Below are 72,089 nucleotides of genomic sequence, written 5' to 3' on the forward strand. Positions count from 1 at the left end.
TTGTGAGTTATGGAATTTTAGACTTTAAGGATTTGATCTTTAGGGATTTCAACATTCAGGATTATGACATTTGGGATTGTGTCTTTCAGGATTATGGCAAGCACCAATCAGACTCGAGAGACAGCCAGAAAGAGAGAGAGAAAAATGAATTAAAATTTGCACTATGGAGATAAGTATTTGTTGACATGATCAAGGATTATAATTAATAAAATCAGGGTACAGTGGTTATTTGTTTGGAAAATGAAATAAATTCTATCATTGACCTATAAATGGTCTTTCATCTTTTGCTAAATTTCCCCCAGGGAAAACCTGGAGAGTGAACAAGAAAAGGTGCAGATCTTCATAAGCAACTTGATGTTTTCACCACAGCCTTCAGGTGAAGACAGGTGATTCAATGACCTCATTGTGGCTGCTTTTGTTTTATAGTGTGAAAACTCACCTTTGGGTTAAAAAAAAATATACAACACTTAAGAAGTGCATGCAAGGCAATCAATCATGTGGCCAGAAATTGAGATTTTATTATACGTTTAACAGAAAGATCCTGAGGGATTTTAATCAAGAAAGTAAGATGACTTGGCTGTTGTGTGAAGACCAGCTGGTACAAAATAAGAAGTAGAAAAGGATAGGCTAGTTAGGATGCCCTGGCAGCTGTTCAGGCAAAAGAGAGTTTCAGGATTAGAATTGGAACTAGGGCAAAGTTCAGGAAGGGTCTAGACAGAGAGGAATGAGGCGTAGTTAATGGTGGCATAAAGTATGGTCATAAGGTTAGGTGAAGTGGCAAGATTGTGACAAAGTTTTCCAGGAATTGGTCCTACCCACTCCACCAATCATTTCCCTGACATTTTTCTTTTAACTTTTTCCTTCATAGCATTGCAACAATTGTAATTATTTATTTGCAGTATAAATTGTTTAGTGACCAGCTATCATATTTAACTATATGTACAATAAGGGTGAGGACTTTGTCTGTTTTGAATTGTATCCTCAGCTTTTAGCTCGGTGCCTCGGTACAAAGTTGGCTTTCATTAGATCTTTATTAAAAGAATAAATGAATGAATGCACCTTTCACCCAAGCTGTATGGAGAAAATACGTAGTAGGTAATGTTAAGCCTCATTTCAGTGCCTTGTGTCAATCTCAAAATTTTAAGAAATGATAGCAAAACATGGTGTTAAGTTAGATGTTACTTATATATTCTAGGCAATAGTTTAGCCACAATAAGTTTCTTGCATCTTTACCAGAAATTGTAATATTACCTGAATTATAGCTTTTCCCTGTGTAAAATCTATGTGTGCCTCAAAAGCCCCTGATATCAGGTATCAGAAAATTTATTTTATTCCTAGCAAAGTAGGAATAATATGTTTTCATTTATGCTGTCAGAAGAAGCTAGTTTTGAGGGTGGAATTTAAAGAGTCTATTTTTTTCCCTTAGAACTTATTTCTAACCCCTGGCAGTACAGCTAGCTTAAAAAAAATTAGGCCTTGATAATAGTGTTTGCAAGGAGCATGTCAAATCTATTTAGGAGAATAAAATCTAAAGATATCATTAATAATTAATAAGCAGTGATAAATGGGAAGCTGTATAACTCATTCTCTTTTATCTATTTAGTCAGTTCTCAGGTCATTTATTTGATACCACTTTTTAACCTACTTTTGTTGTCTATGAAACATAGCAAAATTATAATTCTTTAAAATATTTCTAAGGATTCAGAATTTCATCAATTTACTTCTCTTCATATTTCACAAGTCTAAATTAGTGAGATTTTGCTGTAATTTTACTATTAAGGCTAAAAAAATGATTATTTCATCTCTGTATTTATTAGATCATGTTATTATTAAAGGCAATAATATGAACAAAATAATTCTTTTCCTTGTTTCACTTTTCATAATTAATTATCGAGAAATTGCATGCCAATTGCAAAATCAAATTATCAAGAAATTTATCAGAACACAGGCTTGATAATAGGTTTTCTATGAAAATACTTTGATTAAAAACATAAAGTTCAATAAACTAAATGTATTTAGCTTTTAGAATGCAATTATTTACATTGAATTATAATGAACAAACCGGTATTTATTTTTCATAGCATTTGCCATTACCAACATTCTATTTTAACATACACTATTTATAATGTGCCTATATATGACATACAGACTTAATGTTAATTAAAATATAAATGGATTATACAGCATGTTAAAAATTCCCTAGTAATATTTTCTTGCTTTTTTTTTTTTTTTTTGAGACGAGTTTTGCTCTTGCTACCCAGGCTAGATTGCAATGGCGCGATCTCGGCTCACCGCAACCTCCGCCTCCTGGGTTCAGGAAATTCTCCTGCCTCAGCCTCCTGAGTAGCTGGGATTACAGGCACGTGCCACCATGACCAGCTAATTTTTTGTATTTTCAGTAGAGACGGGGTTTCACCATGTTGACGAGGATGGTCTCGATCTGTTGACCTCGTGATCCACCTGCCTCAGCCTCCCAAAATGCTGGGATTACAGGCGTGAGCCACCGCGCCCGGCCCTCCCTAATAATATGTTCTTTCCTTCCTACACTAAATAATTAAAAAGGACATTTTCAATTGTTCATTCTTTCATGAAATAAATAAGGTTAATACTAATCTGTCCCATGTAGTCAATTATTCTAGTTAAATTTCTTATAGATATCATGAGATCAGTTGAAATGTTCTAAAAAATATAATTACATATATATATGAGAACATGTCTACTTTTTGCCCATTACGTGATAATTCCAGTGATAGATATCACAGATTAGTAGCTAGGGTTTGTGGCAAAAAAAAAAAAAGAAAAAACAAGATTAAATATTATAATTTAGTTGGAATAGTGAAATTGCTAGTTTCCTCTGATTAAAAAATTGTAAGCTTGTCTCCACTATGAGGAGGTAAATGCTGCTCAACAAGAATAACAATGCTTGGAAGCATAATGAATTCTCAAGATGCAAATAAATTATCCTTATTAGGCAACTTGTTCTTTTCATTGTTTCTGTTTATTTCACTTAGTAATGAATACTATAGCCAATTTGCAAAGTAATGAATAATTTTATAACACTAATAAAAAGAAAACAGTCACGGTTAAAAAAAAAAAAAAGAAAGAAAGAAACAAAAAAGACCAGGTGAGGTGACTCACACCTGTAATCCCAGCACTTTGGGAGGCTAAGGCAGGCAGATTACAAGGTCAGGAGTTCAAGACCAGCCTGGCCAACATAGTGAAACCCATCTCTACTAAAAATACTAAAAACACAAAAAATAGCTGTGTGAGGTGGGGGGCACCTGTAATCTCAGCTACTTGGGAGGCTGAGGCAGGAGAATCGCTTAAACCCGGGAGGTAGAGGTTGCAGTGAGTCAAAATCATGCCCAGGCGACAGTGCAACACTCTGTCCAAAACAACAACAACAAAAACAGAAAAGAGAAAAAAACAGAATTTTACTTGGTATCTTTATTTTCTCTTCTGTTTCTTCTGTTTTCTGTTTTAGTTCTTTGTAGATTTTGGATATTAGCCCTACTTGGTATTTTTTATAGTCTAGAAATAACCACATTCTAGTTCTAGAATTTATCACCATTTCTTTAGACATTTTGCCCTATTCTACCTTTTAGAATACATTTTCCAGAGTCTGCCTCTAGTTGAGTATTATTTTATTAAAACATTTGCAGTATTTTAAAGGCATTATTATCTCATGATACAACATTAAGGCTAAATAAATACACAGCAAAATGAAAGCAAAGAGTTATTAAATTGTGATTGCAGATATGTCCTTAGTAGGGGAGGTTTGCTCAAGAAAGCTACTTGGATTTAATATGCTCTTGTCACCAGTATTTGGAACAGATACCACGAAAAACATGCATGTTATTATTATTATCATCATCAGCTCAGCCTGCTATAGCAAAATACTATAGGCTGTGTGGCTTAAACAAAAGAAAATTATTTTCTCAGTTTTGGAGGCTGAGAATTCTAAGATCAGGGTACCAGTATGGTCAAGTCTGGTGAGGGGGCCCTTCCTGGCTTGCAGAATGCTGCCTTCTCCATATGTCCTCACATGATGGAAAAAGAGTGTAAGTTCTCTACTGTCTCTTCTCATAGGTGCATTAATCCCATCATAAGGGCTCCATCCTCATGACTTTATCTAATCCTAATCACCTCTCAAATGCGCCATCTCCAAATAACAGAACATTTGGAGTTAGGGCTTCAGTATTCAAATTTTGGGGGAACACAAACATTCAGCCACAATAGTGATATAGTCCCAGAAAAGTCACTGAGCAAAAGGTAAGTGTCAATTATGAGGAAAAAAGAGAGGAAGGGTAAAGGAGAGATTGAGAGAGGCACTGAGAATGGATCTTTCCCTTTTATATCAAAGAAAGATTCTATTTGCAAAAGACTGACACCTCTTATCAGTACGAGTGCAATAGCAGGTAATTCTAGACATGTATATCATATATGATAGAAAAGGTAGTGAGACGCTTTACTAAATAGCAGATTGACAGGCTTGCATCAGCCATACCATTTAAAGGACAATTATTAATATTTGGAAATATCTAAACTTGCTTAAAAATCTTTTAAAACAGTACTTCAATTACTCCATAGACTATTGGCAAAAACAGTTTTTAACAAGGTGTTAAGGTCCTTCTATTCCTACCTTCCAGTTGACTGGAAATAAATACAACAGCATTTACAGAATTTTGGGACTAGAATGCCTTTATTCATATAATAGGAAACTAATGCTTTGTATTCACTTGAAGAGATTAATTGTGCTTTCTATGAGGCATTTCTTATAGAAAAATATGACAGTGAAAGAAGATCCCCAAGAAGCAAAGAGAAAACATGAGAATATACAAAGAAACAGACAAATGCCAAGAGAAAGAACTTTTCCATAAATTCCTTTTCATAAATACCTTCCTTTGAAAGCTGAATAAAATCAACTTGTCTGTCTGTATACTTTGCTTTAATTTCTCAGAAAATGGAGTTCTGAATAGCTCTCTACTCCACTGTTTTTGGCAAAACGTAATTGTAAATCAGGTTATTATTCAAACAGCCTAATCTGAAGCAGGAGCGGCCACAAGAAACACACCTCTCCGACACTGAACTAGAAAAGGAAAGGGTTTTATTATTATGGCCTGGGAGTAAGGCTTTATATTTTGTCCAAACGGCCAAGCTCCCCTAACAAAAAGAAGCCTTTGTAATGGCTTCACGCTAGATATTACACGTGAAAGGATCTTAGATTTACAGCCTTAGAAAGTACAAGTGAAAGGGTCTTGGGTTTACAGCTTTAGAAATCACATATGGGCCAGGCGGCTCACGCCTGTAATCCCAGCACTTTGGGAGGCCGAGGCGTGCGGATCCTGAGGTCAAGAGATCAAGACCATCCTGGCCAACATGGTGAAACCCCGTCTTTACTAAAAATACAAAAAAAATTAGCTGGGCGTGGTGGCGTGCGCCTGGAGGAGGAGGTTGCAGTGAGCTGAGGTCGCGCCCGTTGCACTCCAGCCTGGGCCCTGGTGAGGGAGTAAGACTCCGTCTCGAAAAAAGAAAAAAAAGAAAAAAGAAAAAAAAGAAAAAAGAAAAAAAAGAAAAAAGAAAAAAAAAAGGAAATCACATATGAAAGTGTCTTGGGTTTACAGTTTTAGGAATTACATGTGAAAGGGTTTCTGGTCTCCAGATGGAGGAGTGGGGTGGGGGTTTGATCTTGTTTAAGTAAAAACAGTGCCTTCCGGAGAGATTCTCCCATACCATGCCTGCTATTTACAGGAAGGTGATTTAGGAGGCTCCTGTCGGCCAGTCTTTTCTTCTATTGAAATGCAGTGTGGAAGTCAAGGGGGAAGTGATCCTAGATGCCTGGGTCTCCTTCCCCAATTAATTTAGTGTTTCTATGTATAATTTTCTAACAAATCAAAGATAGGTAAAGTTATATACTATTTTATTAAATGTTCTTTTGTTATAATTTCCACTCACCTCCCAGAATAAATTTTACTCAGACATGACTTTGTTATGGTGGACAATCTGTAGAAACATATAGTCTTTCTTTGTCAACATTATGGTATTCTGGTTCATAAAATGGTGGACTGTATATAACTGGAGATCAACTAAATTAATTAAAAACAAATTTTGAACCCAGGTATAATCCTTGGTAATAGCAAGACTGTAATGTAACTTTTCAGGTTTTCCTGTAAAAATGTAGAAAGAGTTGGAAATGTTGCACAGTTATTCTAAAGAATTAGTACAGTCATCTTCTCAGGTTTAAGCTAAAATATATATAAAATATGTATTTTATATTTCTATATATTTTAAGCTAAAACATATAGAAAAAGACAAAAAGCAGCATTCCAGCTGTGATTTTCTATCTCTTGCAGCTGTGTCCCACCTGCCCCAAGCATCAGTAATTTGGATGCTGGGCATTCTTGGCTCAGTAATGCACTTTTCAGAAAACGTTAAAGCAGTCAGCAAAGACAATCTCAAATGAGAAGAGACAGGAGAATAATGTCAGTAAGGCTGAATAAAACATTAAAACTTTTGCTTATTCCTTCTGTATAATATTAGCACAATTAAAAGGACATGCTTGATTTTGCCTGCAGTGAGCTATTTTTAGTCCCTCAATTAAGATCCATTCCAATAGTTACTATCATTAGTTAGCATTTGCATGGTAACATACACTTGTTAAGGCAAATGCTTTGTAATGATTTTGAGATTTCTCTTCTCTGTGGGCTTATAAGGTAAAAGTTAATCTATATAAGATTTACAGGAAAATGCAACTAGTTATATAAATCCTACATTTATGTTGAAACTACCTGCAGTTAGCTTTGACACAAGCCAACATAAATTGCAGTTCTAGCTAAATCAAAAGAAAGGTGACTAATTTATGCAAGGTCACATCTGGAGTGAGCCAAAGACCCAGACATAAAACTCTGTCCCCTTTATCTATGATCTTGTACACTCCCCCAATAATATCATAAAGGTTCTGAATCCAACTTGCAATAAAACCATAATATACAATTAAATATAGCATCAGAACAGCCAGATATTGCTGACCTTGCATAATGCATGGCAATCATGAATACCATTAGAAGTGAGATCCAATCCCCAAAGGCCAAGTCTCAACTCCAGAGTTGGATAATGCCCTATTGAGGACTGACTTTTGTTACCTGGATCAGGTTAGATGGTTATAAGCTCCACACTATTTTCTGACAATCCTCTTAATATAAAATTAAATAGAAGCTATAGTTAACAGGTGTACATGCCAGTGGCTCTTTAAACGTTAAGCTCATTTGTTAGGGGAAAGAATTCTCAAAACTAGTAAGTGTGACTGTTAATAATCTTGAAGGTGATTCTTTGAACACGCAGAACCTTATGGTTTCTCCTCTTTTATGTTTACTTCTCAGAAGCTTCCAGCTGCTGTTCATGAATCAGAGAGTCTCCCAAATGGTCTGCTTTGGCTCCCTCCTTCCTCTTATTTTATATCAATAGTAAAGATTTGCCTATATAAATTTGATAAATCCTTCATTTCTTTCCTCTGTTTTAACTTTAATGAGAAAGAAAGATTGGAGACTAGGAATTATGTGTAGCTTCTGTTATTTTCTCACTGAAAAATACTCTTTAGAAAAATCACAAAATTTCTATGTATTTTCACACATAATGCCCCATTTTGGAGCTTGGCATATACTTCTATCACCCTTTGTTCTATTTACTAAAAATGAAAAAAATTTAAAGATTTTTATTCTCATAATTTTCTCTCTAATGTATTATTGTAAAAGTCTTAATGCAATCCATGTTGAAATGTTTTTAGGCCAGTTGTGGTTACTCATACATATAATGCCAACACTTTGGGAGGCTGGGGTGGGAGGATCAGTTGAGCAAAGAAGTTTGAAGTTGCAATAAGCTGCGATTGCACCACTGGACTCCAGCCTAGGCTACAGAGTGAGATCCCGTCTCAAAAAGATAAATAAAATGAGATAAAAATGCTTTAGGAGGAAAGGAAGAAAAATAAGTTAATATAGTATATTTAAGCCCACAGGTATCTTTAAAAATCTGAATTCAACAAACTGATATTGCCCCAAGTGACAGGAATCTCAGTTACCAAAAATATTTTCTATATCCCAAACCTTAAATTCTGAGTCTCTATTGCCATGTCATAGTGTTTTACAAATCTTTACACCTTTTATCTAAAATATGGAGTAAAACTTCCTGTTTGAAAGAGATGCTCCAAATCTACAGACTAAGTAATCAAAGACTCTCAGGTTCGGAAGTTCATGGTCTCCTGACACAGTCCCCAGGATCAATCCTCTCCTGCTCTAGAGCCGCTGTTGGCATTCACGCTTATGTTGCTACTAAACACACAGGGGTTTCAGTGGCCCAGTGATAACCACTGTTATCCTGAGTTGTTTCTCCAAGTCTCCTAGATATGAGTCAGATCCAGCACAAGAAACACGGAAGGGAAATTCCTGTGCATGTGTATGGCTTTCCCAAATCCCAGGGTACTCATGCTTTTTTCCACTATAATTGGATGAGCTCTCACACCATGTTCCTATGTTTGGTCTCTATTTCTATGTTCTCACTAGTTTCTCTCATGAGACCTCAGTGCCCATTGAGTGACTGGACCCCAGTTTTGGGTTCATGATTGAGAATCCTTGTCCTCTGCTCCTACAGGACCTAGAGACAAAACTGGTAGCAAGTGACCTCCCTGGAACCCTAATTAGTGGATACATTTTCTAAACGCTGAATACCTCCCCTTGAAGTTCTTCAGCCTGAGATTCTTGCTATTACTTAATATCATGATTAACAAAAATATTATGGACTACCTACAAATTACTATAGTGGGTAAACTCATATATAAGATATGATGCCCTTCTCTGACTCCTCCATCTGCTTCTGCATAGTCTAAACTATACAATCCTTGAAATAAGGAACTATGACCTTCATCGTTTCACACTCCAAAGTCTAGCATCATTAGTGCTGTGGTTCAAAGTGTAAATGAATGCTCTCCAAAGATGTCCATATCCTAATCCCATAACCCTGTGAATATATTACATTGCAAGGTAAAAGGGACTTTGAAGACATAATGAAGTGTATAGACTTTAGGAAGAGTAACCAGAATATTCCAGGTTGGCCCAATCTAATCTTTGGCTGGAGCCACATAGATACCATGAAAGGTGGAGGAGGAACAACAGGAACAGTAGTAGAAGTTAGATTTTGAATGTGAGAAGGATGTGCTATAAGGAGTCATATTCATGAACTAAACAGAGGCCTCTAAGGGTAAAGGGTGCCCTGCTACTGGCAGTTAGCAAGGAAATGGAGATTTTAATCCTACATCCTCAAGGAACCAAATTTGTCCAACTGTACAAATAAGTGTGAAAGTTACTTTCTCTCCAGAGCCTCCCATAAGGAATGAAGTCTTACTGACACCTTGATTTTAGCTTGGTGAGACCTATGTTAGACTTCTGATCTATAGGAACTGTAAGATAACTGAGTTGTGCCCTTAAGCTTGCGGGCTTGTGGCTGTTTTTTAAAGCAGCCATAGGAAAGTAATACACCCCATTTCTGGTTCTCTCTGTTGCAGGCTCCTAGTTTGGGTTATGTCTTAGGTCTGTCCTCCTTCATGTCTGCTCAGACAGCATGCTTAGAAGGAATAATTGTTAGAAGAACCAAACAATTTCCCAGTGCAGGCTACTTTCATACAAAATGTTTCTTTCCTTTGAACACCCTCTTCACAAATGAAAACTTGAATTTCCTAATTACAACAAACGTATACAATATTTCAGTCCTTGATGCTTCTACTCCAGAAGCTGTTAAAACTCAAAAGTACATTATATCCACCTGGAGCGCTTGTTAATACACATTTCTGGGCCCTAGCTCCAGTGTTTCTGATTCTCTAAGTCTGATATAGGTCAGAGTGTCTGCATTTCTAACAAATTTCCAGGTGATGCCAATGATTCTGGTTAGCTGAACATCCTTTGAAAACTACTCTTTAGTAAAGTCAAATAATTCTTTTGTTCACAAAATAACTAATATCTTTTATTTCTGCTCAGTTTTTAACCTATTTCCATATTAACATTTATCTGGGTATGTGCCGTTCTATTAAGAGAGTAGGAAAAAAAATAGATGATTGATTTCAGTAAATTTTTCTGATTATAATGTAGGTTATTGAAATTATTTGGAGATTACCTACATCAATATTTCTCAATAGAGGTGCTCTTGATATTTGCAGTGAGACAGTTTTTCACTGTGTCAAGTTCTATTGTATATCATGTACTGAGGAACTTACTACCTCTGGCCCTTTTCCACTAAATGCTCATAGCGTTTCCCCCTCATAGTGATAACCAACAATCTGGCACACATTCCAGATGTCCCTATAGAGGTTGTGCATCACTAATTGAAAACTATAAATCTATTTTATTCAAGTTACCATGTAATTCTTCCCCATATTAGTAAGGATTTTCAAATTTTATTCTCATGTTTTATTCATAAATACTGGTTATTCTAAATATTTTAATTAATAGAATATATTACTGAATGAAGTCCCCGAGGCCACAATCAAGAAGAATATGTAGCTGATACCATGAATTGGCTCACTCAGAAATGCATTCCATCCTCTTTCAAGTGTGCAAAGGCTGTGAAGTAAAGGCCACATTTACCAGACTCCCTGAGGTATCCCTATATGGTTTAATTTCCACCAATGAGATGTGCCATCATGACCTGGAATTGAGGAAGAGACATACGTGAAGAGGAACTGAGCAGAAAGCACCATTTTATTTGTGCAGATCATACTAACATCGGCATGTTTTGTAGCCAGAAACTGTGGCAATAGCTTCCTAATTTACTAGCCAACTTTCTAATTCCACCAGTTACCATCTTCTGGGTTAGTGGACTCTGGAGCGATCCAGTTCTACTCTATGGCTTTTGGATCCTTTCCTGGAAGCTATGACTTTAGAACTTATTGCTCAAGCTCAGCCTTGAGTCAACCTCGTTTGCGGTCCCCCAAATTATATGAGCCATTTAAAAGCCAGGAGTAAATCCTCTTATGTTCCAGCTAGCTGGAGTAGAGTCCGCCTTCTGCAACTGCATGCTCCTCAATATAGGATACAACTGGAACTAAATAATAGTCAAGAGAACACTTATGAGTGTTTGTTTTAAAATACAGAATCAGGGTAACTTGAAAGATAATTATTCTTAAATCCATGCATATAACAAAAAAGTTGTAATATGTATTTAATATTTTCTTGATAGAAAACTAGTGATAAGTTATGCAGGCAAGAATAAATAAATTTGACTATCATTGGGTTTGGTATTATAGACAAATGAGTTTTCAGCCTTGTAAATTTTCTTCTCTTCATTTTTCCTCTACCCCAAGCTGTCAAAGTGGAAGAAATCCATTCATTAAAGAATTATCTGTTTGGCCTTTTCAGACCTCTCAATCAAAATGCGTTTCTAAGTATAATTTAAAGTCCCCTCATATAGAATTGACTACTTTTTATTAGTCCTCCACAGTATTTAAGAATATGGAAGAGAAGAGCTAGATTTCATGTCTGGATTAATAAGAACACTGAACTAAATCACTGAAAGTGAAGTTGGTGCCAGTAGAAACCACGACAAGTTAGCCAGCTCCACCTGTCTCAGCCTAAAACAGGCACATATCCACACATATACAGCTCTCAACCTTGCCCCTTGGAATGGAGGGAAATTCTGGTGAGGTTATTGGTTATTCTAAATGTTTTATCACTGGCGTATCAACCAATTTCATGTGGTGTTTGATGGGCAGGGTTACACTATGATGATATCTGTTTTTCTCTTATAAACCCAAATTCAAAATCTAATGCTGTCTTTTTCCATAGAGGGCCAGCACCAGGAAAGCATTAAATTATATTATGTTTACTGTTGTTATTTTTACAATTTTTATGTTGGTGTTCTTATTTTGCTAGTGTTCCAAATTATTCATTAAAAAAATATATATCTATTGGTTTCTAATCGTCCCTTTTCTTATTTTTATACGTACTGTACACATACCAAACACACACAGATGTGCACATGGGAAATTTTTGTGTGTAACAAATTACTAAAGATTCGGGGTTTGGGAAGTAGTAAATTGCAGCAATACAACTAAATTGAATATAAAATATTTCTTTAATTCCAAATTATTATTTATTTAAAATATCTAACGTCTTTAGGTATTTCCAAACTCATGCTCTTGTTCAGCATTCTATTCAGCTTCCCTATCGACTCTTCTCATTGTTGCATTTTTTTCCCTTTCTCTTTTCTTCACTGTTCCTTCCCTTTCTTCTCTGCTTCACTCAGGGCGAAACAAACAAATGAATCAAAACCATCTTTCATTTTCATATATATTCAGTTCTCTTTTGTTCCTACCTCCAGATTCAGCAGACTTTTTGCATATTCTGAGAATTCATCTTAGAATTCCAAGACTTCCATTTTATATTCTTTGATAACTGAGTTGGGAGATTAAGGAGGGTCAGGGGAGGAGTGGGAGGATTGGAAGAGGATTTTATAGTTTCCAGTTAGATAAAGCTTTGTCTCTCGGTTATTCATTTTGGAATAATATAAATAAATTTTAATTGTATGGTGAGATAGCAGATATTTCAAATTAGAGAGAGCAAATATATAGCTGTAGGTTTTATAATACAGAAAGGACCAAATTAACTTTAGCTGGTATTGGTAAAGTGATTTCTTCTGTCGTGTATCTTCCTACAAGCAGCTCAATCAAATCCACATCTCTCCCTATGTAAATGCTTTCTAGACATGTATTAATACCAAGCAATTTCTAACAGGGTATTTGCCCTTTAATTTTTATTCTAAGGGTCTAATGCCATTTATTTTCTTTATAAGGTTTGATTTCATTCTGTTTTTTCCTTTGGTTTAATCTATTGCTGTCCTGCAATCTCTCATGACTTATATTGTTGCCAGAATAGTTTTCTATTTTCTAATCACACAGCTTGCTGGTGCGTCATTCTTCTTCACTTCAGCACACCATTGCAACTGTATTTGGGATCCTCACAGATAATGAACATGAACCTAATAGACATGCTCCTCAAGGCTGGTAATGAGAAGGAAAAAAAATTAAACTATCTCATTCATGAGTAGAAATTATGAACTGTGAATTTCCTCATTTGTCTCATTTAATAAGGTGATTCACATGCCAGCACTTTCAAAACTATAAAATTCTGTGTAAATGTTGGTTACTATTTACAATAATAATAATAACCATTACCGCTGCCACCATTATAACACTTTCTCTTCTCCATAATTGTCCCCTTTGGAAGTTGATTCAGATCATAAAATGTCATAACTGTGATTTTATCCACTAAAGGCTGGTAGGAAGGGAGCCTAATTAAAACCTAGTTCTCATGGAAAAACACAGTAGAAAAGGCATCTGTAGATGATAGCCATTTAAAAGGATTTTCCAGATCTACGACGATACGTCCTATATGAAGATGTAAATGTAAACAAATCATAATATACCTAGTCAAACAAAGAGAAGATCTACTGCAGACTTATGTTAAAAAGCTAGCTGCCAAAGTTCGTTTTAACCAAGTCATTTCATGGAATTTAAAGTGACAGACATATTTGGCTTTTATTACACTTTTGGGAAAAAAAAAAAAAAAAAAAAGAAACCAAAACTATTATCTGTAAAGAGTAAAGCAGGGGAAAAATTAATGAAGGTAGAAAGTTAGCAAGGATTGACCTCAAATGCATTAACTTTTCCACAAACCTAGAGATAACTCCCTGATAGAGTCATCAGTGGGGGTTGGTAGGAAAGGCAGAAGGTTTGAGAGTATAAGTTTGCCAAAAAGCAGAGTGTCAGGAAGAAGTGGTATCAATATACGCTACAGTCATCCATGCACCGGAAATACCCAAAAGTCAAAGTGCCTGGCTAAAGTTGGTGAAGCTTTACTAAGGAGTAATCTTAGTCCTCTTTTTTTTTTTTCATTTCTTTTCTTTTTTTTTTGAGCCAAGGTCTTGCTCTGTTGTTCAGACTGAAGTGCAGTGGTGTGACCATAGCTCACTGCAGACTGGAATTCCTGGCCTCAAGTGATCCTCCTACCTTGGCCTCCCAAAGTGCTGGGATTACAGGTGTGAGCCCCAGTGTCTGGCCCTTGGTCAAATTTTATTTTCCTAAAATAAACCATCAAAAGTCTGCACAAAACATTTTGTTATTGTTTTGCAAAACAGAGTAGTTAATAATGTCAATAGGATAACTCAATGTGTTTTGTAGAGATTCTTATAAGCTGTTTCATCATTACTTAATTCATTAATTCTCTAGTCAAGACTCTTATCTCAGGTATATGTATAAAAGTAGTGCAAAATCCTATAGACAACGAAAAATAAAAAAACATAAAAAAATAGTTGAAAGGAAATATCTGCTCAATATTTCAGCTGTAACGTCTTCATGTCTCTAGATAGGTGGTTTATTGATTTTTCCTTCTCTTTTTTTTTAATGATTTGGCTACCAGTTTTGTCAACATGTAATTTCAGTTTTAGTCTGAGTTTTAGGTACATATGATGCCATGAAATAGTGCTTTTTATTCCCCTCAGTCATTACATCCGCTTTGGAATATCATGGATACTATTTAATATAATTATTCCTGATCTATACACTTAGAGTATATCAGGTTTTTGTAATCCATTCAAGTATAGATACATCCAGTTCTTTTTTAAATACATTGATTTCAGTTGCATAAAAAATTATAAGACAAAAGATGAAGACAATACGAAATAAACATAGATCAAGGGAGAAAATCAAGAAAGAGCAGGTTCATAGATAAATGCATGAAGCAATCAAATTAACAAGAATTTTTATGATGGTGTAATTAATGAACTGCAATTTTACATTAATCTCCAGCAGAAAGAAATATGGAGAAGGAATAAAGGCATTATGCATTAATGAAGACTATGATAATGTGGCAACAATATTAGATAGCAGTAATGAAATTAAATTTTATAAAAAAAAATTCCAGAAAGATAACAGATGAAACAACATAACAATATGCGTCAATTGTTCTAAGAGAATTGTACCTGTTAACTTTACCAAAGTACTACCATTTTAATATGACTTATAAAAAGTGCAAAAATAAAAGGGAACATTATCATTGACATAAATTAGCCCTTTATTTGTATAGATGCTAAAAAATGTTCAGGCCTTTTGTTATTGGTTTATTTTTTCTAATAAATATTTATCCCAAAATAACTCTGATAGAGGTTTACATATGGCAAAACTAAAGGACCACAGGAGTTAAATAAATTTCTGAAAACACACATATCTATTAAAGAGAACCAGAGCCTTATATCTGCACTCAAGCCCTCTTTCCTGTTGCTAACTTCGTTTCTTGTATGACCAGCTGACCTCAACCCTGATGTGTTAACTTAAAACAATTTCCTTCAATTTACATTTTCTTTTTAATTGTATTGAAGATGAATTTATTCTAACATTGTCAGACTTTCTGATGTTATGCCATGTTGAAAAAAATACTCAAATTCAATTTATTTGTTATTGGAAATGAAATCAATAAAGATTACTTTAGCACTGTCTTTTGGCATTTCTTTATTTCTATTTCTAGAAGAGAGTAAGTTATCACTTTTTGAAAGATGAAAATTGTAGCTTGGATGAAGTCAGTGATGTGTAATTTGTCCTTTCAGTAATATAGTAGTCACTCTTCACATGCAGTCTAACAGTAAAGCTATTCATGCTTTTGTGGTACAGTTTCTGTCTTTACAGATAAAAATTGTAATACAAAATGTGTTGGCTTTTTAGGGATCTCAAGAAAAAGATATTTACATTTGTAAGATAAAAATAGAGGACAGATGAATAAAGTATAAAAATGAGATATAGGTAACTAAGCAGATGGGGTCTCTCACTGTTTAATTTTCAATAGCTTCCAAAATAAAATTACATTTTCAAATGAGCTATTGATACAACTTCTATGTACAATTGTTTTCTTAGGATTTCATTCTAAGTGAAAAATAAGAAAATTCATGAATATGGCATATTTTCTGAAAACATAGAAATTAGAATTTGAAGTGCATCTTTAATAAGTGATTAAGTATCTTTTATCACACAAATACCTTGACATGAAGAGTTTGTATTCTAAACTAGAAAGGTAGTGGAAAACAAATGACATTATTTTCCTCACGTAAAGCATTTTACATCTAAGAGAAAAGAAATATAACATTAGAGACTGAGGGATTGTGTTAAAGAAACTTCTCTTCCCCGTCCCCTAGGGGAGGGGTTTCAAATGCAGGAATTTCCCCCTCCACCCTCCCTCTGGGAAACCAGAGGGGATTCAAAGGCAAGAATTTCCCAGCTCCCAGCCTCAGGTGACCTCGGGTTCTTTCAGCTCCTCCTCCACTAGAGCCAGGTAAAAATCTTTTGCCTGATCTTCCAGCCAGGTGGGGCTCTTTTGTCCCAAAAAAGGGGGCTCTGTAACACAGGGTTGTAGAATAAGTAGTCAATCTGGTGTTAGAGTCAAAGATCAATCACTCCAAAGGAAATTTGAAAGAACTTCTCTCATTGGACGAGAACATGAATGGGGAGAGAGTAACTTGAGGGTTAAAACTGCAGCTGCTCCCACCTGAACTGATCTCCCGCTCTGGGTTCCCCTTCCACAACAGTGTGGGAGCTGTCTGTCTAATAAACTGTTTTTCCACGAAATTCTTTGGGTCCACAATTTTATTCGAATGCTAAACGCACACCTCCAGGGTCCCTTTCCCCATTTTTCGGGATTAGAGAGGCCAAGAACCTACCAGCTCTGGGAGCTGGGTACACCCTGGGTTACAAGACCTCACTCAGAGGTGCTTACAATAAAATACCTTGATTGTCCGAAGTGCCATTATTGTTCAAAGGAAGACATAGGTCAAAAGAAAAGATAATATTTGAAAAGGTCATCCCTTTGCCTTTGTAACTACCACTATCAGCACTTTAATTTCTTTATTACATTTCACATTAGGTTTTCTCCAAAAAAAGAATGACAACATATAAAAGTATATACAGTTGAATTATTTTAAAATTTAAAATATTGTACTCAAGAGGGGAAAGGGGGAATAAGAGAAGTAAAAAAAAAAATCCAGTATGAAATACAGTATTCAAGAATCCTGCAACTTGGTAAATATTAATATATTAAGCAACACTGTCTATTCCCTGGGTGGATATGTTTTATGTGAATATTGCTTTTGGGTTCTTCTCAGGCAAGAGAGTGAATGAGAGCCTCAAATTCGACACTGTGTGAGAACTGATTGCTTAATGCCTTTTAAAATCTCTTTGAAAATGAATTGGTCAATAAAATTCCCCTTTGTTTATTAGGGAGTAGGAAGGCAGTCAGGCCTTCAGGCAAAAACAGTAACAGATGGTAAGAGGGAAACAATTCCTTTTCTTCCCCTCCCCCTTAAGAAAGACTTACATTTGAAAGGTAAGGAAAAAAAAATTAGGTCTCTTGATGTTAATAGTTTCTATACTAGGAGAAGCTGGTGTTAAAGACCCTTCCAAATGTTACAGGTGTTTGCATTCAAATTTGATCACACAGCTGCTGGCTGCCACAGAATGAAAGTCATCCTCCGAAGCAATGTGTCACCGATTTTCCCTAAATCCCCAAGCTGAACATCAGCTGTGGCTAAGCTTTTACATTTTTCTTCCTGGACAGGAAGATCCCTTGGCGCATGCCCATGATTATCACTTTGTTACTTAAATCAATTTCAAGTAAAACTGGAAAAAATAAACATCATCAGAAATTACATTGCTGTGAATAAGGCTTGTCCTACTGGATACAGAGAGATAACCAGTGCCAGATCAGGCCTATTTCCACTGGCTTAATCTCCTGAGAATTTGGGGCCTCCAAGTCCACTGAAATAGTTCTGCCCAAGAGCAACCTAAGGGAAGTCCAATATCTGCCTTAATCCAGACAATTTTTATGCTAAGTACTTCTTCAGCAAAAACACAATGCAGAAGAGACTATTAATTCCCATCTCTTGCTGATTCCAGAATAGAAAGCTGACTGCTTTCTCCCTGCACTGATTCTTCCCCTATATTTTTGCACATCTTCTATTTATTGGACTGCTACTAGAAGAAAATATTTATTTCAAATTTTATAAAATCTCCACCAATACATCTTGAATTCTATGTTGAAATATTTAGTTAGGGGAGAGACTGATATTTTATTGGGTTCACTGCATGTAATTTCTGATTAATTCTAATAACAACCAGCTGGAGTACCTATTATTAGGTATATTTTTGAGAGAAGAGTTATTTTGTATTCAAGGTCACAGAGATGAAAAATGGGGAAAGCCACATTTAAGGTCACCTTGTCTGACTACAAGGCCATGCTGTTTCCTACAATTAGGTTGCCAAAAAGCAATTTGGAGTAAAGTTTCCCATAAGCATTGGATAATAAAAAACTTAATAACTGCAGAAAGATCCAAAAGTGAATTTATTGTGAAAAGATGCTAAGATTCTGTTCATAAATTTAAATTCAAACCAGTTGTCAGGATTGTATGTATCAAAGGAAATCATATCACAAACAAAATTATGTGTACTTGATAATTTCATAGCATTTATTAGAATAAAAGGTACTTAGTAGCTGCTTAACAAATGTACTACAAAGGGCATGACTTTAAAATTTTTAGTTGTATAATTAAAATACAAGATGCCATTAATTTTTCTCTCATTTTACCCGTTTATACACATTATCTGCTCAGGCTCATCACGTGACCCAATTCAGGAGTTCCTCTGTGTTCCTTCACGTCTTCATTGCATCTACATCCACATGTTGGCAACTGATCTTCATTTAGAGCTCTGAAGTAACTGCAAAACCTAGACTTTGTTGTCAAAGTTGCTAGTTTTAGAAGAAGACTGTAGGTATTGGCTTGACTTCTCTAGTTCCTAGTTCAGAATAGATAGTCAATACATATTTGTGGAATAATTTACGAGTTAGAGGTGCCTAGGCTCTATCAGAGGGCAAGGCAAGGGGAGATGTGTTCATTCAAAACTTAAAGATTTGTTTTTTTCTTTGATCCAGTCAGACAATTGTGTTAGAGAAAAATTACTTATGTGCACTACTCTTATCTCACCACTGTTAAAAAAGAAAGAGAAAGACTACAGGGGAAAGAGGAGAAGATATAATAAAACCACCATGTAAAAATGGAGAGGAAATATTTTGTGGCAACTCACCAAATGATGAAAGGGGTCAGTGACAGAGGCAGTTCAGAATCAGTTTGTCAGAAGAACAAAGCAATATCTGGAATTTTGAAGGCAAATAGCTTTTGCATACTTTTATAATGCCTATATAATTGCTTTCTACTTTTTCTATAATATAAATTTAAAATTTATAATGTTCAAAATAATATTTTTATATTATAAAATGATTAGTCTAACCCTCAAAGTGGTCCTCAGAGTTCTGGCAACCAAAAGACAGGAGCACCTACAAGATGGGCAGTTTGGAGAAGGGACATCAGTTTGTGACCAGGCTGGTCACAAACTACTGACTGTAGGTGATCCGCCTGCCTTGGCCTCCCAAAATGTAAGGATTATAGGAGTGAGCCATCACACCCGGCCTGAACGTGATATTTCTAAAAGTATTTGTAGTTCATAAATTATAATTATTTCTAAATTTACATATTCAACATTTGATAAATCTTTCTTAAAAATTAACAGATTGTCTTAAGGTGCAATGTCAAATTATTTGCTATACAATTATGGCAAAGGCAGTAGATAGTGGTGGTCGAGAGCCCAGATTCTGTAGGCAAATGACCTAAGTTCAAATCTTGGCTCTGACAGTTGCTTGGGTGACCTTGGTCAAGTTACTTGACATCTCTGTCTTGGTTTACTCATCTGTAAAATGGTAACAATAAAGCACTTCTGATAAAGAGTTATTGGAACATTCAATAAAAGGATATATGTAAACACTTGGAACAATGACTGGCAAGTATAACAGCCAACACTTCAAGAGTGCTTGCTATGTGCCTGGCACTTCAGTATTAGCTATTATTATCAGTGTTTATTTATTCAAAAACAATGATGACACTGTGATCATTTACTTGTCAATAACCACTGGCAGTAGTGTATTAAATGGTGGTAGAGCAATCAGGCACCCGTGAGATTACAAGTAATAACCTAATATTGTCTTTTTGTGATAAGAAATGCTTAGTTGAAGGCGTGTGATTATTAGTCATTAAATCGCTTTGCATGTGCTTTGGTTCTAATTTACCTTATCTCATAAGAACATGTAATAAATTATACAGTGGATTTCTGTTAAAAAATAATCCCACAGTTGAATGAGATTGGAGGAGACTTTTAGATGGTAGGTCAGTGGTCTTGCATTTAGTTGAGCAAAAGCAATTTTGCTTCCATTTTAGAACCAGCATTTCACTCCTCATTATAGTAAGTAATGTAGCACTTTTCTGACTTTTATTTTAACATTAGAATTGGGATATTATCTTATTAATTTTCACAGTCTCTGCAAGAAAGTCAATATAATCATCTTTAGTAATGAGGCACCTGAATGATAAAAAGTCTTAGTAATTTGTCCATTGTTTCAAATGAAAGAGAGACGCAGAGGCTTTTAAATTCTAGCAAGGTGTTTATGTTATTAATACTTTTACTTTACAACTATTACAAATTAATAATTTTTTTCTTCTTGGAAACCCAGTATAAATATATTTGTAGGTCACCAATAAAAAATGAGAAATCAATTTAAAATGTTACCTTGTTCAGACTTCATTTCCTGAATTGTTCTCTCATTTTAATTGCAGGACATTGGCTGTGACTGATTATGCTATCTGTCAGAACGTACGTATGTGTGTATGTACCTGTCTATCAACCAATTATTAGAGTCGCAATATATTCATTTCATATTACTCAAAATTGTAAGCCTGTGTTGAAAACATAAATTTCATTTATTTATTTATTTGAAATGGAGTTTCACTGTTGTTGCCCAGGCTGGAGTGCAAAGGTGCGATCTCTGCTCACCACAACCTCCACCTCCAGGGTTCGAATGATTCCCCTGACTCAACCTCACGAGTAGCTAGGATTATAGGCATGTGCTACCATGCCCAGCTAATTTTGTATTTTTGGTGGAGACGGAGTTTCTCCATGTTGATCAGGCTGGTCTCGAACTCTCGATCTCAGTGAGCAGCCTGCCTAGGTCTCCCAAAGAGCTGGAATTACAGGCATGAGCCGCTGTACCCCACCAAAAACTTGAGTCTTATATTAAATTTGTTTGCAAAACCTTTTATTTCTTTTTGCCTTTGTCAAAAACAAACACTATTTTTGGCTTTTCTCTCTTTGCTTACTTCCATATTTGAACTTATCTTGAAACCATTCCATGAGGAAATTTTCAAAATAATGTCATGTTGAAATTTCTGCCTTAATATATCTCTTGAATAAAACTACCTTCTGTGCTAACGTAACATGTCAAAAAAAGGGGGGTTTCAGTTTTCCCCTTCACAAACTTGGTTTTCCTTTCATAAATCAGAAATATATTACTAGGTAATTATTTTGTCTTCATGTTCATCAGGAAAGGCTTTAGGTGGATGGATTGTAAAATAGGGAATAATTTTGAAGGGGCCTTAATTAAGATTATCAGCAAGACTTAGAGTTTCCATAGCCGCATATGAAGCCAAGGACAAGGATACAAATGCATTATTATGAGTATCCTGATGGATCAATGAGGTGTGAATAAGACTGTTACTAAAAACACCTCAACCTACTTGACCCAAACTTCTTAACATGAAAAAGGTCCATTCAGTGAAGAACCAAGTATTTAATAATAAAGGAATATAGAAAGCAAAATGCTACTGCTTTATTGGTCATATGTATTCATGAGCATAACTGTATATGAATGAGAGCAGGAAGCAGTCAAGTTTTCCTGTCGATAAAACAAGAGAAAAGACCACCTCTGTGTCTCCTGCGTGCATTTACCTCCTGTTTCACCAAATAGGGGGTGACAAAAAAGGAAACAGAATAACACACCTTTGCTATGTGCAACTAACTTTGTTTTTTTTAATTTTACTTTTTGTAGATCATAAAGTTCTACTTTTTAAAGTTAAATGTAAATTACATCATATAAATTATTGTTTATTGTGGTCTATAACTCAGAGACATATTTTGGAACCTCTTTTTAATTTTGTCCTTCTAGTGTTTTTTATTTTAATAGCTATACAAACTGTTCCTTATTGTTTAGCCTGAAATCTGAGCATGCAGTATAAATGTCTGTTAAATTCTCTCTTTTTTTTTAATACGTTAAGTTCTGGGATACATGTGCGGAACATGCAGGTTTGTTACATAGGTATACACATTCCATGGTGGTTTGCTGCACCCATAAACCCATCATCTACATTAGGTATTTCTTCTAATGCTAGCCTCCCAGCCCTGGACAGTCCCTGGTGTGTGACATTCTCCTCCCTATGTCCATGTGTTCTCATTGTTCAATTCCCACTTACGAGTGAGAACATATAGTGTTTGGTTTTCTGTTCTTGTGTTAGTTTGCTGAGAATGATTGTTTCCAGCTTCATCCAGATCCCTGCAAAGGACATGAAGTCATCCTTTTTAAGGGCTGCATAGTATTCCATGGTGTATATGTGCCTCATTTTCTTTATCCAGTCTGTCATTGATGGGCATTTGGGTTGTGAACAGTGCCAAAATTAACACACATGTGCATGTGTCTTTATAGTAGAATGATTTATAATCCTTTGGGTATATACTCAGTAACAGGATTGCTGGGTCAAATGGTTTTTCTGGTTCTAGATCCTCGAGGAATCGCCACACTGTCTTCCATAATGGTTGAACTAATTTGCACTCCCACCAACAGCGTATAAGTGTTCCTATTTCTCCACATCCTCTCTAGTGTCTATTGTTTCCTGACTTTTTAATGATCACCATTCTAAATGGTGTGATGGCATCTCAATGTGTTTTGATTTGCATTTCTCTAATGCCAAGTGATGATGAGCTTTTTTCTCATATGTTTGTTGGCTACATAAATGTCTTTTTTTGAGAAGTGTCTGTTCATATCCCTTGACCATTTTTGATGGGGTTGGTTTTTTCTTGTAAATATGTTTAAGTTTTTTGTAGATTCTGGATATTAGCCCTTTCTCAGATGGATAGATTGCAGAAATTTTCTCCCATTCTGTAGGTTGTCTGTTTACTCTGATGATAGTTTCTTTTGCTGTGCAGAAGGTCTTAAGTTTAATTAGATCCCATTTGTCAATTTTGGCTTCTTTTGTCATTGCTTTTTGTGTTTTAGTCATGAAGTCTTTGCCCACGCCTATGTGCTGAATTATACTGGCTAGGTTTTCTTCTAGGGTTTTTATGGTTTTATATCTTACATTTTAAGTTTTTAATCCATCTTGAGTTAATTTTTGCATAAGGTGTAAGGAAGGAATCCAGTTTTAGCTTTCTGCATATGGCTAGCCAGTTTTCCCAAAACCATTTATTAGACAGGGAATCCTCTCCCCATTGCTTGTTTTTGTCAGGTTTGTCAAAGATCAGATGGTTGTAGATGTGTGGCATTATTTCTGAGGCCTCTGTTCTGTTCCATTAGTCTGTATATCTGTTTTGGTACCAGTACCAAGCTGTTTTGGTTACTGCAGACTTTTAGTACACTTTGAAGTCAGGTAGTATGATGCCTCCCGCTTTGTTTTTTTGCTTAGGATTGTCTTGGCTATAGGGGCTGTTTTTTGGTTCCATGTGAAATTTAAAGACTTTTTTCAAAACCCCTTTATGCTAAAACTTTCATTAAATTAGGTATTGCTGGAATGTGTCTCAAACAGTAAGAGCTATTTATGACAAACTCACAGCCAATATCATACTGAATGGGCAAGAGCTGGAACAATTTTCTTTGAAAACCGGCACAAGACAAGTATGTCTTCTCTCACCACTCCTATTCAACACAGTATTTGAATTTCTGGCCAGGGCAATCAGGCAAGAGAAGGAAATAAAGGGCATTTCAATTAGGAAGAGAGTAAATCAAATTGTCTCTGTTTGCAGATGACATGACTGTATATTTAGAAAACCCCATCATCTCAGCCCAAAATCTCCTTAAGCTAATAAGTAACTTCAGCAAAGTCTCATGATAGAAAATCAATGTGCAAAAATCACAAGCATTCCTATACACCAATAACAGAGAGTCAAATTATGAGTGAACTCCCATTCACAATTGCCTCAAAGAGAATAAAACACCTAGGAATATAGCTTACAAGGGATGTGAAGGACCTTTTCAAGGAGAACCACAAACAAGGAAATAAAGAGGATACAAACAAATGGAAAAACATTCCATGTTCACGGACAGGAAGAATAAATATCATAAAAATGGCTATATGCCCAAAGTAATTTATAGATTCAATGCAATACCCCTCAAGCTACCATTGACTTTCTTCACAGAATTAGAAAATCTGTTTGTTACATTCTTAGAAAAGAAAGCTTAGAAATTATAGTCATGAAGGCTTTCAAGAAACAGTACAGAAACTTATTTTAACCAACATGCTCTAGAATCAATTAGAAATATATATCTGATTAATTGTTTGGTAAATGAAATATAGCCTAACAGTCACAAAGGAGATAATATTTTAGATTTTCACATTGACACATAATATATTGATCTATTGATTGATGCAATAAACCTGATACAATGCAAATTAGAAAATATAAATGATGCTGAACTGAAGATAAAATCTCAAGTCTTCAGGATTGAGCCCTTTTGGGTTTTGTGCTTTGTGAGATCTATCTTTGGTCTTCAGGCTCTTTTTTGACATTCGGTTTCTAAAACCATGGAGAGTTGGAGTAGTTAATGTCTTTTTTATGGTAATGATAAGACTAATGGCTACGGAGCCCTAAATAGCTTCAGGTTGGATATTGGTCACCAGAAAGACCAAGGTCTGATTACAGGGTTGAGACTTTCAGCCCCATCTCCCCTTCTCTAGGGAGGAGAGACGGATTGAAAATAAAGTTAATCACCAAAAGCCAATAACTTGATTAATCCTGCCTATGTAATGAAGCTTCCATAAAAACTCAAAAAACTGGGTTTCAGGAGCTTCTAAATAGATTCCTGGAGGGTGGTATTCCTGGATAGGGCATGGAAGCTCTGTGCCCTTTCCCACATGCCCACTATATCTCTCCAATCTGGCTGTCCATCTATATCTTTGTTATATCCTTTATAATAAACTGGTAAAGATAAGTAAAGTGTTTCCCTGAGTTCTATGTAGCTCTAGTAAATTACTCTAACTCAAGGAGGAGAGTGTGGGAGCTGAAGTTTACAGCTGGTTGGTCGTGACCAGCTATAGGCCAACACCTGGGGCTTTTGATTGGTGTCTGAGGTGCGGAGATAATCTTGTGGGACTGAACTTTGAATCTGATGCTATTTCCAAATAGATGGTATAAGAATTGAATTGAATTCAAGGACATCCCGTTTGTGTCTGCTAGGTAACTGGATGGTGTGTGGGAATCCCTCTGCCCTATATCTAGTCCCACAGTATTGTGTTGAGTGACTGGGTAAGAGTGGGAACACACATTTTGGTTGTTTTTTCCTATATCTCAGAACAACAAACACTATATTTTATTTTCAATACACTTACTGGATAGTCCAGGCATGGACCAACTATATTTATAAATAAAGTTTTCTTGGAACACAGCAGTGCCCAATAATTTATGTATTGTAGTTTTTGAACTGAAGCGGTAGATTTAAATAGTTGTAGTAGCAGAGAATAATATGTATGGCAAAGCTTTAAGTATTTACTATTTGATCTTTGTCAGAAAACGTTTATGATCTATTTTTATTTTTAAAAACTAATTCCTCATGTAAAAAGTTAGCAAGTCATAAATGGCTCAAGTGCTGTAATATTTTTTTCAGACAGTTTATAAAATTGGAAAAAATGCCATTTGTTTTGAAAACATTCATGATACATTTGATGAGTAATCTCAATAGGCAAAATATGAACTAAATTTTACAACCTTAGTAAACCAGACTAAGAATGAGGAAGAGAAGCATCTTAGTCCATCCATGCTGCCATTATAAAACACCATCAACTGGGTGGCTTATAAAAAAAATAAACATTTATTTCTTACAGTTCTAGAGACTGGGAGGTCCATGATCCTGCTGCCAGTGGATTTGGCATCTGGTAAGGGCCCATTCCTCATAGACAGCTCCTTCTAGTTGTGACCTCGTAGGCTGAAGAGGTAGGGCAGCTCTCTGGGACCTCTGTATAAGGACATTAATCCAATTCAGGAGGGTTCTGCCCTCATAACCTAATCACCCCCAATAGGCCCCCACTATTAATACTATCACATTGGGTATTAGCTTTGGACATGTGAATTTTGAGGAGATACGGAGATACAAAAGTTCAAACTATAGTAGGGAGGTTAGTGAAAATGTATTTTTGTCACAATTAATGTGCACAACTAAATTTTACTCTATTGATAAAGATAGAGACAGACTTCTAGCAAGGATATGTAACATAAAATGCTAAGTACCTCACAGTTGGTCAATGGCAGAGTCAGGTTTCAGACCCAGGTTTGTTTAATTCCAAAACTTGGACCCTCACCCCTACTTTGTGCCACCTCTCACATCTAACATATGTATCCAAGACAGCACAGTGCTTTCTGTTGGTGCCAAGTAGTTATGGGTTTAGGTTCACAAAGCCAATTTATTATTCAAACCTTAGAACAGTATAGAGTTGAAAACAAAGTATTCTTTTTGTGGGTTTTTGCAGCATTTCTGTGAACTACCAAGGTAGGGACTTTGCTCTTTTGGAATAATTAGAATCTAATTTCTATCCTTCTCAACCCTTCTTCCTTACTTCTCCAAAGACCAGGAGGGCCTACTCAGCTCTTTCTAATGTTTCTTTCCGTATCAGCTCCTCTGCAGGAAGCTCGGGATCTTTTCCTGCTTCTTTCGTCAAGGGTGCCCTCTTGGGGGAAGCAGCATTTGCTCAACTGCTCTGAGTGTGACTGGAGGAATCAGTTTAACTGAGAAAAGGGAGTACGAATAGCCACCAAGGCTCTGTCTGCAATACGTGTGATATTTTTATCTTTGTCTACACTTCCTAATTTGGAAGAAATTGGGATATAGTCTATCCACCCACTCAGATTCTAGAATCAAAGACATTACCACATGATCAACATCTTTTTGTCACAGGAGTGCTATTCTCAGTTCTCATCTAACATTCTACTCTTTTAGAGGCACAGAATTTTATGACTGCAATAGGGATCTTATCAGTCCTTGAATTCAGGATTCCCTGCAATGCGTAATTCCATAAATACCATCTTCTTGGTGTTGATTAGGGAATTTGTGCATGTTACCCATGAAACTGCCATATAATAGAAAAGTGGGCACATATTTGCTCTGCTTATAAGGTCACAGTCCTTGAAGCTGTGCAAAATGTTCACCATCCTAAGTGTGCAGGCTTCCTGCTTTAGTATTAGAAATCAGCTATTAATCCCACTGTGGCAGTGAGAGCACCAGAGATAAGATTTCTTGTCTGTAGTAGTTGTGCTGTCCTTTGAAATCCTTATTTCTCCAAGGGAGTTTTAAATTTCTGAAGCAAAAAACTGAAAACTAAAACAGAAAGGAAATGAAGGAGTGGTAAAATCTTAAAAGTGTATCCCTACAGCCTCCTGTGTCCCCTGGAAGTTTTTTTGTTTTTGTTTTTGATTTTTTGTTTGTTGGTTTTTTGGCTCGCATGTCACTCTGCTATTGGAAGCACATGGGTAGATAGGTCAAAAGGTCTTCGGTGACCAGTACTGGTTTCTTGCCAGGGCCGGCTTCATGGGACTGTAACCTGTGCAGTATTAAATCCCTCCCCCAACTGATTTAATCCTCAGCTGTCTCCATCTCAGAATTCAGAATTTTAATCATTTTTAAACAAGGGACTTCATGTAATCGTTTTCACTAGTCTCCCAAATTAATAAAGCTGGTTCTGGTTCTTGTTGATGTGAACTTTTGGTCTATACTACATTTCCCAGATAGCATGGAATATGTATTTTTTGTTTGCTTTGCTTCTTTGTTTTTAGAACAAGCAAATGATGTTTTAAATCACTTACCAAAGCAAGTACAGCAAACAAATTATGCCAGCACTGAGTATGTTTCAGGTTTTGTGTTTATTTTATTTTATTTGCTTTTGGTTTATCAAAATTTTAAATCTTTTAAAAATAAAGCAGAAATGGAAAAATATAACTTTTCCACTGAATCTGGAGAAATATATCAATAAGTAGACAATATTTATTTTTCAAGCTAAAAAGAGTAAAACCTCTGAAGTTAATGCTATATTTGTCCAAAAGTTGTCCTTAACATTAGGTTTCAGGTGGAGGCTGGTAAATTGAGGAGAGATAAGTAACTGCCATTCTGAGGTTTAAGCACTTACCACGTGCAGAGGTGGAGTAAATCATTTATAAGCTTTGTGACTTTGGATAAATTAATTAACCTCTCTGTATCTCAATTTCCCTCAGTAAAATAGAGATAACAGTAAAATTTTTCTTGTGGGATTATTTAATAAATAATGAATTATTATATGTAAATCACTTAACACTTGGCAAAGAAGAAGCACTTGATACTTTGAAATATAATTATTCCCAAATGCATGTAGTACATTCTCTTGTATGTGTTAGGAGATAAAATAAATATTAATTGAATTGTTAAATTTTTAAAAATGGAGAATATATCAAGATGTATCAAAGAAAAACTTTGTACTGACAAACTGTATAAAACATTTTCTTCTATACTTTATTTGTTGCATTAGTCTTTCAATAGTGACTCAATAAACTGAGACTTTAGATGATTAACATTTTTTCCTTGCCTATAATGCCCTTAAATTTTCTTAAAAGAAAGTATATATAAATTTCCAGACATCATCCAATAATATTCTTCCTCTTTTAATATTTCTACTAGTTTTTAAAATTAAAAAAAATTAGGAGCCACTCTTCTAACAAAGTATTGTTTTTAGATATCAAATTTATAAAGTGTACTCATATATACAATTACTAATTGAAATATGTTTGTGTGTGGCCTTCATTATTCTGTGTAGAATAAGAACAACTTAAGACTATCACTGATAAGAAATATCAAGGCCCACTTAATAAAGGGTGCTGGAGAACTGGTTATCAGTGGACTTTTGTACATGGACATGGGATTTGTTGTAAAGGCTTTGAAAGCACAAAGCCTCCAAGGCAAATGAGAATAAATATATAATCCCAATCATGAGCCTAATAACACAGGAGTGATTACATATCACCCTCTGGGGAAGAAATAGATTGATTCTGTCTCACAAAGGGGGGTAAGACACGTTTCCCACAAATATGGCATAAAATATATGGCTTAAGTTGGGTTTCAAGAAGGTTGGTAAATTGAGGATAGATAATTAACTGCTTCTCTGAGGTTTGAGCACTTACCACATGCAGAGGTGGTTATATTGACCAAGCATCTAATTTGGTATTAGCACATTTTAGCTGCTGAATAGATGTGACCTCCCTTTTGTTTCCAATCTGCTACCAACCACCTAGTTAGATTCTATCGTCACACCTCCTGTCACCACTACCAACAATGCCCTCCATCAACCTTAAGGTACACTTCCATCTTTTAAATAGCAGACATCCATGAACCTGCAGCCTTCTGACTGATGGCTACGGAAGAGGTTGCCTGTACCTGCGGGCCTCCACTGTGCCTTTCTCTGCCCTCAGCCAACTCCATTTCTTTAATTATAAGCAATTTTAGTTCTTTTGGTTTCTTTTGTAAATTATTGCCTATGAATGCTGCACTTCCTCTTCTGCATGTGTATGATATACATAGAAAGTCACTAAAGGCTGAAAATTAGTATTTATTCACACATTTATTACAAAACCCATTTTCACCCACATTTTTCTCATTTAACAATTGTTTAGGGAGAAACAATGTCATGTTGTCTCTTGTAAAAAAATTTTTATCACATTGTAATTGTACTGTTTAATCATTAACCCAAAATCATTCCGATAGAAGCTAACAAATAATTACTTCAATATAATGGATTTAGTTTGCACCAAGGCAGATTAAGACAAAAACAATATGTCTCTATTATCCACTATCTTCAAAGATAAAGACACTGGATAAACATGAATACTCGAAAGTAATATAAATAACATAAAAGCTACCCAGCTAAATAAAGTATTACTTTTTCAGCTCTTTCAGATGACTGTATTAATTGACTTTGTTCACCTACTTGGTGCACACATTCTGAGTGACGAAAAAAAAAAAGAGGTACAAGAATAATTTTTTAAAAATTAATAAGCAAAATGGTAAATGCATTTAGTTAATTAGTGCAGTTATCAGTGTTTATGTTCTAGTTCTGCTTTATTTCAAGATGAATCATTTAGTGGAAAACCCCAGTAAATTCATACCTTAAGGGACCACAAGTTTATCTTCACTTCCTTGTTGCGAAAGGGGAAGTCAATTGCTGCACATTTGAAAATGTCTCTATAAGTCAGAATAGTATAAATTAAACTATATGTATCACGTTCTATAATCAATTTAAAAGTAGATCATAGAAATATAAACCAGGCTTTTTCAGTTGTTGTTTACTTTTGGTTGGTTGTTTTGGGAGAAGAAGTAAACTGAGACCTAAAGGTAAGTGGTTGTTTAGGCTAGCTCCAAAATAAATGTTTTTAAAAAGTGAAGCATTGAGTCCTTATCTTATATCTCGTCCTTTAGACTTTGTTGTTCAATGCATATCTTAGACTTTTATATTAATTGTCAGTGATACTGGTCAGGTTTTAAAGTAAAATGAAATATACCTAAGATTTTTAGATATACATTCAGTAAACTATGATACTGTACCCCAGTTGAGTAAAAAGAGAAAGAAGAAAGAAAAAGGAAGAAAAGGAGAGAAGGACAAGGAGAAAGAAAACAAGTCAGAGCTCCAGAGAAGCATTGTTTCGAGACTGATGTTTGTCAGCTAAGTAGGAAACAGTGCAAGACAGATGTTCTCATAGTGTGCACAATCTATTTCTTTGTAAAGTACTCAACCTTCCTGATAATTCCATGTGAGCACAATCTTCCTCTTCTTGTTGCTCTCTCTCTGTTTCCTTTTTCTACTTAAAATTCCAGCTCTTGGATGTTAAACAGATTCATTGTTTTAAGACTGTGTGTAGTGTCTATTTTATTTAAAAAAGAAAGAGAAACAAAAGCATTAAAATACTATGAGCTACAGGGTACTAGTTAGTTCTTTTTGAAAATTAATAATTATTACTTAGAAGTTAACTAAAGCTATACATAAATATGTAAGTTTCAAGGCTGTCCACAATTCTAATTCCTTAAGATGTTTAGAGTTAACAAAATATTTTTAATTAATAGTAATCCCAGTCATTAATAGTAATCCCAGTGGTCCTGAATTCACTAACGCTGGAGGAATCAAATTGGGGTTACCCTAGGAAAAGCGTTTTCCTGGGGAAAAAAAATAACTATGAACAGAAATAGTCCTATATTCTTAGGGTGCTTTTGCTTCTTTTGTCGAGAGCCTTGTCTCCCCTCATACTATAATGGCATTTAATTATCCTTGCTTGAATATTTAAAAAATAGCAGAACATAAGCCTTGAATTGAACTCTTTACTTACATTTTTATTACTATTTTTCTGTATTTTAAGTTAAAATAACTTATTTTTAAAAAATAAGTCCAACGTGTCCTGATTTAAACAATTCACTAATAAAATATCATTTGTGGCTCTTATTCCATATATGCTAAAATTTGGAATAACCAGTATAAATTATCAATCAGCTTGACCTACTCCATTATATTGTTTTAAAAGCTGATATAGTATTTAAACCTACATTTGTGAGTTTTTGTTTGGTTTTAGTGCACATCAAGTGTACAGCGGCTTATACAAAATTTTTGAAATTTATGCTGCTAGAGATATTAGCATATGAGCCTGTGACTTCTGCTTTTTAACGATACTTTCCCATTTTAAAAGCATAACCTTTAGACGTGTGCAGACACCACATATCTGCAATTATATAATTACTTGATGCATATGTATAATGTTGAAATTACAGATGCTCCTCTTTGCTCATTTAGCTGAGAGTGTGAAAAACACCATGGTTCCATCAGTTCATTGAAAGTAGCCAGAAGAGTAAAATGTTCACAAGTGTTCTTAAGCCATTAACCAAAATGCTCAATAGACTAATTTTTATTGCTTTAGTCCAACTCACTTTATTAAAAAATGTTCTCTCAGAAATATTTTAATATCTGGCCAAATAAATTAGATATTCAGCATATGTGCTCATATTAACTTTAGATTAAGGCATAGATCAGTAGTTTGAATTTCTGTTAAATAAATAAATATTAGGTGACCTTTTTTTTGCTATCTCTAGGTCCAGAATTGAATATCAAAAGCAGAAATAACAGACCATAATATAATCAGAACAAAATAAGTGGTAAAATTCTCAGCCAAATGTTGCAGAGCAAAATAGATATATTAAATCCATGTCGTAGTTTAGTGACAGTAGTATTTGAGTGTATTTTGGTTTTCATTTAGACATTAGATGTTCAAGAGAAAATGTTAATATGGGATGTGGTGTTGGTGGCTTTTTATTTTTTCAATTAGACTCAGTTCAAATAAGGTAAGATCTTAAATATTTAGTATTAAATATGGGTTTTTTTCTTTTTCTTTTTTTTAAATTTTCTTTTTGCAGATTAGAAGAAACAAAGGATATGCATATGTGCCCTCTACTGGCAAAGTAAAAATTATGGCTTTTTTCTAGAGACAATAGAAACAAAATCCTGGAAGCAGAACAGCGCATTATATTCAGAGATGTTTTACAGAAGCAGCAAAACAGATTTGAATTAATTAAGTAAATGTCTTAATAGGACTGAAGACAAATTTGGTATTGTGGTTTAGAGTAAAGCTAAAGAAGTTATTGAAAAATTAGAATGTTGTTATTTAGTCTTAACACTGTTATATTAATTTGTTGAAAATAACGAAGCTATAGCATCTAGTTTGGTTAATTTCATTAAGGTTCTCAGAGATGAAATAAAGCCAGATTACTTTATGAGAGTAATTCAAGCATTCTATGCATCTAACAATAATTATAGTGCATTTGTCTTTCAATCTTAAATGCTGTATAAATTTTGTATTCCTAAAATTAATATAATATTGCTATTTTGAACTAAACTGTGCTGTTCTAACAGTTCCATCCTTTTAAAAGCTTGTAAAATAACACTTCAAATAAATTTGTATACCCTCATCAAATTAAAGAAGCACAATTTTTTAAAACAAAGTCTTCATAAAATTAATCTAGTTAAATTTTAGAAATCAAATTAAAGAAGCACGATTTTAAAAAACAAATTAAATTAAAGAAGCACAATTTTTATAAACAAAAGCTCATCAAATTAAAGAAGCAAGATTTTTAAAATCAAAGCCTGCATAAAATTAATCTATCCTAGAAATTTTGTAAAACATCAGCAATGTTTTCCAAATGGAAAATATTTGCAGACAATAAATAAGAAATAAGGATATAATCAATGCATTAGTGTCAATTCAGGAGAATTTGACAAATGGTACTCTGAAGAGTTAATCTGGGGCCTGGTGTTTGTCTATCTTCTTATCAAGTATCACGGTAATAAAATATAGAACATACTCTTCAAATCTGAAACCTGCTTTAAGGAGCCAAAGATTGATTCAGTCCCAAAGTGGAAAATTATGTTTTGGAGGTAAAAAGTACCTCAGGAGTTACCCAACTTTCTTATTGTATAATAAGGAAATTGAGGCCTAAAATGATTAAATAAGGTCAAAAAGATTAGAGGAAATTACAGTTAAGTAAAAAAATAAAAAAAATAAACACAGAGAATAAAATTCAATAAAGACAAGTATGGTGCTGTATGTTACAGAAGAAACACAAAAATATCCCATGAATCCAGCAGAAAAATGGCTTAGGGTCATAGTTCATAATAAGTTGCCCATGAATCCTTAATATAATGGTAAAGTATAAAATTTTTATTTAAAAATTCATTAAAAAACTGAAGAGAATTCAGAAAAGGCAGAAAAATGTATAGCCAAAAAAAATAGTAGATGTACATAGGGGTCAGATAATTTATTCCTTATGCTTGCTACTACCAATTAGTTATAACTCAATCAGTTACTTAATTGATCTGTTACTTTCTCTTTTACTATTATTATTTTTTATTATACTTTAAGTTATGGGTTACAAGTTATTATACTTTAAGTTATGGTAACAAACCTGCAGAATGTGCAGGTATGTTACTTAGGTATATGCGTGTCATGGTGCTTTGCTGCACCCATCAACCCATCATCTGTATTAGGCATTTCCTCTAATGCTATCCCTCCCCTAGCACCCCAAACCCTCCAATGGGCTCTGGTGTGTAATGTTCCCTTTCCTGTATCCATGTGTTCTCATTGGTCAACTCCCACTTGTGACAGAGAACATGCAGTGTTTGGTTTTGTGTTCTTGTGTTAGTTTGCTGAGAATGATGGTTTCCAGTTTCATCTGTGTACCAGCAAAGGACATGAACTCATCCTTTTTTATGGCTGCCTAGTGTTTCATAATGTATATGTGCCACATTTTTTTTTAATTCAGTCTATCACTGATAGGCATTTGGGTTGGTTCTAAGTCTTTGCTGTTGTGAACAGTGCTGCAATAAACACACATGTGCATGTGTCTTTATGGCAGAATGACTTAAAATCCTTTGGGTATATTGTATTTTTGGTTTTAGATCCTTGAGGAATTGCCACACTGTCTTCCATAGTGGTTGAACTAATTTACACTCCTACCAATAGGGTAAAAGCATTCCTATTTTTCCACATTCTCTCCAGCATCTGTTGTTTCCTGACTTTTTAATGATCACTATTCTAACTGGTGTAAGATGGTATCTCATTGTGATTTTGATTTGCATTTCTCTAATGACCATTTCTTCATATGTTTGTTGGCTGCATAAATGTCTTTTTTTGAGAAGTGTCTGTTCATATCCCTTGACCAGTTTTTGATGGGGTTGGTTTTTTCTTGTAAATATGTTTAAGTTCTTTGTAGATTCTGGATATTAGCCCTTTCTCAGATGGATAGATTGCAAAAATTTTCTCCCATTCTATAGGTTGTCTGTTCACTCTGATGATAGTTTCTTTTGCTGTGCAGAAGGTCTTAAGTTTAATTAGATCCCATTTGTCAATTTTGGCTTCTTTTGTCATTGCTTTTTGTGTTTTAGTCATGAAGTCTTTGCCCACGCCTATGTCCTGAATGGTACTGGCTAGGGTTTTTATGGTTTTATGTCTTACATTTTAAGTCTTTAATCCATTTTGAGTTAATTTTTGCACAAGGTGTACGGAAGGGATTCAGTTTTAGCTTTCTGCATATGGCTAGCCAGTTTTCCCAAAACCATTTATTAGACAGGGAATCCTCTCCCCATTGCTTGTTTTTGTCAGGTTTGTCAAAGATCAGATGGTTGTAGATGTGTGGCATTATTTCTGAGGCCTCTGTTCTGTTCCATTAGTCTGTATATCTGTTTTGGTACCAGTACCATGCTGTTTTGGTGACTGTAGCCTTGTAGTACACTTTGAGGTCAGGTAGTATGATGCCTCCCGCTTTGTTTTTTTGCTTAGGATTGTCTTGGCTATGCGGGCTCTTTTTTGGTTTCATACGAAATTTAAAGTATTTCTTTCCAATTTTGTGAAGAAAGTCAATGGTAGCTTGATGGGGATTGCACTGAATCTATTAATTACTTTGGGCAGTATGGCCATTTTCACAATATTGATTCTTCCTATCCATGAGTATGTAATGTTTTTCCATCTGTTGGTATCCTCTCTTATTTCCTTGAGCAGTGGTCTGTAGTTCTCCTTGAAGAGGTCCTTTACATCCTTTGTTAGTTGTATTCCTAGGTATTTTATTCTCTTTGTAGCAATCATGAATAGGAGTTTGCTCTTGATTTGGCTCTCTATTATTCTGTTATTGATGTATAGGAATGCTTGTGGTTTTTGCACATTGATTTTGTACCTTGAGACTTTGCTGAAATGGCTTATCAGCTTAAGGAGATTTTGGGCTGAGATGATGGGATTTTCTAAATATACAACGATGTCATCTCTACAGAGACAATTTGACTTTTTCCTCCTTTCTTAATTGAATATCCTTTATTACCTTTATTTCTTTCTTTTACCTGATTGCTCTGGCCAGAACTTCCAATACTATGCTGAAAAGGAGTGGTGAGAGAGGGCATTTTTGTCTTGTACTAGTTTCAAAGGGAATGCTTGCAGTTTTTGTCCACTCAGTATGATATTGGCTGTGGGTTTGGCATAAACAGTTCTTATTATTTTGAGATACATTCCATCAATACCTAGTTTATTGAGAGTTTTTAGCATGAAGGGTAGTTGAATATTGTTAAAGGGCTTTCTGCATCTATTGAGATAATTATGTTGTTTTGTCTTTGGTTCTGTTTATGTGTTGGATGATGCTTATTGATTTGCATATGTTGAACTAGCCTTACATCTTAGGGATGAAGCTGACTTGATCATTGTGGATAAGCTTTTTGATGCACTGCTGGATTTGGTTTGCCAGTATTTTACTGAGGATTTTCACATTAATGTTCATCAGGATATTGGCCTGAGATTTTCTTTCTTTGTTGTGTCTCTGCCAGGTTTTGGTATCAGGATGATGCTGGCCTCATAAAATGAGTTAGAGAGGATTCTCTCCTTTTTATTGTTTGGAATAGTTTCAGAAGGAATCATACCAGCTCCTCTTTGTACCTCTGGTAGAATTCAGCTGTGAATCAGTCTGGTCCTGGACTTTTTTTGGTTGATAGGCTGTTAATTGCTGCCTCAATTTCAGACCTTGTTATTGGTCTATTCAGAGATTCGACATTTTTTTTGGTTCAATCTTGGGCGTGTGTATGTGTCCAGGAATTTATCCATTTCTTCTAGATTTTCTTGTTTATTTGCTTACAGGTATTTATAGTATTCTTGGATTCTAGTTTGTATTTCTGTGGGATCTGTGGTGACATCCCCTTTATCATTTTTTATTGCATCTATTTGATTCTTCTCACTTTTCTTCTTTATTAGTCTGGCTAGTGATCTACCTATTTTGTTAATCCTTTAAAATAAACCAGCTCTTGGATTCACTGATTTTTTTGAAGGGTTTTCCATCTCTGTATCTCCTTTAGTTCTGCTCTGATGTTAGTTGTTTCTTGTATTCTGCTAGCTTTTGAATTGGTTTCCTCTTGTTTCTCTAGTTCTTTTAATTGTGATGTTAAGGTGTTGATTTTTGGATCTTTCCTGCTTTCTCTTTTGGGCATTCAGTTCTGTAAATTTCCCTCTATACACTGCTTTAGCTGTGTCCTAGAGATTCTGGTACATTGTCTCTTTATTCTCATTGGTTTCAAAGAAGGTCTGTACTTCTGCCTTAATTTTGTTATTTACCAGTGGTCATTCAGGAGCAGGTTGTTCAGTTTCCATGTAGTTGTGCAATTTTCAGTGAATTTCTTAATCCAGAGTCCTAATTTGATTGCACTGTGGTCTGTGGGACTGTTTGTAATGATTAATGTTCTTTTGCATTTGCTGAGGAGTGTTTTCCTTCCAATTATGTGGTCAACTTTAGAATAAGTGTGATGTGGTTCTGAGAATGTATATTCTATCGATTTGGGGTGGAGAGTTCTGAGATATCTGTTAGGTCCACTTGGTCCAGAGCTGAATTCTGGATACTCTTGTTACTTTTCTATCTTATTGCTCTTTCTAATGTTGACAGTGGGGTGTTAAAGTCGCCCACTTTTATTGTGCGGGAGTTTAAGTCTCTTTGTAGATCTCTAAGAATTTGCTTTATATATCTGGGTGCTCCTGTATTGAGTGCATATATATTTAAGATAATTAGCTCTTCTTGTTGCATTGATTGCTTTATCATTATGTAATGCCCTTCTTTGTCCTTTTGATATTTGTTGGTTTAAAGTCTGTTTTATCAGACACGAAGATTACAATCCCTGCTTTTTTTGCTTTCCATTTTCTTGGTGAATATTCCTCATCCCTTTATTTTGAACCTATGTGTGTCTTTACACATGAGATGGGTCTCCTGAATACAGCACACTGATGGGTCTTGACTCTTCATTCAACTTGCCAGCTTGGGTCTTTTAATCGGGGGCATTTAGCCCATTTACATTTAAGGTTAATATTGTTATGCGTGAATTTGATCCTGCCATTGTGATGCTAGACTTTTAGTACAGTCTAACTAGCTGGTTATTTTGCCTGTTAGTTGATGCAGTTTCTTCATAGTGTTGATGCCGTTTACAATTTGGCATGTTTTTGCAGTGGCTGGTATCAGTTGTTCCTTTCCATGTTTATTGCTTTCTTTAGGAGCTCTTATAAAGCAGGTCTGGTGGTGACAGAATTTCTCAGCATTTACTTGTTTGTTAAGGATTTTATTTCTCCTTCGCTTAAGAAGATTAGTTTGGCTGGATATGAAGTTCTAGGTTGAAAATTCTTTTCTTTAAGGATGTTGAATATTGGCCCCCATTCTCTTGTGGCTTATAGGGTTTCTGACAAGAGATCTACTATTAGTCTGATAGGTTTCCCTTTGTGGGTAACACGACCTTTCTCTCTGGCTGCTCTTAACATTTTTTTCCTTTATTTCAACCATGGTGAATCTGACAATTATATGTTTTGGTGCTGCTCTTCTCAAGGAATATCTCTGTAGTGTTCTCTGTATTTCCTGAATTTGAATGTTGACCTGCCTTACTAGATTGGGGAAGTTCTCTTGGATAATATCCCGAACAGTGTTTTTCAACGTGGTTCCATTATCCCCATCACTTTCAGGTTCACCAATCAAAGGTCTTTTGACATAGTCCCCTATTGCTTGGATGCTTTGTTCATTTCTTTTCATTCTTTTTTCTCTTGTCTTCTTGCTTTATTTCATTGAGTTGATCTTCAATCTCTGATATCCTTTCTTCTGCTTTATTGATTTGGCTATTGATACTTGTGTATGCTTCACGAAGTTCTTGTGCTGTGTTTTTCAGCTCCATCAGGTCATTTATGTTCTTCTCTAAAGTGGTTATTCTAGTTAGAAATTCACCTAATCTTTTTTCAAGGTTCTTAGCTTCCTTGCATTGAGTTAGAACATGCGCCTTTGGCTCAGAGGAGTTTGTTATTACCCACCTTCTGAGCCCTATTTCAGTCAATTCATCAAACTCATTCTCTGTCCAGTATTTTTCCCTTGTTGGCAAGGAGTTGTGATCATTTGGAGGAGAAGAGGCATTCTGGCTTTTGGAATTTTTAGCTTTTTTGTGCTGAAAATGACACTTGATCAGAAAAAGGACCATATAGATGAAGTTTAAGCTCCTACGAAAACAACAAAAATAAGGTCAGTCTCTATTAAGGGCATAGAAATTCAAGGGGTGACAGTTTAGTATTAGGTGGCAAATGCATGAAAAAGAAAATTACAGATATAACTATTGGCATACGTGGTCTTTGAGAATATGTTAGAAAAGCTGAAAGCCAAATTTGAAATAATGTGGAAAACCTTTTAACAAACAGAAGGTGCCTAACCAAGGCACCATCAGGTCATCAGAATTGTAGGCCATCCATGCCATTTGCAATAAGCCTTAAATTGTCATAAACTTTGAATAACATTGAGTTAAAGGGAAGTAATGACTACTATGAGGGACCAAAAGCCAAAAACTCAGTTGTAAATCTTCCACTTAATAATATATATAGGGCTGAAGTTTCTAGAATATAGTTAGATTTCTAAGGATAAGGAGAGTTTTGGATGGAGTGATATGCCCTTGTGGTACTATGCTTCTTTCAGAAAGAGAAAACAGAGAGTCTTACTGCCACTGGGGATTTTTCTAGTGGCCTCCATTATAGGGCTGTTTCCAGTTTCCTGTGTGAAGGCAATGTGACCATGCTTTTTAACCTAAATTTAACTATCCAGGAAGTGCTCTGAGGTGAGTGGCAGTCCCATGCCATTATTAAGATTAAGGATTCTGGGTCTTTTTTTTTTTTTTTTCCATTTTCTAGGTTATTTTGTTTTCCTATGTAATTCAGTGGTGCTGAGTAGTTAGTTATAAGACTTTTTTGTGCTTTTCATATTCAAGCAAGGTAAGATTCTATAGTCAGAGGTGATTTTTAATTTTTTAAAATTAAGTAAGTTTTGTTTGTTTATTTCTTGAGACAGAGGCTGGCTCTCTCTCCCAGGCTGGAGTGGAATGAGCATGATTGTGGCTCACTGTAACCACTGCCTCTCCAGTTCAAGCAGTTCTCCTGCCTCAGCCTCCCCAGTAGCTGGGACTGTAGGCATGTGCCAGCATGCCTGGCTAATTTTTTATTTTAGTAGAGATGGGGTTTCACCATATTGCCCAGTCTTGTCTCAAACTCCTGAGCTCAGGCAATCCACCTGCCTAGGGCCTCCCAAAGTGCTAGGATTACAGGAATGTGCCACTGCACCTGGGCTTTTTTTTTTTCTTTTTTTGTAAAATCAAGTTAATTTTATCAAGCAAATATATGGAAAGAAAAATATCATGGCCATTTGATTTCAGACAGATCTATGATTATAATATACATCTTCTTGGTGGATAAATGCCCCAGGTATTGGAAAACTTTAGGACTGAAGTCCCATAGATTTTGATCAACAGCAGAAATTGTTGAAAGCATCCTATGTGTTCCTGCATTGTTCCACCATATTCCATGGATGGTTTTTGAAACAGACACTTGATCACACTTTTCATCTAGTCTAGCTCTATCTTGGTCCACACATCCACCCTCTGCCCCCAGTAGCAGAGCATTTCTCTACTGCACACATTTAGAGTTGTGGGTGAGAGGACAAGCTCAGGATGATGTAACTGATTAACCTGGTAGCACAGTTCCCAAGATGCTCCTAAGCTTTCAGACTGTAAATTGAGGCCTATTTCCTGGCAATTCAAGAACATTTTTACTCTCTTGAGAAGAAACAAAATGGAGTTCATATTGTAGTACACTTTCTTCCATAATACTTTAACCAGGTATGTACTAAATTATAAATTCAAAATTAACCAGTCCTGCAATGTACTTCTGCCACAGCATCTAGATTGCCAATAACTTTTTCCTATAGATTCTTGAGGTTTTTCTATCAATATTTAAGGCCTGAATATAAGTGACAAATGGAGAGAAAGTCTGATTCACCTATTTATCTTAAGTTCTGAGGCTTGGCTTGATTTACAGTGTTATTAAGACCACACAAAATAGTGTTGTGACAATTCCCTATTATGAATTTTGGCTGCAATTACCAGAAGAAGAAGGAAAAGATATTAGGAAGGTCTAAAAAAACCTAAATGTCTATACCCTCACCTTCTGACTACTGAATTAGAATCAATTCATTTTATTTCCCATGTGTCTCTTAGATTGTTTAAAACACCCGTCTTCACAGTAAACACACATCATTCTTCTCTAGTGGGCACACTATAAATTTTATCATTTCCTCTTTGTATCAAAGGGATTAGGCTACAAAGATTTCTCTAAATAGAAAATAATGGGCTATTTCAAGGATAAACTGGATAAAGTATTCTTCCCTCAAAATCAATATGCAACCTAGGATCTCTTCATGGTTTTGAATTAAGTGAATATAAATTGTTGCACCTCACGAGATATTAATCTGTAACAAGAACAGCAGTAATAATTTCTATTGGCTAATAAAATTTATCTTACATATAAGTGTGCATTTTTTAATAACATCACTATTAAACATAAAAAAATAAGACAGGATAGAAGTCTTTTTATTGTGAGTGATACTCTTAGAAAAAAGGACAACAATGAGAATAAAATACATTTTAAGTTTATTTTAAATAATGGGACCTGCATCTTCAGGAGAAGTTGAGTGACAAAAATTAATACTCATCATAAGTAACTCTGAATAGTGATCTGGACATCAGTTTATGCACTGATCTGGAAGAAACTAGTATTGAAAAATAATAATACATTTGTGAAACATACAATCAGATACAGGTTAATACTACTTTACTGATTTTGTCAGGCAGGTCAGCACAAAGAAATTATGAATCCTCTTAGAGAACTGAGAAAAAGTTACTTCCTTTAAAATAGAAACTATTATTAATATGCTATTAATGTATAACATGGATGAAATCTATAATTCTAATCATGAATGGAGCAGTATAGGCTGTATTTAGATGCTTACTTAGTAGTTATATATTAAATAGAAGGAATAATTTTTAAACTCTTGTTTCCAAAACAAATGATGATTTCTACTCACATTTAATGTCAATGAAATCTGGAGTTTATTTATAATAATCTGTGCATGAAGTACAGATAAAAATACATTTCATTTTAGAGGTTAAAATAATTCATAGAATCTATTACTTTTAGATCAAAATATACAATAAAAAATAATTTTAAGAATAATCTGTAATTTATTCTGAACAAATTTGAATGTTGGTTGAAAAATACTTTGAACTTTATTAGAAGTTTAAAATATCAGATTTAAAGTATTTCAAACAAATGATACTGCTACAAAATTCAGTGTGGGAGACTATTGCTGGATTTATAAATATAATGGAATCACACTATCGAGTTACTTCATATTGAGAGTATGAGGATTACAAAATCATTACTGGTATATTTAGACTCATTTTCACTTCTCATAAATTGCTTCTAAAGAATGTATTTACAAAGCATTAAGGACCTGTGGACCTGCTTATCCAAAAAATGTCCACTTGGTTTATGAGATTAGATAGTTCACTAGGCCAGTGGTAATGCATACAGAAATCTGGCTGGCCAAAAAATCTTAGGAAAATCTCTCAACTTCTTTGGTCTCATATCTCTGTTTGGCAGAGCACTAGGATTTCTGGAAGTCCTCTTTTAGCTGATATCTATGAAAGGAAGATGATTGGCACATTGGTATGGCAAATGAAGATCAGAGATCTCTATAAATCATAAGCAGAGAATAAACTTTATAATGCTCTTCTTTATTCCTATTAACTCCTCTTGCTTTGAATTCTGCTGTCTAAAATTAATATGGTACTACTGCTTTCTTTTGGTTAGTGTTAACATAGTAAATTTTTCTTTGTTCAAAGTGAGTTTCTTGTAGACAACATATAGTTGAGTTTTACTTTTTTATACACTCTGATAATCTCTGTCTTTTAATAGGTGTATTTAGATAATTGATATTTAAAGTAAATATCTACCATATTTTTATTGTTTTTAATTTGTTGCCCTTGTTCTTTGTTCCTATATTTGTCTTCTGCTCCTTTTCTGCCTTTTGTATGATTTTATTTTCTTTCATTCTTAGCATGTCACTTATACTTCTTTTTTTCACTTCTTTCTTCCCTAGAGCTTGCAACATACATTTACAACTATTTCAAGCCCACTTTTAAAAACATTTTACCATTAAATGGGTGGTGTGAGAACCATATAATAACAGGACAATTCTAATTATCTCTTGCCCTTTGTATCATTACTGGCATTCATTTCATTTACATGTAAGCATACATATGCAGATGTACTAAAATACATTGCTGCCATTATTATTTTGAACACACTGTAATCAGTTAGATTAATTAAGAATAAGAAAAAGAAGTTTTTATTTTACTTTTACTTATTCTATCTTTGGTGTTATTCCTTTCTTTATATAGATCTGAGTTTTTATCTATATTATTTTTCTTCTCTCTAAGAGACATTTCTTTTAACATTTCTTGTAAGGCAGATTTGCTAGAAAAACATTCCCTCATTTTTTATTTGTTTGGAAAACTGTTTCTCCTTCACTTCTAAAGGATAATTTTGCAGAGTATGGAATTCTAAGTTGGCTTCTTTCCTCAACACTTTAAATATTTTACTCCTTCTGTTATTGATTGAATGGTTTCTGAAGAGAAGTTGGAATAATTCTTATCTTTGTTACTTTATAGGTAGGTCTATAGGTAAGGTGCTTTTTCCCTCTGATTCTTTCAGGACTTACTCTTTAAATTTTATTTTCTATAATTTGCCTATATTTTTTGTATTGTTTTGTTTTTCTTTTTCCTTGTTCTTCTTCATTATCTCACTTGATATTCTTTGAGCTTTCTGGACCTGTGAGTTGGTGTCTGACATTAATTTGAAGGAAATTCTTGATCATTATTGTTTCAAATATTTCTTCTGAGCCAGGCACAGTGGCTCATGGTGCTGGTAATCCCAGCACTTTGGGAGGCTGAGTCTGGCAGATCACATGGTCAGGAGTTCGAGACCAGCCTGAATAACATGGTGAAACCACATCTCTACTAAAAATACAAAAATAATTAGCTGGGGGTGGTGGCACACACCTGTAATCCTAGCTACTCAGGAGGAGAATTGCACCACTGCACTCCAGCCTGGGTGACAGAGTGAGACTCTGTCTAAGTAAATAAATAAATATTTCTTCTGCTCCTTTCTATTTTTCTTCTTCTATTTAATCTTTGTTACCTTTGCTGCCTTTCAGCTTTTCAAATTTCTATTGAGTTATACTTAAGGTCAGAGGTTCTTTTGACTATGTCCATTCTACTGATAAGCTCACCAAATGCATTTCTGTTATAGCACTTTTAAACTCCAGCATTTCTTGTTTTTTGGTTCTTTCTTAGGATTTATTTCTGCTTACATTGCTCATCTGTTCTTGAATGCTGTCAAATTTATTCAGTAGAGCTCTTAGCATATTAATCACAATTATTTTTAATTCCTGGTCTGATCATTTCAACATACCTGACATATCTGGTTCTGATGCCTACTCTGTCACTTAAACCTATCTTTTTTTGTCTTTGGTATGCCTTGTAATTTCCAGACATGATGTACTAGGTAAAAAGAACTGCCCTTAATAGCCTTTAATAATGTGGTAGTGAGGTTTAGGGGGACGGGAAGGTTTTTATCTGTTGTTAGGATGGAGTGGTAACTTCTAAGCCCCTTACATGCAGAACCAGAAAACAGATGTCTGAAGAATATTTTAAGTGCATATTAGTTTGCTAGAGCTGCCATAACATAATACCACAGACTGGGTACTGTAACAACAAACATTTATTTTCTCACAGTTCTGGAGGCTAGAAAGCCAATGAAGGTGTCAGTAGGTTTGTTTTTTTCTGAAGCCTCTTGTTGGCTCACAGATGATGTCTTCTTCTTACGTCTTCATTCTGTATGATCTGTGTCCTAATCTCCTCTTCAATAAGGACACCAGTCATATTGGAAAATGGCCCTCTCATAAAACCTCATTTTACATTAATTAACTCTCTAAGGTCCTGTCTCCAAATATAGTTACATTCTGAAGTACTGGAGTTTAGGACTTCAGTATATCAATTTTGGGGGGCGGAGGGGACAAAATTCAGCTCCTAACTAAATGTATTGATAAGTAATATCTCTTTGTAAATGCACTATGGCAATGAACAATTAGAAGGCAGTGTGTTGAATCTTTTTCACTAAATAATATGTCCTTAGTTGATCTTGGAGACAGCTCAGTCCAACTGTCCATTGAATGTGGAAGAAATACAGTCTTGGTACATGGAAGTGATTTGTTCATATTCACTCTGCTGTATCACTTCACATAAGTGCTTAATATGTGTTTCATTTACTGATTGGTTCAACATAATTTATTATACATCTACTGGGTTTTTAACATTGTGAAATGTGCTGCAAAGTCTGTGGGAAGTACAAAGAGAAATGGTCCCAATCTTCATAGAGCTTACAGCCTAGCAGTGAATCAAAGTATTACAAAATAATCATGCCAAAAATGTAAAACATAACTGTGATAAAAAATACAAGAGAGGCCAGTCGTGGTGGCTCACACCTGTAATCCTAGCACTTTGGGAGGCCAAGGCAGGCGGATCACCTGAGGTCAGGTTTTGAGGCTAGTCTGGCCAACATAGTGAAACCCTGTCTCTATTAAAAATATAAAAAGTTAGCTGGGCATGGTGGTGGGTGCCTGTAAACCCAGCCACTCGGGAGGCTGAGGCAGGAGAATTGTTTGAACCTGGGAGGCAGAGGTTGCCATGAGCTAAGATTGTACCACCATACTCCAGCCTGGTTGACAGAATGAAACCCTGTCTTAAAAAAAAAAGGAGAGAGAGAAATTCATAGTTCTATGAGAACCTGCAATAAGATAACTTAGTCAACTTCATTAGAAATATTTTCCAACAAAAGTAAACTTGAAATGAGATGGCAATGATGAGCAGGAATTTACCAAATGAGGAAGGATGGAACTGTAACTACAAAGGCTCCATAGTGGGAGGCAGATGAGAAACTACTTGATCTGTAGCCCTGGTTAAGAAGGATCTGTGACCTTTCTCTGACTGCTCTCCCCCTCACCCTGTCAGCCTCAGATGCACTGCCCTCCCTGACATTCTCAGAGCACACCAGCTTTGCTCCCATCTTAATGCTTTAGTCCGCTTTACCAGATGTCTTCCGAGCCAGCTGCTTCATAAGCATCAGGTCCACATTTACAATGGAGTCTATCCTGACTCCCATTTTCCATAATGCTTCAACCTACCCCACTCCACCCTCTAGTACTTGCTTATCCTGCTCCATTTTTCCATAGGACTTACTACCTTTTCATATAGTTTAGCGTTTACATATATAGTGTTGATTGTGTATTCATTGACTGCTTTGCTAGAATGTAAGCTCGATCGATAACAGTGATTTTTGTCTTGTTTACTCACGTATACCCAGTACCACAGAATAATAGTCACTCAAAAAATATTTATTGATTGAATTGATTGATCTATTAATTGCTGAAAAGAAGTCTGTGCCCGTAGCACAAGGTTTAAAGAAGTAGTTAGGGGCCAGATCTTGCAGAGTCTTGTGAGTTTTGTTACAGAGAGACAGAGAGAAAGAGTCCGTGCAGCAAATACAATAAAGAATTGTAAGAAAGGGAAATAACATGAGCAAATTTAAATGTTGAAAAAGTACTTCTTGTATTAGTCACTGTAATATTCCAGCAAAAGAGATCAGCTTGGGCTAGGATACTATTGGGCAAGATAGAAAGTCACAAAGGAGTCAAGAGAAATTTCTGAGTTAAATGTTGATTAAATAAAGTATGTCGTAGCCAGAAATGTATCCTATTTTTCTTTGTTTTCTAGGTACTCTTTTATTTATTATTTTTAGTTGAATTTTTAATTATGGAGACTCTTTTTTTTTAACAACCAAGATAGCTAATTTTATAAAAATGTACAGCCTACACAAAGCATAATTATAAACATTTTCTATAACTATCATTTTAGGAGAATTACAAATAGTGAGTACTAAGAGAAGGTAAATTGAAAAGCAGTCTGATCGATGTGATGACCAAAGCTGAAAACAGAGTGATGTGGAGACAAGAGCCAAGAAACATGGGCAGCCTCCAGAAGTGGGAAAAGGTCAAGAATGGTTTCTTCTCTAAGGCCTCCAGAAGGAACACATCCCTGCCGACCTATTTTGGACTTCCAGCCACCAGAACTGCACCATAGTAAATCTGTATGGTTTTTAGTCCCCTCCACTGCCAAAACGTGATCTACTATACTTCAAATTTAACATGGAAAGCAATTATTACAATAGAAGGTAATATATCTGCCCTTCCCACCCAATTCACATGTCTAAATCTTTTAAGGATAGTATACACACAGCAAACTATTTTTAGATACAATAGGATACTGAGCACCTTTGACATACATGAAGTATGATAAAGATATAATACTTCAAGTATCATTTTAGGTCACCTGAGGTCAGGTTTTGAGGCTAGTCTGGCCAACATAGTGAAACCCTGTCTCTATTAAAAATATAAAAAGTTAGCTGGGCATGGTGGCAGGTGACTGTAAACCCAGCCACTCGGGAGGCTGAGGCAGGAGAATTGTTTGAACCTGGGAGGTTCAAACAATTTTTTTTTGACAGCTTTCTATTACTTTATTTTCTGATGAGATTGGTGGTCATATTAATGAACATGAATTTTGATACTATATAGTGAAATAATAGTATCAGCTTTATTTATATATATATAAATATATATCAGCTATATTTATTTGATACTATATAGTGAAATAATAGTATCATAGTATCAGCTTTCCAATATTTTAATTATTTTCTGATGAGATCAGTGGTCATATTAATGAATGTGAGTTTTGATATTATATAGTGAAACTTTTATAAGATCTGTATAACTTACTTGTAAACCAATATTTTTCAAATGGCCAATGCATGATGACATAAACTCATGCATGGGTAAAAGATCCATTCAAATTGCAAAACATATCCATTGAAATTGAATTTTTTTTCTTTTTTTGAGACGGAGTCTCTCTCTGTCACCCAGGCTGGAGTGCAGTGGCGTGATCTCAGCTCAATTCAAGTTCCGGCTCCTGGGTTCAAGCGATTCTCCTGAGTAGCTTGGACTACGGGTGTCCACCACCGTGATTTGTGTATATTAATTTTATATCTTGAAACTTTGCTGAATTCATTTACCAGTTCTACGAGCTTTTTGGATGAGTCTTTGGGGTTTTCTAGGCATTCAATCATGTCATCAACAAACAATGATAGTTTATATTACATTCTGATTCTATAAAAACTGATAATACTATATAATACATCAGTCCCTATTATCCAAAACACAAAATTAACAAGAAACTTAATTTTTTTCACTTATTTTTATTATTGCTATTTAAAATTTCTTTTCATGAAGAAATTCTTTAGTGATGATTTCCGAGATTTTGGTGTACCCATCATCTGAGCAGTGTACACTGTACCCAGTGTGTAGTCCTTTATCCCTCACCTTCCAACCCTTTCCCCCAAGTCTCCAAAGTCCATTGTATCATTCTTATGCCTTTACATCGTCTTAGATTAGCTCCCACTTATGAGTGAGAACATACAATGTTTGGTTTTCCATTCCTGGGTTATTTCACTTAAAATAATGGAATCTGATTCCATCCAGGTTGCTGCAAATGCCATTATTTTGTTCCTTTTTATGGCTGAATAGTATTCTATGATATATATACACCACATTTTCTTTATTCAGTCATTGATTGATGGGCATTTGGACTAGGTCTATATTTTTGCTATAAACATGCATGTGCAAGTATCTTTTCATATGACTTATTTTCCTCTGGGTGGATACCCAGAAGTGGGATTGCTGGACCAAATCGTAGATATACTTTTAGTTCTTTCTTTTTTGAGATGGAGTTTGCTCTGTTGCCCAGGCTGACGTACAGTGGCTTGATCTCAGCTCACTGCAACCTCTGCCTCCCAGGTTCAAGTGACTCTCATGCCTCAGCCACCCCAAGTAGCTGGAACTACAGACGCACACCAGCTAATGTTTGTATTTTTAGTGGAAATAGAGTTTTGTCATGTTGGCCAGGCTGGTCTCAAACTCCTGACCTCAGGTGATTCACCTGTCTCAGCCTACCAAAGTGCTGGGATTACAGATGTGAGCCACCACAACCAGCCTGTTTACTTCTTTAAAAAATCTCCACCCTGTTTTCCATAGTGGTTGTACTAGTTTGCATTCCCACCAACAGTGTAAAAGTATTCCCTTTTCACCACATCCATGCCAACATCTATTTTTTTTTTATTATGGCCATTCTTTCCAGAGAAAAGTGGTATTGCATTGTGGTTTTGATTTGCATTTCCCTGATAATTATGGACATTGAGCATTTTTCATATGCTTGTTGGCCATTTGCATGTCTTCTTTTGAGAACTGACTATTCATTTCCTTAGCCCACTTTTTGATTATTTCTTTTTCTTGCTGATTTGTTTGTCTTCCTTGTTGATTCTTGATATTAGTTCTTTAATAAATCTATTGTGAAGATTTTCTCCTACTCTGTGGCATGTCTCTTTACTCTTCTGATTATTTCCTTTGCTGTATAGAAGACTTTTAGTTAATTATAAATCTCATCTATTTATCTTTGTTTTTGTTGCATTTGCTTTTGGATTCTTGATCATGAAATCTTTGCTTAAGCCGATGTCTAGAAGGGGTTTTCCAACATTATTTTCTAGAATTTTTATGGTTTCTGGTCTTAGATTTAAGACTTCGATCCATCTTGAGTTGATTTTTATATAAGGTGAGAGATGAGGATCCAGCTTCATTAGTCTATGTGTGACTTGCCAATTATCCCAGCACCCTTTGTTGAATAGGGTATCCTTTCCCCACTGCATGTTTTTGTTTGCTTTGTCAAAGATCAGTTGACTGTAAGTATTTGGCTTTATTTCTGGCTTTTTAAATTCTGTTTCATTGGTCCATCTGCCTGTTTTTGGACCCGTACCATCTCATTTGGTGACTATGACTTTATAGTGTAGTTTGAAGTTGGGTAATGTAATGCCTCCAGATTTGTTCTTTTTGCTCAGTCTTGCTTTGACTATGTGGGCTCTTTTTTCCTTCCTTATGAATTTTAGGATTATTTTTATTAGTTCTATGAGGAATTATGGTGGTATTTTGATGGGAATTACATTGAATTTATAGATTGTTTTTAGAAATATGATCATTTTCAAAACAATGATTCCACCCATTCATGAATTTGGGATGTGTTTCCATTTGTTTGTGGACCATCAAACACTTCGATGATTTCTTTCAGCAGCATTTTGTAGTTTTTCTTGTTGAGGTCCTTTACTTCCTTGGTTAAGTATATTCCTAAGTATTTTATTTTATTTTTTGCAGCTATTGTAAAGAGGGTTGAGTTCTTGATTTGATTCTCAACTTGGTCACTGTTGGTGTATAGCAAGGCTACTGATTTGTGTATATTAATTTTATATCTTGAAACTTTGCTGAATTCATTTACCAGTTCTACGAGCTTTTTGGATGAGTTTTTGGGGTTTTCTAGGTATACAATCATGTCATCAGCAAACAAAGACAGTTTGACTTCCCTTTATTTCTTTTCTTGTCTGATTTTTCTGGCTAGGATTTGCAGTACTACACTGAATAGAAAAGATGAAAGTGGGTATTCTTGTCTTGTTGCAGTTCTCAGTGGGGATGCTTTCAACTTATTACTGTTTAGTATAATGTTGGCTGTGGGTTTGTCATATGTCAATTCTATGCTGTATTGCTGAGGCTTCTTTTTTTTTTTTTTTAGGTGGACTCTCACTCTGTCACCCAGGCTGGAGTGCAGTGGTGTGATTTTAGCTCACTGCAACCTCTGCCCCCAGATTCAACCAATTCTCCTGCCTCGGCCTCCCAAGTAGCTGGGATTACAGTCATGTGCCACCATGTCTGGCTAATTTTTTGTTTTCTTATTAAAGATAGGGTTTTGCTATGGTGGCCAGGCTAGGCTCAAACTCTTTACCTCAAGTGATCCACCTGCCTCAACCTCTCAAATTGCTGGGATTACAGGTGTGAGCCATTGCTCCCGACCTTGCTGAGGGTTTTAATCATAAAGGGATGCTGGATTTTGTCAAATGCTTTTTCTGTGTCTGTTGAGATAATCATGTAATTTTTGTTTTTAATTATGTTTATGTGGTATATCACATTTACTGGTGTGTTAAACCATCCCTGAGTCCCTGGCATGAAACCCACTTGATCATGATGGATTATCTTGTTGATATGCTATTGGATTCAGTTAGCTAGTATATTGTTGAAGATTTTACATCTATGTTCATCGGGAATGTTAGTCTGTAGTTTACTTTTTTTATTATGTCCTTTTGGTTTTTGTATTAGGGTGATACTGGCTTCATAGAATGATTTAGGGAGAATTCCCTTTTTATCTTTTGGAATAGTGTCAATAGGATTGATACCAATTCTTCTTTGAATGTCTGATAGAATTCAGCTGTGAATCCATCTGGTCCTGGACTTTTTTTGTTGGTAACTTTTTAATTACCATTTCAATCTCACTTCTTGTAATTGGTCTGCTTAGAGTTTCTATTTCTTCCTGGTTTAATCTAGAAGGGTTTTCTATTTCCAGAAATTTATCCATCTCCTCTTGGTTTTCTGGTTTATGTGCATAAAGGTGTTCATAATAGCCTTGAATGATCTTTTGTATTTCTATGGTATCAGTTGTAATATCTCCTGTTTTATTTGTGATTGAGTTTATTTGGATCTTTTCTCCTCTTCTCTTGGTTAATCTCACTAATGGTCCATCAATTTTATTTATCTTTTTAAGGAACAAGGCTTTTGTTTTATTTATCTTTTGCACTTTTTTGTTTTAATTTCATTTAGTTCTGCTCTGATCTTTGTTATTTATTTTCTTCTGCTGTGTTTGGATTTGCTTTATTCTTGATTCTCGAGTTCCTTGAGGTCTGACCTTAGATTGTATATATATATTCTTTCAGACTTTTTGATTTAGGTATTTAAGGCTATGAACTTTCCTCTTAGCACTGTCTTTGCTGTATCTCAGAGGTATTCATAGGTTGTGCCACTATTATCATTCAGTTCAAAGCATTTTTAAATTTCCATTTTGATTTCATTGTTGACCCAACCATCATTCAGGAGCAGGTTATTTAATTTCCATGTATTTGCATTCTTTTGAAGGTTCATTTTGGAATTGATTTCCAATTTTATTCCATTGTGGTCTGAGAGACTACTTGCTGTAATTTTGATTTTCTTAAATTTTTTGAGAACTCTTTTGTAGCCTATCATATGGTCTATCTTGGAGACTATTTTATGTGTCAATGAATAGAATGTATATTCTTCAGTTGTTGGTTAGAATGTTCTGTAAATATCTGTTAAGTTCATTTGTTCTAGGGTACAGTTTAAGTCCATTGTTTCTTGGTTGACTTTCTGTCTTGATGACTTGATAGTACCCTCAGTGGAGTATTGAAGTCCCCCTCTATTATTGTGTTGCTGTCTATCTTATTTCTTAGGTTTAGAGTAATTGTTTTATAAATTTGGGAGCTCCAGTGTTAGATGCATATTATTTAGGATTATATTTTCCTGTTGGGCTAGTCTTTTTCTTTTTTAACTGCTGTTGCTTTAAAGTTTGTTTTGTCTGATATAAGAATAGCTACTCCTGCTCGCTTTTGGTGTCCATTTAAAAGCAATATCTTTTTTTCACCCCTTTACTTTAAGTTTATGTGAGTCTTTCTGTTTCAGGTGAGTCTCTTGAAGATAGCAGATACTTGGTTGGTGAGTTCTTATTCATTCTGCAATTCTGTATCTTTTAAGAGGAGCAATTAGGTCATTGACATTCAATGTTAGTATTGAGATGTGAGATATTTTATTCATTATGCTATTTGTTGCCTGAATACCTTTGGGATTTTTTTCATTGTGTTGTTGTTTTATAGGTCCTGTGAGATTTATGCTTTAAGGAGATTATGTTTTGGTATCTTTTAAGGATTTGTTTCGAGATTTAGAGATCCTTTTAACACTTCTTACAGTACTGGCTTCACAGCAGCAAATTCTCTCAGCATATGTCTGGAAAAGACTGTACCTGTCCTTCATTTATGATGCTTAGTTTTGCTGGATACAAAATTTTTGACTGATCATTGTTTCATCTAAGGAGGTTAAAGATAAGTCCTAATCCCTTCTGACTTGTAGAATTTCCATTAAGAAACCTGCTTTTTAATCTGATAGGTTTTCCTTTATGGGTTTCTGATGCTTTTGCCTCATAGTTCTTACGATTCTTTTTTTCATTTTGACTTTAGATACATGATGAATATATGCTAGGTGATGATCTTTCTTCAGTGAATTTTCCAGGTGTTCTTTGAGCTTCTTGTATTTAGATGTGTAGATCTCTATCAAGGCTGGGGAAATTTTCTTTGATTATTTCCTCAAATGTGTTTTCCAAACTTTTAGATTTCTCTTTTTCCTTGGGAGCAACAATAATTTTTAGGTTTTGTTGTTTAACATATTTCCAAACTTCTTGGAATCTTTGTTTATCTTTTTAAAATTCTTTTTCCTTTGTCTTCATCAGATTGAGTTAATTCAAAAGCCTTATTTTCAAGCCTTGAAGTTCTTTCTTCTGCTTGTTCAATCCTATTGCTGAGACTTTCCAGTGATTTTTCCATTCTCAAAGTATGTCTTTGATTTCCAGAATTTGTGATGGCTTTTATTTATGCTATCTATTTCACTGGAGATTTTTTCATTCATACCCTGTATCATTTTTTTTTTTTTTCTTTCTTTAAGTTGGACTTCACCTCTATCTGGTGCCTCCTTGATTAGCTTAAAAATTGACTTTCTGAATTATTTTTCTACCAATTCAAAGATTTTGTCTTGGTTTAGATCCATTGCTGGGGAACTAGCGTGACCTTTTGGGGGTATTAAAGAATCTTGTTTTGTCATATTACCAGAATTGTTTTTCTGGCTCCTTTTCATTTGGGTAGACTATGTCAGAAGGAAAATCTGGGACTCAAGAAACTGCTGTTCAGATTCCACAGGGTGTTCCCTTGATGTGGTACTCCCTGCTTTCCCCTATGGATGGAGCTTCCTAACACTTAAACTGTGGTGATTGTTATTTTTCCTGTGGATCTAGCCACCCAGTAGAGCTACTAGGCTATGGGCTGATACTGGAGAATGTCTGCAAACAGTCCTACAATGTGATCCGTTTTCAAGTTTCTCAGCTGTAGATACTAACACCTGTTCAAATGGAGGTAGCTGGTAGCAGGTAGCAGGTAGTAGGGGAGTGACATGGACTCTGTGAGAGCCCTTGGCTGTATTTTTGTTAAATGCACTGGTTTTGTGTTGGTTGGCCTCCAGCCAGGAGGATGGGCAGGGCCATAGAGCTCACAAGAGATTATGCCCTTTGTCTTTGGCTACCAGAGTGGGTAGAGAAAGACCATTAGGTAGGGACAGGATTAGGGGGTTTCTGAGCTCAGACTTTTGGGGTAAACCTTGCTGTGGCTGCTGTAGGCGATGGGAGTGTGGTTCTCAGGCCAGTTGACTTATGTCCCCAGGGTGATTATGGCTGCCTCTGCTGTGTCACACAGGTTTCCAGGGAAGTTGGGGAAAGCCAGCAACCAAGGTCTCACCCAGCTCCCTTGCAGCCTACAGCCTGAAAGGCTGGTCTCACTCCCACCGTGCATCCCCAGTAGCACTGAGTTCATTTCCAGGCAGCTGGTGAGCAGAGCTAAGAACTTGCCCCTGTCTACAAGCCTCCCAGCTGTGAAAGCAAGCAAGAAAGCAAGACTTACAATTCCTAGCTGTCTCACAGAGTCTGCAGCGACAACCCACCTCCTTCAAAGGGTCTGGATTCTCTCAGCTTCCCTGGTATATTCTTGCGGTAGTTCTTGAAGCAAAAGTTCACTATGTGGGTCTCCACATGCTTCTCTGTTCGTCTGTGTGGAAGCTGCAAGTTAGTCCTGCCTCCTATCTGCCGTTTTTCTCTGGTATCCTATTTCTTGATATCTAGTCTGTTTTCTTTCTATTGCAGAGTGGCAGGTGGGAAAAGAGCAAAGACTTTATCGTAGGTTGGTCCTGACTTTGGACAAGAGACCCCTACGATTCTCAGATTATTTTCTATACAAAGGGAGTAATAATTGCTACCTGACAGATTTTCAGTAAATATTAAATTTAAAAATGTATGCCAAACACCCAATAGTCAACAAATAAGGGTTATTCTTAGTAGCATGCATCTCTGAAAAATAACTTCTTTTTAAAAAAAATTTTTAAAGCTGCTTTATAGGATTTGATTTACATTTTGGCTTTTCTCTTCAAATGCCACTTATGTATGTTTTGATATTCAATGTCTCATTATTACTGTAAGAAAGGCAATTTGTTAAAATTGTCACCTTTAACAATGTACATAATATATGGCAGACTTTTAGAGTAATGGTTCCCAATTTGTCCATGCCTTTCTAAGTTCACACCCTATGAAGTCTCTTATACTGACTCTAGTCTTGGCCACTTTACTTATTTTGAGCAATGATAAAAGTAACAATGATAAAAGTAAGTATGACTAAGCAGAAATTTGAAAAACACTTGCAGTGTGTGATTATCCCTCTTTGCTCTACTTGGATTTCTGTGACTACCCTTATAAGGAAGTCCAGACTACCATCCTGGAGGATGAGTGACACATGGAGATGAGTTGAGGTATCTAAGATGCAGTTCCCAAATATCCCATCCTCAAATACCATCACACTGGATATTAGGGTTTCAACATGTGAATGGGGGGATGGGACAAGCATGCATTCAGTTGACGGCATCAGAATAAAAGGTATGTTTAAATTACATATCTATATACTCACCTTAAAATATATATGTGTGTATTTTATATATATATACATATAAATAAGATATATATAAGAATATATATATATATATAAGATATATATATATATATATGTCACTTTTCTTGATGCCTAGGATAGAGTAGTAAATAAAACACATAAAAATTTCTACCCTCATTTGACTTATACTGTAATATGAGAAAGTAAACAATACAGATAAGTAAAATACATAGTACGAGAGACACTGATGGGTGCTAAGGAGGAAACAGAAGTCAGAGAAATAGGATATACAATGTTGAAGGGCAGTTGAGAAATTAAATAAGTCCACCAGGAAAACTCTCATTGAGAGAGTAGTTTTTGAATAAAAAACCTGAAGGAAGTGAACTAGCCATATGAATACATGAGATTCATGTATACAAGTAGTTAAATTTTACATTGTTTTAGAGATCAAGTAAAATCATGTTATATGGTTTGGAGAGTGGTCATAGGTAAAATGAAAGTTGGTTAAAACCAGACTTAGAAGAAAGTTGAATATATCTTAAAGGCCAACATTTCACTCACAATAAACAGCAAAGTATTTACTATTACTTATAAGTTATACGTGATCTGGTTACATGTAACTCTGACTTCATTTCTTTTCTGTTCACTACAGCGCTAATGGTCTTTTTGTTCTTCAAACTTGACAACAATGTTCATCACAGGGCCTTTGTACTTGCTGGTTCTGATACCTGGATACTATTCCCAAACATTCGTATGGCTAGCTCACTTCCTTTAGGTTTTTACTAAAAAACTACTTTCTCAAAGAGAGTTTTCCTGATTGACATATTTAATTTCTCAACTGTCCTTCAACATTTTATATCCTACTTCTTTGATTTCTGTTTCCTTCTTCACAGCCATTACTGCCTCACATACTGTGTATTTTACTCATTCATTTTTATTGTTTACCTGCTCACATTAGAGTATAAGTCAAATGAAGTAGGAATTTTTACATGTTTTATTTGCTACTTTATCCTAGGCATCAAGAACAGTTATTGATATATAATAAAAGACTACTGATATGTGTTGGATTGCTGAATGAAAGGAAGAAATATGGAGGTGTTTATTCCTATGTGTTTCAGAGTGTCAGTGAATTAGCTGAACATTTTATGAAACTTTGATGTAAGTTTTAACATAATTGCGATTTACTAGGGGAGTGTCTATAACTGTCATCAGGTTCAATAGATTTTTTTGGTATAAAAACCCACAATACTACAATAATTGATCTAAAGAATTTAAAATATTTTTTGAAGTGGAGAGTTGAGAGTCATTGAATATTTTTGAGAAGGGTAATGGTCAGAGTAGAATGGTACAAAAAGAAAATTAATCAGGAACAATGATGAATTCAAGACAGGGAGATTAAAGGCAAAGAGACCAGTCAGAAGGTTATTGTAGTAAGTCAGACAAGCATTAATGAGGTCCCTGAACTGGAAGCATGCTTTTGGAAACGAAAAGAAGCATTCCTGCTCATTATGTGCAAATATTGTCAGTTCTAACACTAAGTTACAATGTGATATCATTGCTGAAATGGAAATCAAGAATCAAATTAAGAAAGCTATCTTATTTTAAACCAAACAAAACCTCAAATGGTGGGACTTTGTGGGCAGAGATAAATTCACTGAATTAAAGAGAGAAGGCTGTCACCACAATGTCCAACCCATTTTAACCATATTCCCAAAACCTTCTTTCTTCCTGCCTATCAGTGCCAGCAAGAGTACATGTGATTATAAGAAAACGATGGAGAATTACTGGTTGAGTTCCATTAGGAGTTACTGGAATAAGAGTAAAAATAGTACATTGTTTACTCCTTTCACTCTTTTGATCAGCCATGAATACATCCAAATATTTTCATTTTCAGCTAGAAATTAAAGATGATTTATTATTTTAAAAATTCCTTAATGCAATATATTCAAAATACTTCACTGATGTATCTCACACAGCAGAGAGGGATAAACATAGGAGAACTGACCTTTCAGGTTAAATTAACTCCAAGTCCTATGTTTTATGTGCATTTGGCATTCTCATCAATAATTTATCTGTGTATTTTCATGAATATTATAATTAAAATTATTCATTGGCTAAATACTCAAGAAAAACAAAATTAAGACTATTGCTGCTGTCTTTATAAACCCCCAGAATAATGCTACTCACTCAATTTTAGTGGACAAAAAAAGGCCTTATTAAGGACTATTTTTATTTTCTTAATTGTCATAAAACAGCCACAACAATGTGAATTAAGGACTACTACAGTTAACATTTAAAATTTAAATAATGGAAATGTAGCTGCTATTATTTGATATATTGTTAGTAAAGCAATGAAACTGAACAATTGGGAAGTAAATACCCTTCACACTGGAGTTTCTCTGCACACTGCAATATATTTGATGCCCTCTTACTAGTCTGTTTCCACAGGCTTACCTCAAATGTCCCTTCTCTTCCTTGAGCATGTCCCACAGTCCTATCTTGACTCTTGAATTTATTTGTATGGTACAATATTTCTACAATTTCTACAATTTGATATGTGAGAGATACAACACATACATCTGGTACTATGGTCATGGATGTTCTTCAAAAGAAAATCTCACCCCTAAACATGTGTATATTCATCCCTAGATCCTTCTCATCTGTGGCCTTTCTCTTCCACTCTTACCAGCCTTTTTCCGTCTCAGCCAGCTCTTTGCATCAATCTTGTCTCTCATTCCTCAGCATTTAAACTCATCTTCCAAGTTACTGGAAATCTGATCATACAATTTGCTTGCTTATACTCTCTCAGCAGTTAATCAAAGCTCTAGAATATAGCTTCAATTATATAAACAATCATACCCAGCCCCTCAGTTCTGCCTTTGCCTGCCACTCTGGATTCTTCTCCCACTTCTTCCTCAGGTTGTGCTGTTTCATCCATTCTTCTGAAACACTGTGCTGCTTTCTCCACCTGCTAGGGACACTCATTCCTCAACTCTCAGTTTCATTGGTTCCATTCTTTTGCCTAGGTGGGTATATCCTTTTCCATTTTCAGCACTTTGTATACTTCTATTAAAGCATTGTCTCATCAGATAGTATCTTAGTCATCTTTTTATCAATACCTGGAGATAAAATAAATTCTAGAGATATGAAAATTCCAGGTCACATACATGAGGAAGGAAAGAAAGCAAATCACTTGTTTTTCAAATTGTGCCACTTACATTTAAGGCAAGCTTAATTGCTGCTGTTCAGCTGCTACATTTGGGAAACCTCAATCTGCCTTTGTCTGACTCACTTTCTGAGTTATCACTCCCATAATGAGGCCATGTGCACATGTAGGAATGAAAAAGAATAGAAAGAAAAGTTATTCAGGAATGAATTGAGGAAACTGCTACTTGGCTTTTATCACTTCCTGCATAATGGCTTCTAGAACTACAGACAGCTGGGCAGAAAAAAGCACTGGCTCTCAAAGGAGATAAACAAATGCAAACCATTTTGATCTTGGCTGTGACTATGCAGGTAAAAAAATAAAACAATAACAAAAAAACCAGCCTCTCAACAAAGGAGAGCAATTGCTCCCTTTGTACAAAGGAAATTTCAGCAGCTATGAGATACGCCTTCATCCAGCCATTGCTTTTTTGGAATGCAAATATTGGACCATCCCAGAAATTCTTGGCTGTCTGACAAAAGAGGCATCTAATCTCCCTGTCTACTCAAGCTAACCATCTGGAAATGGAACCTGCTTGCTATAATGAACCACCTTGGGTGCATAACATCCAGACATAGACTGACACAATAGCCCTGGCCCCAAATTAGGATCCCCTTACAATATTTTAAAATTGAAAGCATATAATAGGTCCAATTGCTAACGCTACAGAAAGTGCCCTAAGATTGCTGAAATGGATCCCTAATACCTATGCATTAGTATCAGACTGAATTTTATTTGTTAAAGTGTCCTGTTGCATAAAAAAGATAGTTATTTTAAAGTAATAGCATTTAATACATTAATACATGTATAAATTATAAATGCTTTTTAATGTTTAAACACATTCCCTGTGTTTTCACATAAAACCTAACTTAAAATATATTATCCAGTATTTTCTGTATAAACAGTATAAACATGTTATATAAATGTTTTATATTTATATTTATATTATTTTTTATATTTATAAAACATATTATATAAACATATTATATAAATAAAATATATTATCCAGTATTTTCTGTAGTAAATTCTCCTACTTTGCATTAACATATTTCATATTACTAGTTATCTTTTTTATTACTCTTTTTAATCCTCAACAAAGTGATATACATGTAGTATGAACAAGATTTCCATATCTTATTGTAGAAAGTAATGAAGCCATTTCAATAATAGTTCTATTGAAAAAAAATGGTTATATTATCTTCTCCTTCCCATGATTTCAAGAGAATACGGGGAAACAATGTGAAAAAATAAAGCATGTACTAGATTCAGTGATCCCCTCTCTCCCTTTCCTTTCCCAGTATTCTACTACTGGTACCATCTGTAAACCATGAGTCATATGAGACTTGAGAAAAATAAGAGGGACACTAATATAATTCATATATGTAAACATAACTGTATTTTATTATATTTTATTTCTACATTTTGCCTACCCTGTACTTTATTATGCTATTGTCTGCTTATAAGCTTCAAAAAGGGTCTGTAAAGCCTGTAATCCCAGCACTTTGGGAGGCCGAGGCGGGTGGATCACGAGGTCAGCAGATCGGGACCATCCTGGTCAACATGGTGAAACCCCGTCTCTACTAAAAATACAAAAAATTAGCTGGGCACGGTGGTGCGTGCCTGTAATCCCAGCTACTCGGGAGGCTGAGGCAGGAGAATTGCCTGAACCCAGGAGGCGGAGGTTGCAGTGAGCCAAGATTGCGCCATTGCACTCCAGCCTGGGTAACAAGAGCGAAACTCCGTCTCAAAAAAAAAAAAAAAAGGGTCTGTATAGTTCTAGATTCTAGAATAGTATTAGCAGGGTAGCACCCATCAAAACTAGCACCAATTAAGAAATCCAAGTATTTAAAAATAATGTAGCTCCTCCACTTTATTGGAAAGGAAAAGATTCATTCTTGGCTCTTGTGCTCCATCTTTTATAGAACTCTGCTTCCTTCTGAGTGTGTGAGATATATATATATATCTCCATCTAAAAAAAAAATATATATATATATATATATATAGATGGAGTCTCCCTCTGTCTCCCATGCTGAAGTGCAGTGGCATGATCTCAGCTCACTGCAACTTCTGCCTCCCAAATTAAAGCAATTCTCCTCCCTCAGGGGGTAGAATTCCTCCCTTCTGAGTAGCTGGGATTACAGGCGTCTGCCATCAGGCCCGGCTAATTTTTTTTGTATTTTTAGTAGAGACCGGGTTTCACCATGTTGGCCAGGCTGGTCTTGAATTCCTGACCTCAGGTAATCCACCTGACTCAGACTCCCAGCTACACAGGAGGCTGAGGCAGGAGAATCACTTGAACCTGAGAGGTGGAGGATGCAGTGAGTCGAGATCAGCCACTGCACTCCAGCCTGGATGACAGAGCGAGACTGTCTTGGAAAAAAAAAATTGACTTATAAAACTGAGACTCATAATTCTAAAATGATTCCTTGGAAAAATATTTATATGCTGGGAGGCCACAAAGCCCAAAGCCAAGAAAACCAATGTATAATTTTGAGAGCTATTCATCAGCAATCAATGTAAGATGTTTGTGAGATAAACTTTTTGAATACTTCTAAAAATCACAGTACCATTTTTCCTCTGCCTTATTCCTTAATAAATATAATAATCCCAGGAAATCTAGCAGAAGGGCACTACTTTTCTTGTGGATGGTTTGTTGTAGACATTCTGGGCATGCAATTTTCTTACAGAACATATATTCATTCTTCTCCTTCTTTAAAAGTTTATATAATAGTTGTTAAGTTTATTTAAAATAATTCTTTCTTGAGAAATCTTATGGATACTGACTAAACTTTACTCTTAAAATGAAAGAAAGGACTGGTAAGAGCAGGTGGAAATATTTTTCCTTTGGCACAATCATTTCAACTCAGGTAAGTTTTATAGTAACTAAAAGCAATTTCATTTGAACTTTTGATTGACCTTTATGAGGTTAGGTATTGGCAGCTTGAGTCTACCTCCTAGAGGATTTGACCATATTTCAAAAGCACCAACATAATTGGCACTGTTTCCAATAACCTTTTCAGAGTCACAAGGTTCAGTGGAAACAGAGACCAGTCCAAACATTCAGAACAGTCTTTTGTGGGCAAGGTAAAAGCCTTTGTTTGTTTGTTTTGTTTTGTTTTGTGTGTGTGTGTGTGTGTGTGTGTGTGTGTGTGTGTGTGTTTCCCCACAATGGGGAAATTTACCCATAATTCTGTCAATCCAGAATCTTTCATAAATATGGATCAGTCTAAGCATTATAGTTATTTCCTATGCTATTTACAGTCATTGCAAAATATATGAAAACATAGTCAAAATCTGAGCACAGAAAAGTCCGTTTATTAAGACTCTTCATTGGTCAAAATATTATAGAATGGTGTAGCTAAGTGACAAATATGAGAAAAATCAGAGGTGCTTTTTTCCTTTTTCTGTGTGAATAAATTGTACAAATGACAGGAACATCATAAGGCTGACAGTGTATCACTCTGTCCCTCCATGATTTGGTAATTAGTGGCATATACCATAGTAAATTAATTGGAGGTATTTGAGAGTATTTTTTTTCCCAAGCACAGGGAGGACGGAATTGTTCCTGCTTCTGCCCACTGTGTTTGCCATCTGGACTGCTGCTAACTGCTGGAAGTGTCCGCTTCTTCCCAAAGAAAAATATAAAAGATAAGTGGTTTTGAATACTACCTCATGCCTGTTTAAACGTTGATTTCTCACTATACACAGTAGCTCCCGCTACCCCTCCCCTTCGTTCCCTTCACTTCCCTCCCTCCAACTATCTTGACAGGGAGAAAGAAAGGAGGAAATCTTACATGTACCACATTCCCATTATGATCCCCAGTGTGGTGCCATTAAATAGTACCCTTTCTAAGAGGGTCTAATTGGCCAATATATGGTGCTTTCTATTGACGCTTTGTAGTCACCGCAGAGTTCGATATACTTACATGTATATAATTCATCACGTGAAGGTCACTTTCTTCACCTTTATTGTTCCGCTGCTTAAATTGTTATTCTATATGAATTTCCATGTAATTAACTGGTTTGGTCGCAATTTCAAGCACTTTAGAAAGACAAAGGGAAAACTGGGGGAAAAAAGCAGCATTTGTGAATCGGTTTACATTAGGAGGCATTGCCTGTCGTTCCCCTGGACCACCAGATGTCAGACTAAATTGAAGAATAGAAAAGAAACCGTGTATCATAATGTGCGTGTCTAGTGTGCCAGATGGAGTTTTACACAGCCCTGCAGGAAGAGGTAGCCAGCAGTAGTTAAAATTCAGTGTTAGGAATATAGCTCAAGTGACACTGCATGCACTGTAGCATTTTTTTATTATGGAACTTAATTGTATCATAGATCACTGATAGCTTAATTAATGAGGATTGATTTTGTTAATTCAAACTGTTCAAAAGTCAGCCCATGTAACTGTGTCTAACTTAAGCTTTACTCATGCTATCAGAAGACAAATGGCTGTATAAAGGTAATACATTTTTATTTTTTCTACTGTTCGTCCATTTATTTCTACACGTCATTTACTGTGATTTACATTTCAATGAGCAGTATTAGATATATGAAGCAGTTTTTTTATTTTTATTTTTGGCTCTCAGCTGAGCTTTAAAAAAAATGCAAATGTTAAACTGTGCTAAAACATCACCTTTGATTTCACAATAGGATTGCAACCACCATAAAATGTTAAGATTTTCCTCCCAATATTACCATCCTTTTCAAACTGGGAAATTACTTATGTTACTTCTTAGGACTAAATGGCTATTTTAGTCTAATCTAACAGAAGTGGTCTGCTGTATTTTTCATTAATATATGCAACATTAAACATGTAAGGAAATTCCATTAACACATCCATTAAGAGAAGCAGTCAGAAATACAATTAGAGTAATTTTACTAATCCTTATCTTTTTAATTTAACACTGAGGAATAAGTAACATATTAGATCAAATAATAGAGAAATGAATTTAAAAGATTGTGTGTGTGCATGTCTATGTGTGGATGGGAGAGAGAGAGAGACAGAGAGAACATGACTGCGTAGCATGTATGTTTGCCCTGATAGTTTATTTAGGATTCAATCTTTCTCCAGCTGGCCCTCAACTGATGTATCAATGAAACAAGGTTTTTCTCCCTCTGTCTCTTCTCAGCTTCTCCTTGAGTTCTTAACCCTGACATTTATTTGAACACCACCAACCAGGTTCTTATCTTTCTTTTCACCCTACTGAGCTATGAAAGCCAAATTCCCTTTGAAGCCAATGATAATGATAATGATAATAAAACCTCACATTTGCTTATCATTCTCAGAATAAAGAGCTTAAAATACTCTACAGACATGATCTTATTAACCTGATAATAAAGTCCTTTTTGACATAGTGCATGTGAATTTCAAAAAGGTTAAAAGACTACTCCACGGTTGCAGATTCTATCGATGCACAGAATCAAATCACACTCCTTATGCTATTTCAACAGTGGCTTTGACATCTTAACTTCATTTTCAAATCAGTTAAAACAGGAAAGAGGAGCGAAAAAGAAAGCCAGCCCTTTATTCAATTTTACTTAATCCTTAATAACATTGTGACTTTATAGAAAATGAAATCTGAAGACTTAGGTTTGAAAATATCCTACATGTTAGGTTTGTATATTTTGAATCTCAAACATCTGATTTATATGTCTTCCATTTTAAGCAAATATTTTTATAACCCAGAGGTTTATTCATCTCTAGCACATTATAAACAGCATAGCATGCAGATTTTGTATCATTTCAAAAATCATCTTCAAATGATAGAGATGCTAATATCCTAATGAGGATAGAACAGTCTTACTTCTTGCCTAACATAATTAGAACATAGATTAAGAATAAAGAAAGAATAGATTTGATTTGATATTTATAGTTCCAGCAATAAATTATGTTCTAATAATCAAAGACAATGCTGAAAACAAGCTTACCCAAATTATCCACATCAGTAGGTGTGGATTTGACATGATATGTCCTATTTCCATGGATGTGATTAGAAACCAAGTCTGAACATACATTTTCAGGCATATAAATGAAACGATATACCAAATATAGTGATATTGTTTTGTATTTCATGTTTGTTATTCCTATCCAAAGCAGTACACGATGTATTTGAGTTTTCCTTTACTTGTCTGTGATTCCGAATGTCTGATGTCAAAAAGGAAAAAAAAAAAATCCCGAGAAGAAAAAAACCTTCTGTCTCAGTAGAAGCCACAAAATAGTAGCAGTGTATGTGAATCATTCTGAGTTCCACCAAGTAATTATCTAGATGACAAATAGCTTTGAGAATTTCCATGAGGACCTGTTAACTGAGGTACTCCATACAATTGTTTTGCAAATGAAAGGCAGGATTATGGGGCCACTATAATTTCTCACTCCATCCAGGACCAGTCTAAATCAATATCACTGATAGAAAAGTGTGATGAGCTTCCTCCATATCAATATTGTATAACCATCAATGCTCATTTTGTTTCTGTTTATTCTTTCAGTCAAGCAAATATTTCTTAAATGACCTTCATCGTCTTTGCTCTCTGCTCACTCACCTTCCCATTATGCATCTTTGCATACATACCCTGCAACTTTCAGACATTTGCTGTTAGGCACTACAAAGAGAATCTAGGTAAGTACTCTATGGAGTCCACAGTCCAATAAAAAAAGCCAACCCAATTTGGTTAGTCCTTTATCAGAGTAATAAAAATGTGCTAGAAAGGCCAAGCAAAGGGAACAGTCCATTTTTTACCTGGAAGTGAAGGTGGTGCTCAGAAAGACCCAGCAATGCAACTTCGAGACACAGTTAAGGTGTTTCCATATGAATAGACTGAAAAACATTCCAGAGAGCAAAGGCACATATATGTAAAAATAGTGTTTAAAGAACATTGTGCTTAGAGTGAATGATAGACTACAACCCTGACTTTAATTGTTGTACTTTAGCTCATAAACCTTCTTTGAAAATGCATTCATTTTTTTCTAAACCCCTTTAACACTTAATAAGCATTAGACTCTGAGGGGATACAAACATCTTAAATACTTGAACACTGCAATTTGATGTTTTTTACATTTTTTTTAATAGAGTCTTGCTTTGTTGCCCAGGCTGGAGTGCAGTCTCGCCATCTCAGCTCACTGCAACCTCTGCCTCCCAGGTTCAAGCAATTCTCTGTCTCAGCCTCCCGACTAGCTGGGATTACAGGTGCCCGCCATCATGCCCCAGCTTTTTTTGTTGTTGTTGTATTTTTAGTATAGATGAGGTTTCACCATCTTGGCAAGGCTAGTCTTGAACTCTTGACCTAGTGATCTACCCGCCTCAACCTCCCAAAGTGCTGGGATTACAGGTGTGAGCCACTGTGCCTAGCCTTTCCATTCTTTATAAACTTCCCAATATTCTATTTTTCCTTCTATGACTGAAAGAAAGAAGTGTTTGTTTTTACTGCCTACTAACATCACCTAGTTTTTTTTTTTTTAAAAAGCCCATATTCAAAGACTTTTGTGTATGTTTGTGTGAGATAGGGTTTACTCTGTCACGTAGGCTGGAGTGCTGTGGCACAATCATGGCAGCCTCAACCTCCTGGGCTCAAGTGAGATCCACCCACCTCAGCCTCCCAAGTAGCTGGGACTGAGAGACCTTGTTGGATTCATTAAAGCAGATATTCAGGCAATTCTCTCATGAGAATCTCTGGTGTAGGCTGTCTAAGGAGATTTGTTCTCTGTGTTGTGCTTGACTAGGGCCGCCAAAACAATCAGTAGGACTTACCCCTATACTAACCCACCTTTGTTAGTCTAGAAAAGATTAACCTCAAACAGTCTCTTAAAGTTCAAACTTCTTCTATCTTTCCTGAGTTGCTGATTCTTGAAATATCTTTCATTGAGTCCCCACAGAATTCAAGATAAAGTTAAAATTCTTAACAGAGCATGTAAGACCCTTCATTAGTGTCATACTATTGCATATTCAAACTCATCAGCTGCTGTGGGAGAACAGACTATGCCACACCAAAAAATGAAAGACTGTTGAACTGAAGGCAATTAAAAAGTAGATGCAAGAACACTGTCTGCTCTACATTTACCTCAAAGCAGGACATAGATTTACAAAGACAAAAGGTACTCCTACCAGGGGAAAAAACTGTTAAGCACTACAGACAACCTTAGACCACTATAGACCCGGCAATGGCACCAGAGGAATCTACATTAGCAGGCTTTACTAATAGCCTTTAACTGCCGTTTATTTGTCTTCCCACACAAATTGCAATCCCTGGAGACTCAAAGTCCTTTTCCTTTGCTTTTCACCTCTCTAAAAATTCACTGTTCTCTGTTGACAATGCTATATAAGCTGAAATTCAAAGCCACTTCTTGGAAAATTATTCATTCCCTTGTTATCTCCCATGTATATATGAAATACACTTGTAAATAAAATTCTGCTTGCTTTACTCGTTTATCCGTCTTCCAACCAAGAATTTATGAGTTAAAGAAAAAACTGTTTTTCGTCCCCTGTAGCTGCCCTACACACACACACACACACACACACACTTATACATACACAACGTTTTGTCCAATGACATAGACACATTTGCCATTTTCATAATATGCTAGGATCCCTCAAAACTTCCAGTTTGACGTCTCCTTTCTTATCCCTATCCTGGTCTTATTCACTCATTTCAACTCCCACCTTGAGGTGTATGGCTGACTCATCTTTTTAGACTCCAGAAACAAGTGTTATTTGATTGTGTCGCATTCCTCAGGATGAATTAGGTCCTTACTACTCTCTACTTATGCTAGTGCCTTCATCACTATATTACATTGCTAACTTCTCATTAGTTACCTCACTAGAAGGTGAATTCTTGCTGGTTAGGTAGGGGGTCACATTTACCCCTGAAACCCTTTGGACAAATGCTTAGCATGCAACAGAGGCTTAGATGTATATTGAAATAAAAGAACTATATGACTTAATTGAGGCATGTTATTATTCTCAAAGTTAATAATGTTTCTAATTTTTGCATTGTCATTGAATATTTTCAAACCTTTGGGACATTTAGGTGCCAAATCTGTGCAGTATGTTTCAGCTACAGCTAGACATATGCATAGCTTTCTGTATATAAAAGTCTTCAGTTTTAGAATTAAGCTTTTTGAAAATTATTTCATATATTTTAAATAACTAATTTAAAATATTACAGACATAGAAAATGTTAAATGTTATAGTGATTTTTTTATATTAATATAAATTAACTGGATAATTCTATTTGGAAGGGAATTTCATGCTGAGAAAAAAAAAGCTTTTCTTTGTACTTAGATCACTGATTCTATTATATTTTACGCTTAAAGAGAAATGAAAAAAGAAGAAATTTGCATAAATTGGATAAGCAAACTCCAGATCAGTGAGAAAGAACCTAACTATCCTTTGAAGATTCCCTTTCCTTCCATTTTTTTCATTAAAAGATGCAGGAGTGAAAAACTCTACCTCCATCCTCTTAAGAGTTCTGGCTAAGTCTGAGAACTGAATTGACATAACATAAATTAACAAGAGAAAAGTATAATACAAGTTTTATGTGGCATGAAATCCCTCATAAAAAAATGAAAACCTGAACAAGCAGTTTGAGACAGTTACTTATATATTGAATTGGACAGGGAATAGTAAATTATGAAGAAATAGCTAAGTTATGTGAGATGCTTAAAAGAGAAGAGCTATTTCAACAGTCTGTACAAAATTATCTTGTTTTTGACTTCTCTTTCTAAAAAATACAGATGTTGCCTCTTATATCAAGGGGTCTTTCACAAGGGAATCTCATCCTTTGCTTTTAAAAAACAACATGAAGGTCAAAGTAATGTTTTTGTACCCGCTGTTTTTCAAGTGTCTTTTTCTTAAATAGTTAATATGCCATTAACTGTTACATGCACATTTAAAAATCCTTCAAAGGATAAAAAGAGCCTTGAAATTGCATAAATAAAGCCAGTTAATATTTAATGAGTGATCGACCAAATGCCAGATGTGAATCTACCGTGACCAAAACCAGGGAAATATCTTTCAATGGTTTTCACAGCTCATGTCTTTTGGGAATTGTTTTTCAAATTGGTTACTGTAATATTCCTAGTATTTATAATCAGGCATCTATCCTCTGCTTCTATAGTTAGATAAGAAGTAAAAATCTTTGGATTTGTAATCAATGAACTAAAAATCATGTCTCAAAGAGGTATAGCATTGTGTATCTTAAAACTGCTGGAAACACAAAGATAAATGTACTATGCTACTTTGACTACAATAGAGATATTTTTATAGTATAATAAAACTTTCCTATTTGAATCATTTCCTTTCTTAGCGTTTTATCTCCATCAATTGCTACTCACTCTCCTATAGTATTTTCAGACTGATTCTACTAAGATGCCACAACTGAAATTTTCACTTGTAAGTGTCGAAACTCCTGGTTACTCCCATCTACACTTCTTCTCTTAGCCTCTTACTTTCTTTAGGTCTCTCCACATTTTTTACTTTCTCCTTCCCTCTCAAACATCTTTATCTTACTTATTACATATTCCTAACTACCAAAGGACTGTTGCAGCTGGGAAGTAGACTCTGAGATAAGATATCTGTTATTTGTTAGAAAGTAGGGTCAGAATTAATGATTATGGAAGGTAAAGGAAGTGTCTAGGTCTATTCAGTCTTCTATAATAGAATGCCTTAGACTTGGTGGCTTCCGAACAAAGAATTTATTTCTCACAGCTCTGGAGCCTGGAAATCTAAGATCAGAGTGTCAGTATAATCAGGTTCTGGTGAAGGTCTGCTTCCTCATTCATAGCAGCTGTATTTGTGCTGTGTCTTCACTTGGTGGCAAAGGGGAGGGAGCTCTCCAGCATTTCTTTTATAAGGGTGGCAGGACCCTCATGATCTAATCACACATCAAAGACCTCCATCCCCTAATCCCTTGCATTGAAGGTTAAGATTTCAACATATGAATTTTGGGGGGATACAAACATTTAGATTATAGAAGGAGGAAAGCAGGATGGAGAAGGGGGAAAGGTTAAGCCACAACATAGTTACAACAAAGACCTCAGCTCAGTCAGCTGATCCCACAGGGAGCTCTGAGGCTGACATGGCTGTCAAAGTTTCTGAGTTTAAGCAAGGAATCAGGGCCTTTGTACCGCCACATGGATCAGTCATTAGTTGTGTACTGCTTCTAGAATGGGACCATGACCTTGGGTAAGGAAACTATAACCATCTGAGCTAATTTTGTAAGAAGGCCAATAGCTAAGGGCTCACAGCAACAGTATTATCACTACCCAGGGAAGAGGTTCATCAGTCCTGAAAGGGGATCTCAGCGACATGTCATCACACCCACTGAAAAGACCAAACTTGTTCAAATGCGCCTTTTAACACAGAGAGCAAGAATAACAATTTCTAGGGAACTTAATGATCTTTCCTGACTAAGGACTTTAGATCACGCTGTGATGCAAGACATGAAAACTCGATGATATAAGGTACAAATAGTCTCCTTTAGTAAACTTACACAATTCAAGGGATTGAATTAGAGGGAAAAAAAGACTCAAGAAAATGGGGTGGGGATGGGAAAGAGGTGATGGTTAAAGGATGGGCACTCTACAGAACAAGCACAAATGAAAAGCCCCAAACAGCATGGGAGCCAAAAGGATTTTTAAAGAACATGGTTGTCAGTGTATGACTGCAAATTGTTGGTGTTGCTTCAGTGTAAATCTTTCTCAACTCAATCACCCCCATTGAAGTCTTTATAGATCTACCTCATCCATGCATCTTGCATGAATGATGTAATTTTAGCAGAAACTAAGTATAAGCTTCAGATTCATGAATGGATTGTGTAGCAGGTATGCAAAGAACCTGGAGCCAGAATTTGGTCATTTGAACATAAACCTTTGACAATTTTCATAAACCTTAGTTTGTGTTCAAGGCCACATTAAGCCTAGATTTTCTTTTTCCATGAAAATTAAGGGTGCTGATGCCAACCCTACTGCAGCTGCGGTAGAAAGCATTTTGTGGCAAACATATTCACAGGATTTGTCAATTGTGTGTAAATACCTGACAGGCCCTTAGTTGACAATTTCTTTTCTGGCATGGATATTTGTGTCAACAATTTATTAAAGATATAGAGCAATGGAAATGGGATTAATAAAATCTGTTTGATAAAGAAAAACACTGCAGTTTTCCAATTAAACCTAGAATAGAGAGAAAAAAATGAAAAAATAATCTGTCATTCATCAGGTACCTACTCTGCACCCAGCCCTGTGCAAGTTGTCTCCAATCCTCATACAGCTCTGAAAGATAGACAGTCCTATTTTGCACTGGGGAGCCCTAGGATGACAAGGGTTACTTCTTTTACAAGGACACAGAACTAGGATTCAAACTCAAATTCACCAGGGACCAATCCTGGGGAAACAGCGCCATGAGGGCTTTTAGACAGAGAATTCAAAACAGCTATTTTGAGGAAACTCAAAGAAATTCAAGGTAAAACAGAAGGAATTCAAAATTAGATCAATTTAATAAAGAAATTAAATAATTAAAAAGAATCAAAAGAAATCTAAAGAAATTCTAAAGTTGAAAAATGCAATTGGTATAATAGAGACTGCATCAGAATCACTGAATAATGGAACTCATTAGAAGTAGAAGAAACAATTAGTGAGCTTGAAGGCAGTCTATATGAAAATACATGCTCAGAGGACACAAAAGAAAAAGAATAAAAAACAAGGAAGCACACTTATAAGATGTAGAAAATAGCCACAAAGAGACAAATCCGAGAGCTGTTGGCCTTAAAGAAGAGATAGACAAAGAGATTGGTGTAGAATGTATATTCAAAGGGATAATATCAAAAAACTTTTGAAACCTGGCGAAAGATATCAAAATTCAAGTCCATGAAGGCCATAGAAAACCAAGCAGATTTCGCCAAAGAACACTACCTTAAGGCATCTAATAATCAAACTCCCAAAGGTCAAGGATAAG

This window comes from Callithrix jacchus, chromosome 3 (assembly GCF_049354715.1).
Source record: "Callithrix jacchus isolate 240 chromosome 3, calJac240_pri, whole genome shotgun sequence".
NCBI classification, from domain to species: domain Eukaryota; kingdom Metazoa; phylum Chordata; class Mammalia; order Primates; family Cebidae; genus Callithrix; species Callithrix jacchus.